General features: G+C 38.1%; 2 protein-coding genes and 1 pseudogene across 3 annotated transcripts in view; 2 read left to right on the forward strand and 1 right to left on the reverse strand.

Annotated features, from left to right (window-relative positions):
- LOC308696695 (polymeric immunoglobulin receptor-like) overlaps nt 1-27,599 on the forward strand; it is a gene marked incomplete at its 5' end in the record, with an annotated part of 37,724 nt that extends 10,125 nt beyond the window's left edge. Inside the window, 7 exons of the mRNA XM_081375590.1 lie at nt 3,733-4,041; nt 25,063-25,386; nt 25,950-25,989; nt 26,097-26,230; nt 26,452-26,486; nt 26,605-26,679; nt 26,842-27,599. Of these exons, the coding sequence (XP_081231716.1) occupies nt 3,733-4,041; nt 25,063-25,386; nt 25,950-25,989; nt 26,097-26,230; nt 26,452-26,486; nt 26,605-26,679; nt 26,842-26,895 (971 nt within the window). The 3' untranslated portion in view covers nt 26,896-27,599. The remainder of the gene's footprint in view (nt 1-3,732; nt 4,042-25,062; nt 25,387-25,949; nt 25,990-26,096; nt 26,231-26,451; nt 26,487-26,604; nt 26,680-26,841) is intronic.
- Nucleotides 27,600-31,697: 4,098 nt separating this feature from the next.
- On the reverse strand, nt 31,698-41,325 carry lrrc24 (leucine rich repeat containing 24; the record flags this gene model as incomplete). The annotated part of the gene is given in 5 exon segments (XM_081373875.1): nt 31,698-32,854; nt 34,071-34,239; nt 37,174-37,452; nt 40,860-41,199; nt 41,201-41,325. Coding segments are annotated over 5 exon segments (2,070 nt in total).
- Nucleotides 41,326-49,356: 8,031 nt separating this feature from the next.
- LOC308696696 (superoxide dismutase [Cu-Zn]-like) lies at nt 49,357-50,150 on the forward strand (annotated as a pseudogene). Its single transcript has 2 exons — nt 49,357-49,427; nt 49,490-50,150. The product of its transcript is annotated as a superoxide dismutase [Cu-Zn]-like (transcript).
- The last annotated feature ends 21,939 nt before the right edge of the window (nt 50,151-72,089 follow it).

The raw sequence follows: 72,089 nt of genomic DNA on the forward strand, positions 1-72,089 counted from the left end.
TTTTTTAAAAGGAACTTGTCTGTATTTTTACAGAGTTATGTGTAATTTTACAGAAATTATTAAGTAATATTTTACAGATTTTTTCTGTGAAATTAGAAAACAAAGAAAAGAAGGTATAACTGCGGAAATCTGCATCTATTCAATATGTTTTCCTTACAGATTATTAAGCATGTGGAGGTTAAAGTGAGTTTTTTTTTTAAGGTTAAATAAAAGTATTTGTACCATAGACTGTGATTTGTACAGTACCCTACATAGGCTACAGTAGGCCTGAATTATTTTTTATTTCACATTTTATTTTATACTCATTTTGATCATTATTTCATTGTCTTATTCTCCCATAATTTCATATTTTATGAATATTTTTTCAAATCTCCGTTGCTTCACATTTAGGGCTTTGTGTGTGTGTGTGTGTGTGTGTGTGTGTGTGTGTGTGTGTGTGTGTGTGTTTGAGTGCGCGCGCGCGATGACGCAGATTCAAATTCATTTCCGCTGTTTACTCCCGCCCTCAACGGTTAGCGTTAGCTGATCAGTCGAGTTTGGGCAAGCGGGAGATTTGAATTCAGTCTAGCTACTCTCTTGAAGTGGATTGAGAGATCAACAGTGGTTCAAAGCAATCGTATTCGTCAAGAGGCGAGCAGCCGTGAGCAGGAGCTCTGTTTTCAGTCAGTTCGTTTTGATTCTTCGGAAATAACGCCCTTTTCAGTGAGCCTTGTTCGTCACAGCGAGTGGACATCATGCCAACGGATCACCGGCTGAGGTAAGAGTCTCATTATACTAAGTTACATGTGAACGATATTTTATATTACATTTGTGTTAAGTTTATAGTTTTCAAGCTAACGTTAGCATTCTTAGATTATGTTCAGTTAACAGGCGAGAGCTGGAGGGCAAAACACTGAAAATGTAGCATGCGTCTCTTTACATTTTCCATCTGTTTTAAGAAAGATCAGTTGAACCTAACTTACACCTCAAAAGACCTAAAACGAGCTTTCGTAGACATGTTATACATATCTGTTTACAAGTCCGTTTAATTGTATATAAAATATTCGTTAATACGCGATAGTTGACTAGAATATGAACACAACATGATAAATTGCATATTCTGGCTGCATCTGCTTGCCAACACGTAACGTTAGCTATAGAATACATACATGTGCATATATTAGGCTTATAAAATAAAAGTTGATAGAATGTTTGTGTTCTGATGAAGAAATGAACTTATCTACATTTTGGATGCTTCATAGGATACTTTTGATCATTGGTTATGAAAATTGCATTGATCCAGATGAACAGACAGTTACACCCCTAACGTTAGGTGTCTCAGCTCAAAACATCACTGTTAGCCTTTCCTGCTCAGCTTCGAGATCATAGTCGTTTGAGGTTTTGCATTGTTCCAATGGAACATATTCTTCTGACATGTGTAAATGTAATACTGAGTTGTTAAAACAATATATATATTTTTTTTTTTTGTGATTTCAGGTCAAGTGGAAAGCAGAATGATCATGGCAAACAAGGTATGGGAAGAAGTAATTTAAAATATTGTAATGGCTGAGTCATATGATTGCACTAAAAGTGGCAGACCATTTCATTTGTTTTATACTGTATTTTCCCATGTGAATATTCATTTGATCCTTGTGAGGCCACTGTAGCTGCACAAGGTTTGGTTTTACTACAGTAAGACCACGATTGTGTTAGATTCCACCCATCTATTTATTTATTTATTTTTTGTATTGTAACTAGGCTCTGTCATTTAGAAACATGACTTTTCCTATCACTTAATGACACATATCTTTACCTTTAATTCCAGCCAGAGGATCTGACGGTTGCTGCTTGCATCTCAGCCTACCTGATGGAAAATTCTTGCTGGGTGAATGACCTTCACCTTCAACTCAACCTTGCCAAACCTTATACAACATCAGAAAGATCCGGCCCTTCCTATCGGAGCCACACAACTCCTTGTCTAAGCTCTTGTTCTATCCAGACTGGACTATTGTAATGCTCTCCTGGCAGGCCTTCCAGCATCAGTCAAACCTCTGCAACTGATCCAGATGCTGCAGCAAGACCTAAACTCACTGCTTCAGATTTGTGTGTCTCCAGAAGCTTGTGTTCTGCTAGTGTACGGCGCCTTGTGGTGCCATCATCCCAAAGAGACACAAAATCACTTTCACTGACCTTTCCCTGGACTGTTGCCTGCTGGTGGGATGACCTGCCCAACTCAACACATTTTCAAGAAACTGCTAAAGATCCATCTTTTCATAAACACTTGACCCAATAATAGCCTACTAAATCTTTGTTTTAATTTAAAAAAAAAATAATTGTGCACTGTGCTACACTAACTGGGACTTGTCACTGCACTTGTTGCTTCTATTGTTCTCTTAATTTTAAGTCACTTTGGATAAAATGTAATTGTAAATGTTTGAAATAAGTTATATTAGAGTATAAAGGCATACAGCAATTGTCTTTTAATGTGGATATTTTTACATGTTCTAAATGATATACTAAGCCTGTATTTCCTATCATTCACGTATCTTGATGTTCAGTGTTTGTTTAATGAGTAATACTGTAAATGTGCAGGTATTCCGTCCTTGTATGTTTAGTTAATTTAACAGAAATTGAATGTACATTTGCTATTATTAAGTACTGAATTAGAGATTGGTCAAAGTTGTGAAACTGGATCTGCAAAAAATTAAAACTGTAAATATACAAACTTTGTATTTGAATTTATGTACTTATTACATTTTTATACATAACTTCATAGTTATTTTACACAGAAAAACTATATATTAAAAGATAATTACTGTAGATAGACAGAGCATTATTATAAAATAACTTTATAAAACCCTAAATTTACAGTTTAACCTTAAAGTTAAATGTTCTTTTTATGTAATTTGACATAATTTATCTGTTTTTCCACGGTTTAATAAGCCATTATTAACAGTAATGTACTGTAATTTAATTATTTTTGACTGTAAAGTCAATTCTGTATTTTTACGGTTTTTGCCTGTAATTTTGTGAAATGGTTATTTGCTGTAATTTAACAGAACCCGTCTGGAAACTTTGCTGCCAGAGATTTACCATTTTTTTACAGGATTTTTTTTTACAGTGTAGGTAATGAAGATATAGCCTTATATATAATCTTATATATAATATATTATGTATAAAAAAACGTATAGGCCTAAAATATATTTTTTAAAAAAGGGCCTCATTGATTAATTTTGGGGGCTACTATTTGCTTGCTTTTTGAACGTAGAAGTGTGATAAAGGTGCGATAGGCTGTTAATTTTATGTGGATAAAGGCATATTTTGTACATGACTACACATTTCCTTATAAGGGGAAAAAATGTTGTTTTAACGACATAGAATCTCGTTATTACGAGAAAAAGATGTCGCTTTAACGACAAAGATCTCGTTATTATGAGAAAAGATGTCCTTAAAACGACATAAGATCTCGTTATTATGACATAATTTTGGGAAAAAATAATATGTATGTGGCAGCAATGCGGTCACCGTATTCTATAGTACAGGAACCAAACTTCCACATTTTACGGTTCTGTGACTGTAACTGTTTAAAAATAAAACCAGTTTTGTATAAAGTGTGTTACCAACCGTAACAAGTAAAGACTTACAAATATTAAATGTATCAATATCAAAGGAATTTTGATAGGCCTTTTATACATTTTATAGCCAATAAGACAATTGATGGACAAATCTTATTGTCTTTTTGACTGTTTTCAGATCCACATGTGTCTGTGAAGAACAGCTGTGTATCTGGACATGAAGGTGATAATGTCAGTGTCCAGTGTTTCTACACTTCTGGATATCAGAATATACCCAAACAGTGGTGCAGATATAAAGATGAGGGCTGTTACACAGTGGGGAGGACTGCCACATCCCAGAATTCATCAGTCCAGATCAGTGATGATGGGAGAAGCTCCTTCACTGTGTTGATGACTGGACTGAGACTCAATGATTCTGGATGGTACCTCTGCTCTGTAGGAGATCTGCAGGCTCCTGTTCAACTCACTGTCAATGAACCCAAACCTGGTAAGATCACAAATCAGTTCAGCTATACAAATGGTGACACTCTTAATGGCCTAAAAATAACTTCATGTTTTTCTCTTTTCATTGACACATATTCCAACAACTACACCATCTGACCCTGAGACAGACAAGTAGGTGTACTTTTTGACCATTTAAAATAATCAAATGCATCTAAATACTTTTGTAGCCCGAAAACCTGTTGATCCTCTTCCCAAAACTGGTCTAAATGATTAGTTCACAATTTGGACTGATTAGGTATTTTATATAGAAAGAAGTACACGAGAAGAGCATGCAAGCCTACATTGTTTTTGTGGTTCACAGAAGAAAGAAAGTATAAGTACAGATGACAGGTTTGGAATGATAAGACTCGATTGTACTTTCATTTTTGAGTGAACATTTTTCTTTCTCTTTTTACATTGTTTTGCAGGTGCACAACTCAGACATCTGCAAGCAGAAATCCTACAAGTGTGAATGAAATAATAACCAGTAAGGAGCAGCTGAACTGGGTTGATCAGATCAAATATTTTTAATGTGTTTAATTACCAATTATGATATGACATGTGTAATCATTTATCCGTTAGAAGAAATATACTCTGGAGACAATCGTTGTTTAGATGCACTGTAACAATGGAAGCCAATTTCAGCCACGTACGGAGACAAAATAATGTTTTAGTAAATCATATTTATGACATAAAAGTAGAATTTATGACAAAAAAAGAATTATGCTAAAGTCTGAATTATGAGATAAAAAGTCATAATTGTGACAAAAAAGGCTGAAATTCTAACATAAAATGTCAGAATTAGCAGCCAAACAAAATCTTAAGTAAATGATTTAAGGGTCAAGAGCCCAACTAAAACAAACACTAATCAACATGATGATGACTTAAAATCACTTTTTTCTCCTTCAGTGATTCTGCTTGTTAACACCAGGTGTCTTCAATGTTGGCAAAAAAAAAAATGGTTTAAAAAAATTGTTGTAAAATTTACTCATTTTAAATGGTTAACTTTTAAGGAATTAATTTGATTAATTATTACTCAATTCTAATTTGTTAAATTTAATTAATAATATTGCTTGTAATCTGTTGCCACAATTTTATTGATTAGATAGCGTATTCTTTTTTACAGTGTATGACAAAAGTCTAAATTATAAGATAGAAATCATAATTATGACATAAAATGCTGAGACTGTGACATAAGTCAAAATTATAACATAAAAAGTCATAATTATGACATTTTTAATTATGACATTAAAAAGTATGAAAAATGTATAAAATCATGCTTAATTCATAATTATAATAGAAAATTATGACATAAGTCTAAATTATAAGAAAAAAAGTCATAATTATGACATCAAAAAACACAATAATGACATAAAGTCAACTTTTTATGTCATAATTATGATTTACAAAAGTATTCGTTTTTTTCCTTATGTGGTGGAAATGGGCTCCCATTACAAACAGCTTCTTTCATATAATGATAAAACTAAGAAACTTGTTTCTCTGTTTCTGTTGTTGGCAGCAGTTATTATTACTGATTTAAGACCTGAGACACGCATGTAAGTGTGAACATTGTTATTCAGTCATTCATAGCAACTGATACCAAACTATTACATGTCAACATAATGTAATGTTAATTTTAATTGCAGAGATGAAGCTCATCCATCTCTAACACCAGCCTCAGTGACTATTAATACAGAAATACACCGCCAGGATGAGCAAAACAACTATTTATTAAGGCATGTAAATTAATTTATTTGCTTATATTGCATCTCTAAATTAGAAACAAAGCTTTAACAGATGAATTTACTGCACATTAAAGTGAGAATGGTTCCGTATGATAAACACAAATATGTCTCTCCATCACTACAGGCATGATGTGATTCTGCTCATGAGTCTTGTAGCGACGCTTGTGCTGTTCCTGCTTGTTTTTCTCGGTGTAATAGTAACCTGGAGGCTGAGAAAGAAGCCCGGTGAGTTTTCTCTTTACACTTCTGGAGGACTGACAGTATATTATTGTGCTTCATTTACAGCTATTTAATAAAGAAATCGATAAATGGGCATAATATACTGTATATATGGATTACAGTATGTGAGAAGAAAGAGGCTGTAAAGTGACTCGAGAGGCATCAAACTAGCACAATTACAAAAACGGACAAAAAATGGGTCAAATTTTGTTTTGCATCATGATACACACACATTTGACAACAAAAAGATACAACTGACCAATCAGAATCAAGTATGTTATATCTTTTGTACATGCCATTCATAAACTCTGTCAACTGTAATTGTATAATCTTAAAAATAAAGGTTCCAAAAGCTGGTTTTCACAACAATAAAAAAAAAAAAGTTTTTTTTAACAGTGTCTATGGAAAATATTATGATATATAATCTTCATATCTCACTCTGACAGAGAGGGGTCACATTAGAGAAGAAGAACATTTTAACACCACCAGTAATACAGTAAGTAGTTTACACACTGATGGAATTCAGAAATCTTCAGAAAAGAATCTAAATCTGTGTTTGTGTTTGATGCAGACCGGCTCTGAAAACCAGATGACATCCATCAGTCCAGCAGCCGCTACTGTAAGTCATCAGTCCTCTCTGTAGACATTTACTGAGATGATGATTGAAAATGAATGATCATCAGTTGTTTCTTCACAGTCTTCTGCCTCAGTGGACGACTGTTTGGTGACTTACAGTTCTGTGATCTTTCAAAAGGCAGTAAGTGTCGTCTTTGAATGCTCTGAATCACTGAGTCACACTGCAGTTTGGGCTGGGACGTCCTGTTTGTCCAAATCTAAAGGGAAACTTGATTTAGGATGGGGTGCTGGAGGAGGGGGGTCAACACATTTGATTAAGAAACAATATCGTGTCTATAAAACACATCAAACTCCACGACGCACAACAAGCGTATTAGTGAGAAGAACACTTGTAACACAAATATACACACCGAGACAAAATATTTAATAACATTAGTGACATCATCGATACTGCTTGCAATAATGCAATGGGAATTGTCTACGGGAAGTAAATTTAGCCTTTAAATAAAAGGGTTTTGAGCTGTTGTTTACACTGCCACATACAATAAAAGTGCATGCACAGCGACAGGAAATTAAAATTAGCACAAAAAACTTTTGCCTACCTTGCAGAACACTGAAGATGGACTTGGATTTTCTATTTTGAGATACATTTTCTTAACATCATTTACAGCTCATGTCTGACTCAAGAGGAAGGATTGGGATAGGCTTATCCAGTTTCGAGAAAGAAAACATCATGCTAAATGAATTCTAGTTGGAAAGAACTGGTTAATGCCCACTTATGATTTATATTTAAAGTTTTTATTGCAAATTAATTACTAAATGCTAAAAAGGAAATAAATGGAAATCCTCAGAATTCTTATTCTTAAGTTGATCATGTTTATTCACAGGCTTTATCGTCAGTGGATCCAGAGGGCGATGTGATCTACAGCTCTGTGAAGAAACCTCGAAAGGCTGTGAGTTCATATCCATACACACCCTGCTCCTTCTTAATGACGTTATGAGCAAATGAAAGTAATTAAATGTAAATTAATAATAAATCTTTTTGTACCATATCAGTTTTTAGTTAGTGTAAAAACACGCGTATGAAGATGAAGGATCAAAAGTCTTTAATATCGGCAACAGGACCACAGGATAAACTTCCACAAAGTATTGACGAGGCCGAACAAACTGAACAAAGACAGAAAGTACTAGGCTGAATCTGAAATCGCCCCCTATACACACAAATAGGGCATTATTTGAGGTGACAGCCATTTGTAGTGGTGTCCGAAACCATAGTGGACGTTATTGAGTGCACTTATTCAATCCCATAATGCACCGCAATTAGTGCAATAAAGAGTGTACAACCGATGTACGCTCAACGGCTGTCCGAATTCACTCACTCCTTTTCATTCTGTCCCTCAAGTGAACAGTGTTAGTGGACTAACGTAGGGAATAGTGAATGAGGGATTAAGGAGCGATTTCGGAAACTTGTTTTAGGATATGGTGCTGGGGGAGGGGGGTCAACACATTTGATTAAGAAACAATATCGTGTCTATAAAACACATCAAACTCCACAATGCACAACAAGCGTATTGGTGAGAAGAACACTTGTTACACAAAAATACTCACCGGGACAAATTACACACCGTATTTACCTTGCAGAACACTGAAGGTGGACTTGCATTTTCTATTTTGAGATTCAGTTTCTTCACATCATTTACAGCTCATGTCTGACTCAAGAGGAAGGATTGGGATAGGCTTATCCAGTTTCAAGAAAGAAAACATCATACTAAATGAAATGAATCCTAGTTGGAAAGAACTGGGTTTAATGCCCACTTACAATTTATATTTAAAGTGTTTATTGCAAATTAATTACTAAATGCTAAAAAGGAAAGAAATGGAAATCCCCAGAATTCTTATTCTTAAGCTGATCATGTTTATTCACAGGCTTTATCGTCAGTGGATCCAGAGGGCGATGTGATCTACAGCTCTGTGAAGAAACCTCGAAAGGCTGTGAGTTCATATCCATACACACCCTGCTCCTTCTTAATGATGTTATGAGCAAATGAAAGTAATTGATTCTAAATTAATAATAAATCTATTTGTACCATTTCAGTTTTTAGTTAGTGTAAACCTGTTAAATGTCACTTTGGAATAAGATTGCTGAAGTAAAAACACTTTAAAAAAAGTTACTTTAAGTTTACTGTAAAGAAAATGTTCTGTACTAAACTTATTTTATGCAAAAATATATATTTTACAAAACAATTTGGACTCTGAAATTGCTAAAACATCAAAGCCACATGTTAACCAAGCTGTGTTGGCTATAGGCCTACTAAAAATATGAAGTGCAATAAAGAGTGTACAACCGATGTACGCTCAACGGCTGAAGATGAAGGATCAAAAGTCTTTAATATCAGCAACAGGACCACAGGATAAACTTCCACAAAGTATTGACGAGGCCGAACAAACTGAACAAAGACAGAAGGTACTAGGCTGAATCTGAAATCGCCCCCTATACCAACAAAAAGGGCATTATTTGAGGGGACAGCCATTTGTAGTGGTGTCCGAAACCATAGTGGACGTTATTGAGAGCACTTATTCAATCCCATAATGCACCGCAATTAGTGCAATAAAAAGTGTACAACCGATGTACGCTCAACGGCTGTACGAATTCACTCACTCCTTTTCATTCTCCCCCTCAAGTGAACAGTGTTAGTGGACTAACGTAGGGTATAGTGAATGAGGGATTAGGGGGCGATTTCGGATTCAGCCCTAGAGATCCTGAGGTGCACACCGCTGAACTACCGTTTTCATCGTAAGGCAATGTCTGAGTTGAACAAGATGAATACTGAGATCACTCAATGTGCTGCAAGTGCAACTGAAGAAAACACAAGCAAATAGAAAAAAACACCAGCAAATTAAGAAAACATCATCAGTTTGATAACACACACACGTGCTGCAAATACAGACACGTATTTAGCGTTGTGAGTGTGTTTTGAGATTTGCAGCACGTTTTCTTAATTTGCTGGTGTTTTTTTCTATTTGCATGTGTTTTCTTTAGTTGAGCTCTCTCGGCCACCGTAGTTTAAGCTTTCGAATGATACCTAATTTAAGATGAATAATAAGATATGCGATAGGAAAAAAAGGCAATAAAAAAGAGCATAAGCTTCCCACTGGTGGGACACTGACAGGTTGTATCAGCTAAAACTGTAAATGTGTCAGCGTTTTGTGTGTGTGTGTGTGTGTGTGTGTGTGTGTGTGTGTGTGTTTAAATATAGTTGGCTTTTATAGTTGAAACAAAATGAATAATTCCAGTCTTGCATTGAAGTGCATTTCATTTCTCTGCATCTTTACATCACAGGGACATTCCTGAATGGATTCTTGACCGAATGGAGGACAAAAGTGACGCAACAACACGTTAGAAAGAGCTGAAATCTTCATTTTTCTTTTCATGCAAGTCTAAATTAGGCCTACATAAATTGTAGGCTTATGGAAATGCAATTTTGTTAGTAGTTATTAAATTACAGTTCATTTAAAAAACAAAACAACAAAAAAAGAAGTTATTTTACTTTTTAGTTTATTTATGTTTTGTTTTGAATTAATTTTAATTGCACAATAAATAAGGACGTACAATTGCTCATATAGCCTAATACACATCTGTCCTGTAAGTGTGACGCATCCAGGCCCGGAGTGGGTAATCGGGAGAATCGGGAGTATTCCCGGTGGGCCGCTTCACTTTTGGGCCGGTCGAGGAATTTTTTTTTATTCTTTTTTTTACATTTCAATGTCACATTAGTTACATTAGGATACACACGTTCCGCATTCTGCCACCACAGCGCGCAACTCAGCATGGGTTGTACCATGTAAGGGAGTTCTCCCCTCCCCTCCTATAGAAATGGTTGGGTCCTTAGCCCGTCTTTTCAAAACGTTTTCTCAGGGAGGCTACCGCGGCTCCGCCGGCGCCTACTGATAGCTGGGCCGGCCGTAACGGTACGCGTCAGGGAGGATGGATGGGAGGAAGAGGCCAGGAGGTAAGCTATGGAAGCTTTGTTTCCGCCACAGAATAAAACATTTTAAAAGATAATTGCGACTTTTTATCTCGAGTTTACATCTCGCAATTCTGACTTTTTTTCTCAGAATTGCGAGATATAAAGTCAGAATTGCCTGAAATAAAGTCGCAATTGCGTGTTAAAAAGTCAGAATTGTGAGATATTAAGTCAGAATTGCCTGAAATAAAGTTGCAATTGCGTGTTATAAAGAATTGTGAGATATAGAGTCAGAATTGCGTGATATAAAGTCGCAATTGCTTCTTATAAAGTCAGAATTGCAAGATATAAAATCAGAATTGTGTGATATAAAGTCGCAATTGCTTATAAAGTCAGAACTGCAAGATATAGAGTCAGAATTGTGTGATATAAAGTCATAAAACGTGTTATAAAGTCACAATTGCGAAATATAAAGTCAGAATTGTGTGATATAAAGTCGCAATTGCTTATAAAGTCAGAACTGCCAGATATAGAGTCAGAATTGTGTGATATAAAATCATAAAACGTGTTATAAAGTCAGAATTGCAAATTATAAAGTCAGAATTGTGTGAAATAAAGTCGCAATTGCTTATAAAGTCAGAACTGCAAGATATAAAGTCAGAATTGTGTGATATAAAGTAGCAATTGCGTGTTATAAAGTCAGAATTGCGAAATATAACGTCAGAATTGTGTGAAAAAGTTGCAATTGCTTCTTATGCTTCTTATAAAGTCTAAGTGAATTATTATTTAACCTTTACATTATTTGTTAACCCATGGTATTAATACTAACTACACAATAGTACGAGCTGAACTTTTGCTTCATTTATCCAATTTTAAAAAAGTGCTAATTTGGAATTCCACCATGGAAAAAGTGGGCCTGAAACTCCCGGGCTGAAAAGTGGCCCCACTCCGGCCCTGGACGCATCTGATGGTGAATTTTATCTACAGTTTTACCATGTATGTACCTCTTCATCTGCTCAAATTTATAGCAACAATTTTTAAAACCAAGTAATGTATCATTCGTGATGCCTTGACCTGTTCAACAATCATCTCATCAACAATCATGTGTGATGTTCCTATTGTAACTTTTTAACATCTCAGTGATGTTTTCGTTTTTTCTTTAAGTTCTGATGTGAAACTTCCTGAAATGTTTAAAGGGATAGTTCAAATAAAAATGAAAATTTTAATTTCTCATCCTCATGTCGTCCCAAACCCGTTCGACTTTCATTCATCTTCAGAACACAAATGAAGCTCTTTTTAATGAAATCTGAGATCTTTCTGTCCCTCCACTGACAGCTAAGCAACTACCACTTTCAAGCCGAAAGGTAGTAAAGACATCATTAAAGTGATCCATGTGACTCCAGTGGTTTAACCTCAGTTTTATTGAAAGTGGAAGTTGCGTTGACTGTCAATGGAGGGACAGAAAGCTCAGATTAACCTCATAACTAACCTTTAATATCTGCCTTTAGATGCTATAGAGACCATGTGCCGGTTCTCTGTAATATTCTGCAATTATGGGTACATTAACTGAGTTAAATGGTTTAATCAGTTCAGTCTTGTGTGTATCATATGATGTATTTATATTGTTACTGACCAGCATAGTTTAGCAGTTTAATGATGATTTTTTATTGGGTATATACTTGTAATTCAGGCATTATTCGAGTGTGTTGTTCTATTGTGCTGTATTCTATAGAGTCTCTGTCTCCCTCTTCTGGTTCTGTTTGGGATCTACACCCCTGTAATGGGCTAATGATGTGGGTTGAGATGATCAGTGGAGGCAGGTGTTTCAGGTTAATGAGAAGCCTTAAAAACCCTCAGATTGTGGCGTTCCTGGAGGAGAAGGAGGGGGTGAAGATATTTGCTGGGTTTAGTCAACTGGTGCTTTGTGTGGCTGTTGAAGGAATCAGTGTGTTTTTATTGAAAGAGTGCATGACATTGCCCCCCGAAAATGTTTTTGTTCACTTTATTTTGTTTAGTTTCAAAGAGTCAGTGAAGCGAGTTACTTGTCTTTTTTATTTTTTTAAGCCTGGAAACAAAGTTTCAGTTTGTCTTTCAACATGAAAAATGTGTACCCTTTAAAAATCTGTTTAATGCACTAACAAATGCTTGCCCTCTATATGAACCTGACCAGTTAAATAAACCGTGTTTGAACAGTCTTTTATGGGTTGTTTTAGTCTGTTATACAAATGAGTCTTATTTGCATTCGTCATTATTTATTTTGCTTGTTGAATTAGTCTGAATTTGATATTTGGACATGTTTTTCTGGTTTTGACTTTATCAGTGAATATTTATAATTATTTATTGAAAGGCATTCAAATTAAGACAGAAAGCTGTAGAAAATGCCTGCAATTATTACCCAAGATAAAAGGTACAGACTCATTCTGTGATCTCATGAGAATACGTGTGTATTTTTACGTAAAGTGTAGGCTAGTTCTATCACACATGCATTTAATTACGTTTTATATACACAGAAACGTATAATAATGACATTTACAGCACAAAAACGTAAATTATTTACGTATGAACAACTCTACTGACGTACAAATTTGTACGTATTCCTATTTATGCATATTAAAATCGTGGCATTAATGTTTTGACTATTGCATTCAATTGTCTTATCAATTTCGTTTTGAGTCGCATTTATTAGATGCAGTTTACTCTTTTAAGAAATAATAACATTTCGCTCTGTTCGTGCCTTCTGCTGCAAACTAGTTTCGGAGGATTAGCCTACATGGTGTTAAACACAATACACTTTAAAACCTTAAAAATCTTTGTAATCCATACGTTTGCAAGAAAGAGATCCAAATTCAGCCCTTTATCCAGCGACCTTCATCTTCATTCTCAGCAGCAACCGTAAACGTCAAATCCCGCGCTCGTGATGAATTACAATTCAAAAATTGCGCCCTCAAGAAGCGTCATAGATATATACATATATATCTGTGAAGAAGCGTTACGACATGTTTTACGGCAGTGATATATCAAACGCTCATTGGCTCTCGCCTGCTTCGTCACAAATTGCGACATGCCGTGTTTCAGCCGGTGAACTACATTTGAAATGGCGCGCGCCTTCACGCCAGGGGGCCACTGTTTCAGAAAAAACTGAAGTTTCCCCGAGGGCCGCCATTGATTAGCAGACCATCACTTGCTGTTAGCATTCCATTGACTCCCATTCATTTTGGCGTCACTTTGACAGCGAATAACTTTACATCTGAGGCGTTTAAAGACTCCATTTTTCCATTATTTATTTCTAAAGAAACACGAAAATGTATAAAAGGCTCCATTACCTTGTATCTTACGTTATGGCCCCGTAGAAGCAGTTTTTGCAAAAATAGGCTAACGATTGCGTCATAACCACGCTGTAGTGTTTGCTCACTGGCTAAACTATATTGTAAATGTAATAACTGGAACAGACACGGAGCTCTCTTAACTACATGCTTTTATTACTCTTGCTCTCCCTAATCTCGCGGGATACGAGACTTGCCCGAGGGCTACGGTGCCACTTTTAGGACATAAAGTAACAGTCAGGATGTTACATCTCCCTTCTCAAGAGAAAAATGGCATTACCTAAACACACAAGATTAATTCTGCGAACATAACAATTGTGCTGAATGCACATATAAACGGTCTGACAAATATAGTCTGTAGTCGTTAGTGTCATTGCTGTAATGTAAACAAGTACAGGTAGCGGTTAAATGACATACGACATGTGCACCAATAAGTCATTAGTTTTAAGTCAGAAATAATGTTTTCATTTCCCATATGATTCAAGTAACTTAAAGGTGAACTAGTTGTGCAAAAAAAAAAAAAAAAAAACAGAACAGGCAGTTAAACTGATTTCACAGTGTTTCAGGGGTAGTAGGTAAGTAACAGGTATTAGAACACGAAAACACCTTTCTCTTGTTTTTCTTTTTTTTTTTTTTTTTCACAAGAGACAACAACAACAGCTTAAGTACAACTTTGCAAAATTAAGTTGTTGTTTTTTTTTTTTTCCTTAGGGCAGCGATCCGCCTACACCCTTTACATTATAGGTCAAGGATTTGTCTTGGTCTGGAGATGCGGCCAAACCTTGTTGTGTAATTGGGTTTTTGTTGGTTTGTTGGTTGTGGATGGTCCGCAGGTTCGGGGTGTGGTGGCTGTGTGTTATTGGTGTGTGTGTCTGCATGCTGTGTGTCTTTGGTGTCTTGAGCATCTCTGCTGTCACGGAGGTGCCAACGGTTGCGCCGTAGAGTTTGTCCATCTTCTGTCTGGATTTGGTAGCTCCTGTGTGTGTGTGCATGTTGTGTTACCGTTGCAGGTCTCCAGGAGCCATCTTCCTGACGGAAACGAATGGGTGTGCCAGCAGGTAGGTGAGGCAGCGGCTTGGTGCGTCTGTTGAAGTATGCTTGTTGGCGGTGTTGGCATGCCTTTCGTCTGTCTTGGACAGCTCTTTGAGGTGCTACCTGTGGCTGCAGATGCCTACTGGTCGCTGGGAGTATGGAACGCAGTCGTCGGCTCATCAGAAGCTGGGCCGGTGACTGAAGGTTGTCAACTGGAGTGTTCCTGTACTCCAGCAGAGCGAGGGAGGGGTCTGTATTTCCGGCTTTTGCCTTGTCCAGGATGCGCTTTGCTGTCTGGACGGTCTTTTCAGCAAGGCCGTTGCTCTGTGGGTAACGCGGACTTGTGGTGGTGTGGGTGAAGTCCCACGCGTTTGCGAAGCGGCGGAACTCCTCAGAGCTGTAGCATGGTCCGTTGTCGCTGATGACTGTCTCTGCGATGCCGTGACGAGCGAACGCGGACTTGAGTTTGGAGATTACTGCAAGTGAGGTGGTATTTGTGAGCTGCTCCATTTCAAAGAATCTACTGTAGTAGTCTACAATGATGATGAAGTTTTGAGTGTTCCATGTGAAGAGGTCTGTGCCTACCACTTGCCATGGTCTCTCAGGTATGTCATGTGACCACAGTGGTTCTTTGGGGTTAGCTTCACGTCGTTCCTGGCATATACCGCCAGGGAACTACACTAACCTTTTCCACTGGTGGCACTTGCGCTACTAACTTTTTCAGTTACTGGCGCAAAACATGATTTGGTCGCACAAATTATTTATAGTTAGCCGCTCTGGATAATAATAAACAATAATGAAACTGTATTACATACAGATGTGCTTTTTATTTTACTTGCCATCTTTTAAACCACATGCCTTCTTGTTTTTGTTTTCTTTAACATTGGTTGGGATAGATTTTCTCCTAAATGGATTTCAACATGCTATGGTTGGCACAGATGGGCAGACTCCTGAACTCTTAAGTAGTGATGCACCGATGTGAAAATTGTGGTCGATACCGATAATAACCGATATTAATATTGCTGTTATGGCATAAAAAAAATACTAAAAAAAAACAGGAACATTGTGTACAATTAAGATAGGCTACTTAATTTATTATCCCAATGGCAAAAATATTGTATCACGATTTTTTTCAGGAAAATCACGATTCACGATTTTATCACGATTCTTTTTTATGTTGGTTTTACTATTTTGCGACTGAGCATTACAGCCAAAACTTATGTTCATATTTTAAAAACAAAGCCTTGGGTAACAAAACATATATAAAAAAAATGCCAGACAGGGGTGAAGATAAAAATATTTGTCATTATTTTCTTTGTTATTAAATATTAAGATCAAAGATGCACATTACACATACACAACTTAATATACAAATTAAATAGTGTTTTATGTTTTCAGCTTCAGTAGGTGTATTTAACAGTAGCATTGAAGAAAGTAATTAAATGAACAAATATGAAAATAAAACAAAATACACTTCACTGTATAAATTATACATTGATACTTATTAAAGCTACTTCATTCAAGAGCAGTGAGTGATTTTCTCTTTGCATTTTGTTGTTTTATTAACATAAAAGGAATAGTTCTCCTAAAATTTCAAATTGTCATAATTTACTCTCTCAAGTTGTTTTAAACTCGAATGAGTTTCTTTCTTCTGTTGAAAATAAAAGTTATTTGGAAGAATGTGGGTAACCAAACAGTTGATGTAGGCCTACCCCAGTGACTTAGAATATTTTTCTCCTTTGGAAGTCAATGGGGACCAGCTACTGGATAGCCACATTCTTCAAAATATTAATATTAGAAAAATATTAGAAAATATTAGAAGGAAATTAATACAGGTTTGGAACAACATTAGAGTGCGTTTAAATGATTTTTGGGTGAACTATCCCTTTAAGGACAAGCGGCAGCGTGTTTACTATTGCTACTGTCTCTTTAAGAGTTGCGTCTAATATACACGCATTTGACAAGCAGATTTATTCAATTTTCTCAAGTTTGCTTTCACTTTAGTCATAACCGACTTTGTTTATCTAAACCTTGTGTGTATTTAATAGTATAAGCACAATAAGACTCGAAAGATAACTTAGTCCAGTATCCAGGCGCTGGTAGACAGGCTTTTAGTGCATGTGAGCTTCACGTAACGTTACGCGCTGATGAAGGAACGCACACGTTAGAACACGTTAAAATATAAAACATTAAATATTAAATGTAAACTGTAGCCCGTCAATTTTCATTTTACAATTATCTTCTCTCTCTGTGTGTGCGCGTCCGTGTTTGTGTGTGTGAGAGAGAGAGAGAGCCGCTCGCGCAGCACTGATACAATGGTTTTAATCTAAGTAACGGTCGCGGGGCTGAAGTTAACTTGATGTTTTGAATGCTCATAGGCAGTGCACGTTATAAAACGTATTCTTAAAATACACATTTCTTTTTTAATAAATGTTCATAGTAAATCATAGCCTAAAACATAGGTACAAAAATAATCAGTGATACATTTGCGACCCATTAAAAATTACGGTCGCAATGGCATTTCAAAAGGTCGCATATGCGACCATTTTGGTCGCAGTGTAGTTCCCTGACCGCACTGTTCTACTGTTGCTTCTATTTGTTTGCCCATCCCGGGCCAGAACAGGAGGTCTCGTGCTCTTATGTTTGCTTTTCTCCATGCCCATGTGTCCTGCGTGTACGCGCTGGATCATGTCTCCTCTGAGGCTCCGGGGAACTATGATTTTCTCACCTTTGAAAAGTATTCCTTCCATCTCGGAGATTTCATATCGGTGGTTCCAATATTCTTGGATGCTGGGTGGGCATTTCCTCCTTTCGTCTGGCCATCCGTTCTGTGTGGCTCTTCTGAGTGCAGTAAGCTGTGCATCCTGTGCTGTTGCATCCTTGATCTCCAGTAGCTTCCTGTCGCTCACTGGAACAGTGCTTATGAGTGTATGTACCTGTGCTTCCATGCTCTCCATAAGGCTGCTGTCTTGGTGCTCGATGGATTTTCGGGACAATGTATCGGCCACTGGGATGTCCTTTCCGGGACAGTGGATGATGTGTATGTTATATTTCTGGAGCTGTAGTATCATCTAGTGTTGCACGGTGTACCGATACTTCAAAAGTATCGCGATACTCGGAAATTAAAAACGTCACGATACCTAAATTTATCAGTATCGATACTTTAAAAAAAAAAAAAAACCTCCCTATGGACGTCTGTGGTTTTTTTCCTGACGCACGCAGCAAAGACGCTGCCGCTGTCAGTGTCATGTGACAAAACACTACAGCGAGATGGCTGCATGTGCGAGCACAAGTGTTCCACGACTCGTAGAAAAGATGACGCGAGGAGTGACATATGGAAGTACTTTGCCTACCTTGCTCTGTTGCACGGTGCACTGCTACTTCAAAAGTAAATCGGAAATTAAAAACGTCACGATTCCTAAATATATTAGTATCGATACTTCTAAGAATGACCGCGTTCCAGATTTGTAAGGCCGGCGACACACTGGCTGCGTGGCGTGTCCGTTTTTATTTCGGCTCCCATGTTAACTGCCTACTCAGGCGCAGCTCGAGCGCGCGCGGAAAACGCGTGCATGCTAAAAATAGAACCGACGCCTATTTTTCACACGACACGCAAGCGTGTTGGAAGCGTTTCCAGGCAAAATAGAATAGGAGAAGATGTTTCTGTCATTTTGACACGGAATACATATTAATAAATGACATTTTGATGTTTAAAAAAGTCTAGGTTTTGACATAAATACAATATAAATGTAATGTAAAAAAAATTATCGATTTTCAAATATTGCACCTCGCAATACAGAACGAAATATTCTGTAGCCTGTTTTGCCATCAACATGCCGACGTTGTCTTTCTGCTATATATTTATGTTTAACATGAAGTATAGGCATTCCACAACTCTATCCCCATGTGTCAAATATATCACCAATGAGGCTTATCATATGTTACCAATATTAAACATTGTTTAATATAATCGCTGTTCATATTTTTATTCAAAGTTCAGAATCAAGATAAAGTTATTACTGGTAACTCTTATGTTTCTTATGATAAATGAGATGATGCTGCTAATTATTTTTATTTTTTTTACCTTGAATGTCATTGCTCTAATTTATTTTTTATATTTTGATATTTCATATTTTGTTCAAATGTTTAATATATCTGCTGTTCATATGTTCATTTATTAGTGACATGATTAGAATATTGTCCTGGTTTTAAAATAAAGCACAGCAATGATATTTGAGAGTGTTTCTCCCTTTTCAGGAAAAGTATCGAAAAGTATCGAAATCGCAATACTTGACTTGGTATCGGTATCGAAACAATAATTTTGGTATCGTGACAACACTAGTATCATCCTTTGTAGCCGCGGTGGTGCTGCAGCCAGCGGTTTTCGGAGGATAGCTTCCAGAGGTTTGTGGTCGGATTCTACAATCACTCTCCGGCCGTACATGTATTCGTGAAAACGCTTACAGCCGAATAAAACTGCATACAGCTCCTTCTCTATCTGAGCGTAATTCACTTCGGTGCTGTTGAGTGACTTGGAAGCATAGGCAATGGGTTTTTCCACCTGGAGCATGACAGCGCCGAGGCCACATTTTGAGGCGTCTACTTGGAGTCTCAGTTCTTTTTGTGGGTCAAAGTATGTGAGCACAGGGTGGTCTGTTATCAATTTTTTCGTCTGCGTGAATGCTTTGTCGTGGTTTTTGTCCCATAAAAACTCACTGTCCTGCTTCAACAGTTGGCGTAGTGGCGCGTTTATCTCGGAGAGGCGTGGTGCGAATCTGGCCAGATAGTTAATCATCCCGAGAATGGTTTCTAACTCTCCTCTGCTTGTGGGTGGCTGCATGTCTTGTATCGCTTTCACCTTCGCTGGGTCTGGCTTGACGCCTTCTCGCGAGAGCGTGTGGCCGAAGTAGCTGACCTCTGATACACATATTTGGCATTTATCAGGATTTAGCCTTACCCCTCTTTCTCTTGTGCGTTTCAGCATGGCCCTGAGGTTGTTGTCGTGTTCAAGCTTTGTCTTGCCGAAGACGAGTATGTCGTCGACGATGGCAGCTACACCTGTGAGGCCCTCATATGTCTCGTCGACGCGCCTTTGGAATTCGTCTTGAGCTGAATTGATTCCGAATGGCAGCCTCAGGAACCTGTATCTGCCGAAGGGGGTGTTAAATGTTGTTAGCAGGGATGACGTTGTGCTCAGCTTTATGGCCCAATAGCCTGATCTGGCGTCGAGGACGCTGAAGTACTTCGCTCCGGCGAGCTTTGTGGTGACATCCTCTAAAGTCGGTAAGGGGTAGTGCGGCCTTTTTATCGCCTTGTTGAGGTCTCTGGGGTCCAGGCAGACTCTCAGCTTGCCAGTCTGAGGTTTTTCTACAACAACGAGGGCATTAACCCATTCTGTGGGCTCTGTCACTTTGCAAATTACGTTGCTCTCTTCCATCTTGTCAAGCTCTTTTTTCAGTCTGTCTCGCAGAGCGATCGGTACTCTTCATGGTGGATACACTACTGGTGTGGCGTGTGGGTCGACATGGAGGTTGCACTCCCCTGGAAACTCTCCTATGCCCTGGAAGACGTCTGCGTATTCTTTAAGGAGGCTGTCTGTGTCTGTGCATGGTTTCGCTTCTTCCTCGGCCACAGCTAGTATCAGCTTGATTAACTTAAGGTCTAGGCTAGCTCTCATCCCTAGGATGGGGGGTGCTTTGGTGTCCACTATGTAGAATTCGAGCACTATGGAGGTGTTTTTATACTTGCACTTTAGATGACAGGTGCCTTTCACTTTCAGGAACTCACCGCCATATCCTGAGATTTTCTGAGTGGTTGGTTTTATGGCAGTGTCTCTGAACAGTCTTTCAAATATCTGTACTGGAATTGCATTGGTCTGTGCGCCAGTGTCAATTTTAAATTTAACTTTCTGAGTCCCGATTTCAATTTCAGCGTAAGCTTGTTCGTTACATTTTCCTGTGTTTTCACTTGTAAGTCCGTCAATAAAAAGTTCTACCTGCTCATCTTCAGTGTCTTCATCCATCGTGTGAATCACTTTTCTTGTGTGGGTGTTTGTGTGTAGTTTTGACTTACATGCTTTTGCAAAGTGATTGAATTTTTTGCATTTCATGCATTGCTTGCCTTTAGCTGGACAGGCGCCGTCTTTAGTCGTATGCAGGCCGCCGCATCTATCACATTCTCTTTGTGCTGTGGCGGGCTCTCTCGGCCTGGCTTTGTGACTCGTGCGCGCTGATCTGTGTTCCGGTCTTCGCGCTATGGCGTGTACAGCGTCGTTATTGGGGTATTTACTTCCCACCATCTCTTTGAGTTGGACTTGTGCTAGCTCATGAGATCGCGCGATGTCGATGGCTTGGTCTAGCGTTAGCTCCGCGCCGTGGCTGAGCAACTTCTCCCGCACTCGCGGTGAATTTGTGGCGAAAACAATACGGTCTCGCACCATCTCGTCGCTGTTGGGGTATCCACAGTCCTTAACTAACAGCTTCAGTTCCATGACAAAGTGTTCAAAAGTTTCCCCATCACCTTGTGTTTTCTCATGGAAACGATATCTTGCATATATCGGGTTAGATTTTGGTGTGAGGTACGCGGTGTACTTATCGTAGTATGTTTGTAGTTTCTTCGCGTCGTCATCTGTTAGTGTCCATGTGTTGAAAATGTCACGCCCTTTTTCCCCGATCCATAGGAGGAGATAGCTGCATTTGTCCTGTTCGCGTTTCTCCCGTAGAGGTCCGGAGAATATTAGCTCCGCGTGCTGCTTGAAACGCCGCCACGCTTCCGGTAAGTTACCTGATTCCCAATCCATCTTGGGTGCTGGGACGCCGAAACTATCCATGTTTCTTTCGGGACGTGAGTACTAGCCTCTACTCTGACACCATGTAGTGTTTGCTCACTGGCTAAACTATATTGTAAATGTAATAACTGGAACAGACACGGAGCTCTCTTAACTACATGCTTTTATTACTCTTGCTCTCCCTAATCTCGCGGGATACGAGACTTGCCCGAGGGCTACGGTGCCACTTTTAGGACATAAAGTAACAGTCAGGATGTTACACACGCGACTCTCTGTAACACAGTAGAGAAATTACCGTATGGACAGGAGGAGAAGCTCGCGCGCAATCGGGGGGACGTGGAGGCAAAATGACAAAATAATTAATCAGAATACTTAGCAAAAGTTTCTCCTGCTCCTACAGTAGCTCATGGACACCTCCTACTCACACTCTCCATCTCTGCAAGTTTCGGAAGGGAATGATTCAGATTTCGCTTGGCACAGCTACTAGAAGACAGACGGGTTGCTCACGTCACATCTACGTCGTCAAGCTCAGTTTGAGTCTGCGCAGTACGCTCAGCCATCAGGAAGTGAGAGCTTCTAATTGACTTCACTTTTCTCCGTTGAATCCAATGGGGTCGCTGTGTCCATTTCTTTTACTGTCTATGCTTCACGCACACAGAGCGAAGCTGGATTAACATTGTCATGGATTAATCATTTAAATTCTGCTCTGTACCTCATACAAACTTTTTTATACTGCCAGAGAGGACTGCGACTGCAACACATCATCATGTGAACGACTTTTGGTACCGGTTTTGACATTTTCGCAATAAATAAATTATTGTGATTACACATGTCTGTTGTTTTTTTAATTGTAGCCTACGTAGTTTTAAGAAATGGTTATGGGTAGGTTTAGGGGTAGGAGTAGGGTTAAGGGATCTTACATTTATCTATAAAACGGTAAAAGGGAAATTATACAGATATACAGTATATGATATGAAAGATTCGTAAATAGATTCGTTTTGTTGCTGTAAAATTTTAATAATGTTAAGTTTAACGTACAAACGTACAAAAAGTAGGCCTATGTTTTCTATCTTTGAAAATTACGTATTAATACCTACATAGTATTAACAATGAGACCAGGCTGCATTCTACACTAACCAATGTAGTGGGGCATGTTGTCACAATGGAACCTGCCATTTCAAAGCAACATTTTAATGGTAAAACGTCAAAGAAAAAAACTGTTTTAAATTATTTTGGCCAGCCAATGTTATAAATGTATCCATTTATTTGACATAACTGTGATAACTGTCACTGTGTCACAACCACCAGCTGAGGGCACTCCATCATTCTGCTTTATCTCACCGTGAACTACATTTCCCATAACCCATTGCCTGGATAATCATGTTGTGATACTTCCACTTGTGTGTTATTATCTTGTTCACTTTTGTCTATTTAAACCCTGTGTATTCACTCTTACTTTGTGAAATGTCTTGTTGCACTGCAGGTCTGAGCGTTATCCTAGTGTCCTGTGTCTTGGGTTTTTGATTCTCTGCCTGTGTGTTTGACCTTTTGTTTGTAATATGTATTATGATTCTGGATTGTCCCAATAAATCTGCATTTGGACCTTCACACCGAGTCTCTGAGCAGTTCATAACACCCTGAAATTGACAATGTATGAAAAGGTTCTCAATTCTACTTTTTACTTACACACCTGACTCTTGTCTGAATGTGTGTCAGTGATGTTTTGTTGGGTTTGATACCCAAACTAGAATGGAATTGTAATTTTAGTTTGGAGAATGAAATAAGATGCTTCTGTAAATTCTGTTCTGCCTGGTTCATATAATGCATGAAGCACATCATGCTATATATAAAATATCTCTTTTTATGAATTAAGGGTCAATCATCTATAAGGCCATCAGCTTCAGTGTTTTGTACATTATATTTGTGCATATTTCTTTGGGAAGTGTTGTACTGTAAGGCTGCCTCGGCTCTTTGCTTTGATCCGAACCTTTTCAAGTGCATGTTTAACTAAAATACTCTTGTGTCAAACCTCTCCTATAGCAGTTTAAGTGTATGTGTGTGTGTGTGTGCGCGCAGGATTTATGATGTCTCTGCTGACTTCAGTTTTCATTACATAAATGAGTACAGAAACAGGAACGGCTCATTATCAGAGGCAGGAAGTCAGATTTTCATTTCAGGTTCTGTCTTTTACTCATTCGGACGGTCACATGGCTCTTCCTCCGATTCTCCTTGGTGTTTTACTTTACACTGCAGGTAAGAAAGAAATTACATTCTACCCTCAAAACATGCTTTTGTGTTTGTCTGTATAAACTACCCTGTTCTTCTGTTGTTTCTTTGTATACTTTGATTGATTTCACTTCTTAAAGACAGCAGGGTGAGCAAGTACTGCATGTAGATTTGATTATAAGTGTGTATAATATTCTACTTTACAGCACTGTTCAGTTTATATCCAGCTGTGTAAGACTTCAACATTGCATAAAAAACTTTTAAACAGCTTTAAAATAAGTATTAAAATAAATCACTGGAATGTTCTTAACACACATGTACCATTTCATTTGATGTCTATATCCCACTATTTCTAAAATCACCTTCCTCAGACCATGACTTAACACTTTCATATTGTCATATTATGTTACATTATATTATATTAAACTTAAAAAGTCCCCCTTTCCATATTTCACCTGCTGTAAGTTCAACAACATCACACACATTCATAAGTTAATGGAGGCAGGAGGTCAAACCAAATAAAAACCGCTGAACAAATAATTATTTTGATGCATATATTTTTTATTTAATTTGAAATTTGTTTTAGCTATTTCGTAACAGTATTATCATTAAAGCTAAGTGTTCTAAAGTAGAAGACTTGTTTATAACATATTTTGCTGTGTGTGTGTGTGTGTGTGTGTGTGTGTGTGTGCGTGTTTGTTTTCTACAGAAACTTTGAGCATGAAGACATTAGATCATGTAACTGTGAGAAAAGGAGGATCTGTTACAATCCCGTGTCTGTATGACAGTCAGTATAAACTAAACTCAAAGCTCTGGTGTAGAGGGTTTACTTGGACATTCTGCCAAATCACAGCCCGTGCAAACGATACAGGGAAATGGACAATAACTGATTATCCAGCCTACAATATTTTTACTGTGAAACTCAACAATGCAACATCTTCAGACTCTGGATATTACTGGTGCGCTGTGGAGATTCATGAAAAACCAGATGACAGAAAATATTTGTATTTAACTGTTCAACAAGGTAAAGACTGTTTTCTTTTTTTACTTTTCCTCTGTATGATATGGGGTTTTATGCTTCAGTAGATACCTGATTAGATTTAACAAAATACTAAATTCAACTTTTTTTGTTTGTTTGCTGTGTGTGTTCAGCTCCTGATGTGTCTGTGATGAACAGCAGTGTATCTGGACATGAAGGTGATAATGTCAGTGTCCAGTGTTTCTACACTTCTGGATATCAGAATAAACTCAAACAGTGGTGCAGAATTAAAGATCAGAGCTGTTACACTGAGAAGAGGACTGACACATCCCAGAATCCATCAGTCCAGATCAGTGATGATGGGAGAAGCTCCTTCACTGTGTTGATGACTGGACTGAGACTCAGTGATTCTGGATGGTACTTCTGCTCTGTAGGAGATCTGCAGGTTTCTGTTCAACTCACGGTTCAGAAGGACAATAATACATATAAAAATACATGTAAGTAATTTATTTCAGTAATCTTGTGGAAAAGTATTTAATTGACATAAGACATTATATCTGGACTATGTTATGTATATTTATACTATGGGGCTGTTGAATGCTTGAATCTGATAAATGATTTCAAAGGTCCTTACAGACTACAACAGCAGAAGAACCAACACTGACCAGCAAATAAATATAGTAAATAATAGGATAAAAAAAAAATGATTTCCATGTTTTTGCCACAAAATTACACTTTATTATGTACGGAAAGCACATATTCTTTCTCCCACTCTCCAGGAGTCTCTCTCTGAACAATGTTTTGAGGTGTGCTAACCATATATAAGCAGAATAATTGACTCCAGGCCATTGAATTATTGAAATTGTTTTTTAATAATTCAACGGCCCGTCTGCAATTATTCCTTACATAATTCACCTATTATGTAATTTTATATTTATAAATATTATTTTATGTTGATACAATAAAACATAATTGCAATAAACTAGAATCAAACATTATTTTTGAACATTAGTTTTATCCTATGTAACTGTTTTTTTTGCTTTTTGTCCTCCAAACTCAGCTGAGAACGATACAAGCTCTGATGAAGCTGGTCCGTCTTCGTAAGTAAATCCCTGAAACTTGAAATAATCAAGTAACTGATTTAAAAAGGGACTTTTCTTAATAATGTCATTGACATTTTAGACCCATAAAATGATTCTATTTATAGTAACAGCAAAATAACAAGAAATGAGACCGAGGACGCCTCGTCTGACCACAGGAACAGGATTCTTCTGCTGATATGGACAGCTGTGCCGCTACTGACGCTGGTTTTGGTGATCTGGAGGCTTAAACAAAAACACAGTCAGTTCTAACACAGCTTTATATTCAATTCAAAGCAATATTCCACTGCTAATGCCTCAAATCCAATTTCACGGGATTTATTGCACTGCCGCATTACATTACCTTGGTGAAAACTCCATGAATAACACTTATCTTTTTTCATTTGTATAGCATTTTGCCTACAAGAAGTTTTTTTTATTTATTTGCATGTGGTTTTATGATGTGATTCTTCCTGTTTTAAGATTTCCCCACACAAGGACAAGACGTCTGTTCTGAGGTATGTGTTTAGGCCTTGAAATATCTACACATCAGACATACACATCTAAAACTGCAGCATGACTTTAGATTCATACCATCTGAATTATCTTTAAAGTTTTGTTTGCGCTCTTATACAGACAGAAGGTCTTGTGATGTATGACACAGTGGTCTTCAAGAAAGGAAAGGACAATGAACAAAACCAGGTCTCCATTGTAAGTAATGTTCTAATATAATCTATTTATGGGCAAGTTGGTGATCTCATGATTTATTTTTTTCTGTGGAAATGCATAATGTGCCATGATCTCAATGCTTTTAATCACTGGCTTGTTGAAATTCATCCCACTCTGTCTTGTGTTTTATTAAATGATTTTCAGAGCCGTCCTCCTGACCAAGATGAAGTGATTTACAGCGCTTTGAAACTTCACTAATAACAGATGATCTCTGACGGCAATTCACATTACGCATATTAAAATATGAAGTAATGGCATATTCGTCTGCTTTAAATCATCTAAAGTTTCCTTTAAAGCCACAAAGGAGGTGAGAAAGAAAAAGAGGAATTTCCAGCACATGTTTTAATGTGTTGTTTGCAGATTGAGAGGTCATGGTTGTGTCAGATTATCATTTTACTAATAAGAGTTTTGCCACAACTGCAAAATGCAAGTGTGAAAGTGTCACCTATATTTATTAGCATGTAGGTTTCTTCTGCTTTTCTACTTTTATTCTTAATCAATGTGAGAAGTAAAACTGAAACACTTCATGTCCACATCAAAGAGCAACACAATCAGTTTCAGTCAACTTTACATTTGTAAACCACTTCAGAAAAACCTGAAAAAATACACTCACTTGAAATCTAATAACTCAATATTTGGCTTTGCAAATAAAGGATTTTTTTTAAGCTGCTAAATATTTTAGCATTATTTTTGTTGATGGATTAAAAACATGTTAAAACATTTTCTCCTAATCAAGATTAATATTTGCTGTAAACCATTTTTAGGTTGATTTCCTCAAAAACTGTATGTGGAATGCATGGGATATTTCAATCTGTACATCAAGAAATATTTTGCTTAAGAAATCATGTGTATCATACATATTAATACATAAAATAATAAATATGCTGTTATGGCTCTCATTCAATGTAATGTTATGGGATTTTTATCACACGTGTGTCTACTATATTGGTGTATACACATATACAGTTGATATAAAAAATCTACACATCCCCAAGTATAAAATGTAAAAGTACACCATGCAACTTTTTTGATAAAAATTAACCAAATTTAAATGAGTCAATACATCATCAATCCTTCTTCCAAAGCGTGATTTTGTCTTACCCTGATTCACTATGGTTAAGCAAGCCTATTATAAGAGTTTATTTTAGACATTGGTTTTCACAGGGAATTGCGTACATACGTCACTCACCCGTGCGTATCTCGTCATATCCGTAAAAAGAGAAAAGTTGCTCGGCTGCTTTGAAGTTTCTGGTGTAGGGTGGCATAGCTTGTCACAAATAGCGAGAAAGGTCGACATGGAGCAGCTAAATCTCCGATCTCAGGACGAACAATGGAGCGTCATAATAAAAAAAGAATCAATATTTGCTTGTTTTTTTGGAGATGGCGAGACCTAAGGGATTTGAAATGTTGTTGTAAAAGCGTCGCGGAGATGTCCGTTTTTATTAACAGGTAGGCTAGTAATGTGTTTATTGAACAGATAAATTGTCATATGTAGCTCTCTAGTTCATTGTAAGCATTACTGTGAAGTGTTTCATCATGAGTTGTTGTAGTGGCGTGCTGGAATTTATTTTCAAGAAAGTAACATGTCTATTAAAGGGTAAACTACAGTACTCCGCTTGAGATCCCTTTCGTCGAAACTGGGATTACCATATTCATCCGCAGAGTCAGAGCCGAAGCACAGCCAAAACAATGTTCTTCCGCGAAATACATGCAGGTTTTTTTTAACCGCTAGAGGGCCTAACGTTACATAGTGTACTTTTAATATTAAAGTAAAATATATAGAAGTCCCAACAGGAAAAAATAATAATCATTTACAAAATTAGTTGTACACCCGTAGCACAAATCTACATAATGAGTTATGTACTAAAGTTATTTTAGTGTTAAGAATGTAATGTTTCTGGTTCAGAACAAATGTCATCAGGTTCCGGTATTTGTATTCATTTACTTTTTTTTATTATAAAATCAAACTGCTTCCAACTGTAACAGTAATACTGATGCCTTTTTAACGCCACTAAATATAAAAAGCTAGGAAGTTTATAGTGAATGTAAAGCAGCTTACCTTTGAGTCCTGGCTACTGTCAAACTTTCACTATTTTCCTTTGACACACAGTAGCAAATCTCAAATAAATGCATAATTTATTAGGATAAAATAGGTCGATATTTTATAGACATTTGACAGAAATACACAAACAAATGTATTGTTGAGCAGAAGCTTAACACCTTGAGATGTTCCCACAAGCTGAAATGAATGTTTTTATACAGTATACCCTGATGTGATCATCACTAAATTGTCCGTATAATGCTGGAGAAGAAAATAGCAGAGGAAAAAATACCCACACTCTCAAAAACAATACTGTTATATATGAAAGAAACTGGCATATCTAATAACTTACAAAAGCTAGCTGTGAATGTAGAGTCCTGTTTGTTTATTCACAGTGTTATTCCAACAGAGGTCAAGAGTAGGAGAGCAAACGAGCCTCAGACAGAAAATAGATGCGACTACTTCATATCTGTCCCGTCTGTAGTAAACACACACCCACCCGCATTTGATTCTTGTTTAAAGCAGGTTTCTTGCTCCTCTGCTGCCTGCTGTTCACAAATAAGTACACACAGAAATGCATGTGAAAAGAAAGAATACTTGAAATATGTAGACAGCATTTGCAAGAAGAAGGACATTAAGCTTTTCACACTGTCTGGCACTGGGACGTCACGGCACAGATGTCCTCTGCTGTTGTCCTCACAGTCCCTGTCCGAGAGGTCAAACCCTGTGATTGACCTACGCCTGGATCACTTCATTTCACAGTAACACGACAAAAAATATCCAGTTTTTTGGTAGTTTTATGTAACCTCTTCTTTTAAAGGTAGGTAGCGGCTCTCATTCTACAAGAATTTGCTTTTAGCAAAAACCAGCACTGTTCTCTTGAAGGAATAGTTCATCCAAAAGTGAAAATGTATTCATTTATTCACCATCATGTCATTCTGAAGAGGCTGCGATATAAATGATCATTATCTGTCATAGTGAGTTGGGGATACTGGGTTGCTAAAACATTTTTAACTGTTTTTTTTTGTTTTTGTTTTTGTTTTTAATGACATTACAATTGTGCTGTTTTTTTTTCTGCCCTCGCCAATTGAAAAACAAGCCAAATTTAATAAAGTACACTACAGTTAAAAATTTTGAGGTATGTTTTATTAGGCCCTAATGTTTTTTAAGTTTCTTATGCTCACCAAGGCTGCATTTATTTTATGATCATAACAGTAATATTGCGTAATATTATTACACTTTAAAATAACGGGTTTCTATATGAATGTATTTTAAAATGTAATTTATTCCTGTGATCAAAGCTGCATTTTCAGTGTTCAGTGTCACATGATCCTTCAGAAATCATTCTAATATGCTGATTTGATGCTCATGAAACATTTCTGATTACTATCAATGTTGAAATCAGTTGTGAAAAGTTTTTTCAGGATTCTTTCATGAATATAAAGTTCAAAATAACAGCATTTATTTGAAATAGAAAACTTTATGTCTTCATTGTAAATTCTCATCAATTTAATGCATCTTTACTGAGTAAAAGTAGGAATTTCTTTAAAAATGAATTATTCCAAATGGACTGCACTTGTAAACTCAATCTTCTCTCCCCAAATATTCACCTGCATTTTCTTCCTCATCTATTTTTCATTAAATTTGCAGCCTGTTTTTTGTTTTTTTTGGAGCCTCCCCCTTTATTCACTTCTAATACATATTTAGCAACTCTAGGAATGTTTCTAAACTAGAGAAATGCAATCTTTTTTTTTAATCGGTCTAATAATTTTATCTAAAATTCTTCACATGACAAAAATTTTATATCACTTTACAAATCAAAATGCTGTTATTTTTTATCTGTGAAACACAAACAGGAACATGTTTAATATGTGAAACACAGAGTGTTTTTGTAAATAACACCTTAAGTTTCCATTTGTGATTCTACCAAAAACAACCCATCATAAACAATGCAAATGAGAACTGTTTTCATTTTTGGATGAATTATTCCTTAAAAGCTGCTGTGTGCAATCCCAGTTTAATGTGCAGAGACGATTATGTAGCCATTCAATTAAACGAATAGTTCACCCAAAAATGAAATTTATACTCACCCTCAAGCCATCCGAGGTGTATATGACTTTCCTCTTTCAGCCGAACACAATCTGAGTTTTATTAAAAAATATCCTGACTCTTCCAAGCTTTATAATGGGAGTGAATAGTGCCCGAGTTTTTAAAGCTTTTTAAAGTGCATCCATCCATCATAAAAGTAATCCATACAGCTCCAGGATATTATTTAATATATACCTCAGATTGTTTTTGGCTAAAAGAAGACAGTCATACACCTATGGCTTGAGGGTGAGTAAATTATGGGATAAATGTTCATTTTTGTGTGGACTATTCCTTTAAGTTGCCATTCGCAGGTTGATTTCCCCAACTAGAGTAAACGCTGATGTTTTTAACATTTCTCTGCTTGTTCGAGCAGCTCAACTTACAGTCTTAAAAATTAAGGTTCTCAAAGAGGGTTTTCATAGCAATGCAATAGAAGAACAATTTTTAGTCTCCAAAGCACCTTTTAGTTAACAGTTCTTAAAATATATATTTTTCTTAGTGTGGAGAACATTTAAAAAATCTAAAGAACTTTTTACACTATAATGAACCTTTTGTGGAATGGAAAGGTTCTATGGATGTTAAAGATTCTTCATGGAACCATAGACGCCAATAAAGAACCTTTATTTTTTAAGAGTGTAGCAACACTGACTTAACCAATGTTGTGTGTTTAGAACTGGTCCAACCTGCTTACAGGGGAAGTCAGACAATAATTTTGCAAATACATCTGATGGCACTGAAATTGCACAACGCAGCTTTAAAGTCTCTTATTCCCTTAATGCTTTAAAAAAAAACTTTTGTGCTCTCAGAACAAAAGGAAATTCAGCAGGATTTTTCCACTGGCAAAAACCTGAAGTCTTTCCAGCGATACAGTTCAGCAGTGGATCTCGTAAGCGATCTGCGTGTCAAACAGCAAGCTCTGGTTCATGAACAACCCTTCGGGATCAAGCGGAGGTCCTTCCCCTCCTTCTGCGGGAGCTCTGCGGGGTCCGATCCCTGTGGACCGTCCTGGAGTCAGACACTCACTGGCCTTTAGCACCGACCCCTGTTGGATGCATGTCGGTGGTGAGGGCAGCACCGGTTTGGCGCGGTTTAACACGTACATCTCGTGGCCGCGTTCGTCCCGGTACTCTTCGAGCTGAGCGAACGTGGTGGGACCGTCGGAGTAGTCGTTGACATAGAGGATGCTTTCCTCTTTGCTGGCGCCGTACCCGCCTTCTTCTTTCTGCCGCTGGCGATGACGACTGTAAATCATGCAGAGCAGCAACAGCGCCGTCAAGGCAAGCAGCGAGATTCCCACCGCGATGGCCGTCTGCGTGGCGGTTCCCAGTGCGTTGAAGTCCATGCTTTCCAGTTCATACAGCGGCTCCTGGCTCACGTCCACAGAGGAAGGATGATAGTACGACGAGGAATGCAACCGAGGCCAGATTTCCGAGCGGGACGAAGACATATTCACAGAGAGGTAAAAAGTCACACGAGCCACACCGCCGGGATTCCAGGCCTCACACTCGTAGCGTCCGGCATGCGCCACCGTGACATTGCTGAGAAACAACATCCCGCTTCCCGTATCAGGATCGAAGTTTTCCCGGTCGCCTCCCTCCTCGGCTACTCCTCGGACTGGCCCGCGACTCGACGACCCTCCTTTTCCGCCAGGCCTGGCCGTCACCAACCTCCCACCGGTCCTTGCATCTCCGTCCATCCCGACCTCCTGCACCAGACCTCTGGGAGACAGCTGGGCTTTTCCGTGAGACGCTTTCCTCCAGGTGACTTGGGGCTGTGGGTATCCGGACGCCTGGCAGGACACTCGTAGGCTCTCCCCCAAACGCACTGTCAAGTGGCTGGGCTCCAGTTGCACTACAGGCGGGATGCAAACAAGGCTGTTTGGGGGAACCTCCACCAGACTGAGGTGGGACAGCCGCGGAGGTTCGGCACACAGCATCCGGCGCTCGGCTGAGCTCAACAGCCTCTGACCCTCTTCGTTTATCCAGCCGCGCAGCCAGTGCAGAGCGCAGTCGCAGCGCCACGGGTTATCTGTCAGAGCAAACGCAATGTAAACCTCTCAAAATACAGCATTATTAAATGTTAATCCAAACGGCATGTTGTGCAAAAATACTTGAGCAAACATAAAGCTTGGCTGACATCTAAATGCCATGTCAATGTAGTACGTTTGCAGGTCGTGCAACTGCACAGCACTAGATCATAGTGAACGCTTGGATCATGAATATTAAACACTTCACCCATTTGCATTAAGCTTTGTATCGTTAGAAACCCAGTCATATTTTTGAATGGTCGTGCATTATTCCCTAATTTTCCCCCGAGACGGGAGAAATACGGATTTCAGTGTTGCAGTTCCTACTCATGATGTAAAAATCGTCATTTTGCGTCATTCTAAGCAGTGAGTCCCATATCTTTGTAGAGCGGTTGAGACTACAAACACTCGTTCCTCATTTTTCCAGGGGGTGGGACCCACTCACGCTACAGACCTATTAGAGATCAGTGGGTGGGACTTCACTTGCAGAAAATAAAAGCAATATCCGCCATCTTGTTTGGAAGCTAAGCTAACAGGCGCTGTGGAGCCAGATGTGAAGTTACGATAATGGCGGAACATACTCAATATGATATGGAAGACGAGGATTTCGAAAGTCTGATGCTCGAATCAGATGTTCGTGGCTACTTTTACGAGCCGCAGGAGACAGGAGGCAGAAGACCTGCCTGTCACGGAAGACGAGCCCGGACTGGCTCGAGCTGGGGCGGACTGGTGATGCCTGTGCTCTCACTGTACGCCTACGGACACAGAGATTGAGTCCCTCTGCTGCAAAGAATTTCAACGATGCCAATTTCTCCTGGACGAAATCTCTGAATCAGACGAGGACACGGACGTTTGTGTTGTGAACCATCCTAGTGTTTGGATTAGTGGGAGCTGTGCAATGTGGTGCATTGTGGGAGTTGTTGTCTTCCATACAAATGCGCCCTAAAGTTACTTTCTGTCTTTCCTCTGTCAATAAGGCACCAAATTCGAAATGTATGTTACATTTCGACTACATATATGACCCACTTTCAATAAAGATTAATGTTCCTATGAAATGCTCCTTTAATTAGTTTACTTAAATGAGAAGAGCTACCAATGGAAACATGACTTAATTAATATTTATGAGATAACCTCACATTTGCATTTCTAAGGAGAAAAGATCTAAACAGTAGAAGACTTAAAAAGAGTTATTCTGATTATTGTGGCAGAAGCTCTTACCCGTGACTCTCAGCACCTGCAGGCTGACGAGGGGTTTCAGTGACGCGGGACTCAGGGTCCTCAGGTTGTTCCTGCTCAGATCCAGAAGAGCCAGAGAGGACAGACCCACCAGAGCTTGATCTCCCAGCACCTCCACCGCATTCTCCTGCAGATGCAGCTCCTGCAACCGCTGGAAAACATTCATCAACATTGATGAATCAATCATTATGGTTACTGCAATGAGCATGATCGGTACGATCATAAAACACACTTTGTAAAACAACCTAGACTAGAGATGCAGTGTCATCTATTTTCAGTTCAGTCCCTCCATCCAATAGACCTTATTCAGAAAGTGAGGTTTTGAGCGAAAGACTTGCTGTGTTTTTAATGGCATCTGCTGTAAAAAGCTGTATTAAGCTTCTAGATCACTTATAATTTTCCACAGCTCATGGTGTCTGGGGTTTTTTGTCTACTGAAATTTCTCGGAAAGATATTCTTGCAGTGTTTCGTCAGCAGAACAATCCAAAAACTCACTAAATAACAGTATATAACCCCCTGAAGAGATGTACCTATGTCTATCCCCAGGGCCGTGCAGAGACCTCTGGAGGGGCAGGTGCTCAAAGTATAAAAGGGGGCACATGGAACAAGGCTTTAAATAGGGCTGTGATCAAAATACAGTAACAGGGTTTTTACATCCTCAAAATGAGGCGGAGGTGGTAAAAATCCTAATAATGTATTTTAATAATAAGATAATTAAATTCGTATTTTTTTGTAGATCATCATATAGCCTAATGTGTTTCCCACATTATTTTTGTTGGTGGAGCTTGGTATCTGTAGGGGGGTCCGGGGGCATGCCCCCCCGGAAGAAAATTTTGTACATTTTAAAGATAAATTCATTAATTTGGTGCACTTTGAGTCACCCGAATCCACTGTTAAAAATAAATAATCCACCCGCAAAACCGCCCATATTCTTTGATTTAAATATCTGCATCTGATCATCACATTACAATTATTCAAATTCTCAGTGTTAAGCATGATAATATGGTAACATATCACACTGAAGTAGGCTGATTTAAAACGAACATTTATTTAAAATAAAAGTTCTTCTTTTGGCAAAATTACATTTCCTTAATAGCCTAAACAGAGGCTTTACTCCCTTCAAACTTAAATTGTCAATGTTTCATTACATCACTTTGAAAACACTAATTTTTTGTACCTTTTAAAAAGGGCATTTTTCCACTAATTTTATTAAATGTATGCTCCATCTTTCATTTCAAATTCTCAAATTTGATCAATATATTCAATTAAAATAATAAGACACTAGGCTGTTACCAATCAAATTAAATAATTAACATTGAAAAATTATAACTGTATTAATTTGGATTATTTTTTAAATATTTTTGAATATACAAATAAGGAATGTTGAAAAGAATGATACTTTATAAAACTAAACCGCCAGTAGGAGGCGGCAGGCGACCGTCTTAATGAGCGAGTCATTGAGTCATTCATTCAAACGATTCATTCAAACGGCTGATTTATTCAGAATGAGGCAGTTTATGAATGGGTAATTGAATCTTTGACTCAACCGATTCGTTCAAAATGCTGAATCATTCAGTAATGCAACAAGTGTTGCTGTGAGATTCGTGATGGTTCTTGATCTTTGTTTGGAACTATTTTCGCTGCTGAAACATAACAAAAATAGTCATTGCGTCTAAAATGTAAATGACTTAATTTTAACTATTTGTTTATTGACCTGCTATGAAATCAGTCTCGGTTTCAATCTTGATGGCATTCAGGAAAACAGTTACTTCTATAGCCTAACGTTACACACAGCAATATAAACAACATCTCTGCATGCTCTCTTCACGTCGTCCTTGTAAAATAATAATAAGTAAACGAACATCAAAATCACTTCGCTGAGAATGAAACGCCACTTACCAGCAGCCGCAGATTTGAAGACATCCTCTGGTAGTGCGCATAGCCGCGCGAAAAAAAAAAATGTGCGTGCAGCGTGAGGAATGAGGTGAAAGGTCATCATGTGGGTCATTTTATTTACGGCTAAATTATTATTAATTAATTAAATAAATATATTTGTTTGACAGGGAAGCTGTGCGCAAACAGGAATATATATTATTTTTCAAAAATAGAAAAAAAGCACCCCAGAAAAAAGGGCACTTTCTCTCCAGGAATAAAAAGGGCAGGTGCTCAAGCCCCCTTTGATGTCTATGTGTGCACGTGCCTGTCTATCCCTCACAGACTCACTTTCATTCCTGTTAAAAATCAAAGATGGCACTGCTGTGAATGTCTTATACCATATTGCTGAAAAAGTCCCATTCATTTAGGTTTTTTACTGCTTTTCTGTGGTTTCTGCTTCTAAACTCTTATGAGCATTTAAAAACTTGCAAACTTTGTAAAGGTAACATCATGTAAAGGTTGTGCAAATGTGTGGAGCTTTCTAAAAATCGTATTATTTGAACAGCCATATGATGGTATTAGTATTTCATAAATGTTAGGATAAAACGTTGAAACGTTTGTTATTATAACTGATTCTAAAACTAAAACCATAAAAAAACACTTTCGCTACTTGAAATCAAAACAGTGTTATAGTGAAATAAAATAAAATAAAATATAATACCGGCATATAATTTTTCAGCTTGTTGCTAAGGCAACATTTCCCTGTTTCGTTTAATTTAACTTGATGTACTAAAAAAACTAAAATTAAAACTAATAAAATTTTATAATAAAAAAATGATTAAATTAAAACAAAAACAACTGTCAAACACCCAATAAAATTACTAAGACTTTAACTGAAATGAAAATGGAAAATAAACTAAATCTAATTCAAAATATTAATAACTATAATTGTACTCAGTCAATTATATTTCCAATGCATTTATTTTCTCCAAATTTTTATTTTGGAAATCTAAGTTTTTGAGTATTATTTGTAGCAAATCATGATCTCTTGATTTATTTTTTTGGACCTTACAAGCCAAAAAATGTGAGTCCTGGCTAAACTTCTATCTTTCTACCTTTAAATGAACGTTTTAGTCACATTAATACTGTGAATGAATGTTCCCAAATCCCATAACATACTGTAAATGTAAATTTTCAGATGTGGTTTCACCTGCAGTCCGCGGAAAGTGTAGTCCTCGAGTCTGGTGATCTGGTTTCCTGCGAGGTAGAGGATGCGCAGGTGGTCCAGGCCCCGGAACACGTCCGCTGTGATCAGGTGGATGCGGTTTCCATTGAGCGCGAGCTCCAGAAGCAGACCCAGGTTCCTGAAGGCCCCGGGCTCCAGTGTGGAGATGCTGTTGTTCTGCAGGTAGAGGTAGTGCAGCTGGCCGAGGTCAGAGAGATCCCGCTGACGGATCTGTCCAATGGCATTGTCCTGTAGAAAGATGGTCTGAAGCGGACACAAATTCCATGGGAGTAACATTAGTACATATCACGGTTTTAAAAGAAAAGAGAGAGTGAGTGATATTTGATAGGTGCTTTATTTTATAAACCATCATTAAAAACCGAAGCAGTGAAAACTAGAGATAATCAGTTTGACCAGTATTTCTTACCGATATACACACTTGTCAGCTTTAAATAGCTGGTTTATGAATAAGCAACACATTTCTGTTCTCTGAAAAACATAATAATAATAAAATGTATTAATAATGAAATGATTGAGATGATTATTGTTATTATATTGTTAATATAATTATTATAAGTGTTATTGTTGTCATTATTAATAATTATATAATTATTATGAATAATGGTATAATATTATATTAATACTATTTGAATATGGAAAATGTTATATTAATATAATAGTATAATAATACTAAATGATATTAATAACGAAATTGATATTATTAGTATTAATATAATTATTGTAAGTATTGTTGTAATTATTAAGAATTATATTAAGAATGACAACAATATAATTATATTATTAATGGATATTATAATATTAACACTATTATTTGAATAAGGAAATATGATTATATTATTATATTAATAATGGAATACAAATAATTAACAACACAATTTTGATTATTATTTTATTATTATTATTATGCATATAATAATTGTAAGTATTATTATTGTTGTCATTATTAATAGTCATATTAATAATGACAACAACAAAATAATCAAATATAATATAAATAATGGATATAATAATATTATATTAATAATATTAATACAATATGGAAATTATAATATTGAATTAATAATGTAATAATAATAATTATTATTATTATTTTCAAAACTGTGTTATTATTTTTGTTATTATTGTTGTCATTTTTAATTACAACAATATTAGTAATAAATTACATTAATAATGGGATTATTATTATTATTAAGTTTTATTGTCATAGTAATGATTATTTAGTTGAAAACAGAAATAAAAAAAATAATTAAAATTAATAACAATATCAAGTTAGGCTATAGTTAGGCTATATTAATTATTGAATTATTAGTATTATGCATGTTTTACTGTTGCAACGATAATTAAAAACTTATAAAGTACTTGGCTCTGTATATCGGTGTTCAGATAAAAAATGGTCTGTATCGTATCAGTCATTAAAAGGCAAAAACTGATCAAACTCTAATGAGAATCTGTTTCGCTTGCAGTGTAAGCTTCATTGATTTTATACGCTCGCCTACATCCATCTCATCCATGTCGACCTGAGTTTCTGTCCTGATCACTGACAGGAGCGAGAGACTGCTGACAAAACACACTCGCGCATAAATATTTCTCTCTTGCTGTTCATCTTTGCTCTGTTCCAGGTGGAGTCAGAGTCAAAGAAGGTTTCCTTTAACTTAAAATGGATCAATACAAAGTTCTGTGAGCAATGCACAGTTCTGGGTCCACTATCAGTGAAACGCACAAACAAATCAATTACCAGCTTCAGGAACGGCATTAATGGGCTTTCAAAGAGTAGGACTGAGTGCCCTGTCTCCACTACTATAACTCTATTAATGATGCAACATATTACACTAATTCATGTTCTAATTGATTTCTATCAAGCTATTGTCTGTAATCAAACACGGGCCGAGCTGAAGCAAATTTCTTGTGCGGCATAGGTTGCACGGGTCAATTGAGCAATTTATGCAAGCCGGCTCATGAATATTCACGAGCTGCAGTAATGTTAGTGATGTGACTGGAGCAGATCCATAGACATGCAAATAAGGTTGGCCATGGGAGTCGCTGATGTAACGAATGATTCCCAGCACTATCTGGAGTTATGATCTATGGTTTTAATCTCAACTTTGCTGTACTGTGGGTCAAGGTGTCGACACGTACAGAAGAAGGCAGTATCTTATCGTTTAGGATGACCAGAATAAATATGTGTGACCGGATGCCGAGTAGACCTGAGGTCAAATGCAGCCTGGTGTGATTAATGTATATGTTTTTGTTTCCGTTCACAAAAGTCTATAAAGAACAGAATGGAAACCTTATTTATTTGTGTGTACAATGGCAACAAGTGTACACTCACAATAAGATCAAAAACATTTACTACAGTAAACTTTTATTTTATGTCGACTTTATGACTGCTGATCAATCGTTATTCATCAACCTATCAGATCATTCTCAAAACGTGTTGATTTTTCTCCCATAAAAGCTATATGGAAAGTATTTATAATATTACTGATCATACCCTGAGCAAAAATTTGGTGTAGAAACAATTTTCTCTCAGAAATTGCTAGTCAATTTCACAAATAATTACAAAGAAATGGCAAGTAACACATTGAATTAAACATGACATTTTGAAGTAGAGAGACTTTTTTAAAATTATTAATTTTTCAGCACTTTTCCGCACACATGCGAGCAGCTTCTTGTTACTCTAACCTTAATGTTGGAAGTATTGTTCCATGTTTTCTCCATATTGTTTTTAACATCAAAACACGCACACACACATTCTTATGATTTGAATATTTATTTATTTAAAAAAAGGGTATCTACTCTTATTTATATTAAATTAGATTTAATTATATAAAAAAAAAAAACTGTAAATGTCATAAAAATGGTGTACCAGAAGAAGGAGATAAGGGATTTTGCAAGCATTTGACAAATTCAAATACCTTTCTTTTTAATTGTGCAATGCAAAATTCCTTTAATAAATGGTTAGGTTATAAAATTATGCTTTACATTCTTAAAAATAAAGTTTCCAAAGGGGGTTTTCGCAGCGATACCACTGAAGAGCCATTTTGGGTTCACAAAGAACCTTTTAATGAACAGGTCTTAAAATAACCATGTCTTTCTTAGTGTGAAAACCATTTTAATAACCTAAAGTACCCTTTGAATCTTTTGCAGAATGGATGTTAAAGGCTGTTCATGGAACCATCGATTCCATTTGAGAACCTTTATTTTTAAAGAGATAGTTCATTTTAAAATTAAAATGACTATTTACTCTGTTTTTGTTCTACTGCCATATGCCCTTCTTTCTTTTATGTACATTCTTCTCTGAGGTGAATATATCCGTTGTGTTTGTCGTAAGTTCACTGTCATTCTGACTGTCATCAGACAAACGAGGATATTTGACTCAGTGAAGAAAGTACACGGATACTTTTTTGGGGATTTTTAGGTGTTGTACTTCATGTCGTGCTTTTGTTAATCTTTACTTCTCACAACTTTTTTCTGGGTGAGAAAGAAGGGCATACGACATTACAACAACACCAGGGTGAGTAAATAATGACTTAATTTTCATTTTAGTGTGAACTATCCCTTTAAGAGTTTATCTGGAGTTTCTTGACCGTCTAAATCGCTTTTCAAGTCATTCTCAAAATATGACTCGCATGCTTAGTGTGATCACTGACCTGTGTCCCGTGAGTAATGCCTTGCGGGATCTCTTTGAGTCCGGTGGATCCGCATTCCACGGTCAAACTGTAACAGCGACACCCAGAAGGACAACCATGAGAAGATGCGCACAGCTGGGCCAACATCAGCACCAACACCACAGAGAGCTGAGGAGGATTCATCTCAGAGCAAAAACTGCAAAAACAGGAAAGACGGAATGATAGAAAAGAGGCGGCAGAACTAGGGCAAAAGAGAGGTAAGAGAAAAGAAGAAAGAGAGAGATGGATTTCAGTTAAACCAGCGGAATAATTGCCCAAAAGAGAGAGAGAGACAGACACAGAAAAAAAGAAAAAAAACACGGTTTGTTGTTAAAGAGTGCATGCATGTGTGAACTAATCGGATCCGTAACGCATGAGAATCCCGCCTAAGTGGATCGGAAAATTGAATCCTGCGGTGCAGAAAGGGAAGAAAGTGTAGAGTCAACATAAGGAGGGGAAAAAAAGACGGATAGCGCTCACTCCTGCCTGCTGGTCCCAACAGAACAGTCTCTTAGGAGGAATCTGTGCTGGGCTTTGGTTAATTAAACATGAGGCTTGAGGTGCACATGCTCTGCCTCCAGGATCTCTCTTCTTTTTTTTTTGAGAGAATATGAAATACAACACCAAACACTGCCCAGCGCACACTACACGCTTCTCCCAGGAGACCAGATCAAACCCTCAGCCTGCTCCACTCGCCTCATCCATCTGAAATCTCCAGCTTTTCATTAAGACATGGATTAGAAGAGTTATGAACAAAGACATGTGCGTTTCGGCCCCCGGGTCCCAGATTTACAGCTTACTCAATCTACTTCACGGCTAAACAGTATGAGTGTTCATAAGACTGAGATTATATAACACCTAGCGTTGGGTTTATGATCAAATAATAAAATTGCATTACACATAAAAACATGGATATTTAATATATCTTCACTATTGTTCAAAAGTTTGGGGTCAGTATTTTCCAAAAGCATTTTATGTTCACCAAGGCTGCTTTTATTTGATCAAAAATACAGTGAAAACAGTAATAATGTGAAATATTATTACAATTTAGAATAACGGTTTTCTATTCAATTAAAAAAAAATATTTATTCCTGTGATGCAAAGCTGATTTTTCAGCGTCATTACTCCAGTCTTCAGTGTCACATGATCCTTCAGAAATCATTCTGATATGATGATTTGCTGCTCAAGAAACATTCTTATTATGATTATTGTATGTTGAAAATGCTGCTTAATAATTTTGTGGAAACGTGATAGAAAAAAAATTCCGGATTCTTTGATGAATAGAAAGTTTAAAAAAAAAAATTTTTTGAAGTAGAATCTTTTTAATAATAATTAAATATATACATATTTATTTTGAAATATATATACATATTTCTTTATATAATGTACATGAATGAGTGCATGAAGGACATCTGGACATCAGATATGCTCTGACTGACTGTGATGTGGTTGTGTCAAACATGTTCACTTTTGACAGCCAAATGACTTGTTGCTGGAAACTCGAGGTACCAGCTAAAGACGCAGTGAAACGTGCTTTCATAGATCAACAAGGAAAAAACCTGACAAGAAAACACAAAATCTCTCTGTACCTGCCAGCAAAAGCATCCTTTGTGCTTTTGTGTTTGTCGCCTTTATTTCTGTAGCGCTTTGTAAACACAGATGCTTTCAAAGTGATACAGGAAAATGCTGCATTTCGGCAGTTGTTCAGCTGAAGTCAGTTCAGTGTTGATTCAGTTCCGTTGTAAAGATAATCAATTATTAAAATTAGTTTATAAAGCAGTTCTGCAAAAAATAATGTCATTGTCCAGGGGTGCGTTTCCCGAACAACGACGTAACTCGCTGCTTAACTACCATAGTACGATGAATCGTTGAAGAAATCAACTAGCTAGTCACGACTGTTTCCCGAAACCGTATTGTCGCAAAGTGGTCGTTCAACCATGCCGGTTTATGACGTCATGCACGTGTTGGAGTAATAACTTATTTTAATGAAACTGTTTGAGATCGATTTAACGCTAGATGTTTTGCTATAAATTACAGACGTGGCATTTGAGGACTATTTCTCATTTTTCTCAGTTATTTTGCTTTATTTCCAGATTCAATCAAAGGCTCGTTCTTACATAGTAGAGCACGTTCGCACATGCACACTCTTCTAAATTAAAGACACAGGTTGTATTGAATGTCAGCTTGCTTATTTTGCTCAAGGATTTATTGAGTCCACATGTCATGCAAACTAGAAACTATGCTTCCAACCACAGGTCGAGAGCTGTTGCGCCAACTACACAACTCTGCGATGCTGTTTGCAAATGTTTGTTAGAACTATGGTTTCGGGAAACACTGACTCGTTGAACTATGCTGATAAGGATGGAACTTGCGAACATAGTTGGCTAACGATGCATATGGGTAACGCACCCCAGTTCAGCTCTCATTCAACAGCAGTCAGATCAATAATGTTGCTGAATATTAAGTGTCCCTAACTAAGCAAGTCAGAAGCGACAGTGGCAAGGAACCCAAACTCCATCATGTGACAGAATGGAGAAAAAAACCTTGGGAGAAAGCAGGCTCAGTCGGGGGGCCAGTTCTCCTCTGGCCAACGAACACACACGGTGTGATTATGATTCAGGCTGCTTCACAAGTCAGAATTCAGATTGTGGATCAGTAGCATTCAAATATTTCATCCAGTTCCTTTTGCTAAGATCGGATGGTCATTGGTCTGTGCGCAGGACTGGTTCTTGTGGTTTTTGCTGAGGATCTGAGGCCTTCACAGGGTTGTCTAGTAGAAACGGTTTCTGCTAACATTCAGGGTTATGTTCCAAAACTACACCTCTTTCTTTCTGTAGCTAATCTGAAAGAAAGTTTGCTGAGAGCCAGAGCATCATCAAAGCCCTGACAAGTCTCACGAAATGGATCAATACAGAGTTCTGTATGCGTTTAACAGTTCTGGGTCTGCTCTCTCTGAGCTCAGAGCCCGAAACATGGTAGTGACTGAAAAATATCCGCGCTGAAAGATTTAGAGGTCCTGACCACGTGGATCATAAGCGACATGAGGCGATTTGGAAACGCAGATTTGAGATGCCAGCTCTGAAATGAATGCATCAAGAGCTCCAAAATAGTCTTCAAAACCTTAAATATAAAACTAACATCTCATTTAAAAAAAAAAAAAAAAAGATATAATATGGCGGAAAGAAAAAAGATTGTCTCTGTGAGAGCAGTTTTGCTTCACTGTGATACATTTGAGCTGTTCCTCACTTAAATGTGTCATTGAATGATGAACCATGAGCAAATGTGAATATTTTATGCCTGTTGCTTAATTTAGAGAGTATTTGAGAGGACAGCGAGCTCGATTAATGCAACATGACCCACATAAGCATTTTTATCTGCTCAAAGCATGAAGGAGAAAGACATGATAAACATCAGTGGAGAAATGGCAGCCTATTCAAGTCCACTGTCCTGCACTCAAACGCTATTCTCCTGTCGCTGGAGAAAGAGAATGGAAATCACAAAGAGGGAATAAAGGGGGGAAAATGGGAGTTTTGCCTTCAGCGCCTTTCTTTGGCTACGTGTGCCGCCTCGCAAACATCGGCAAGTCAAAAGAAGGAGCTGTGAAGTGTTGAAAAGGCGATGTTCTGTGAGATACGGCGCTCCCTTACATGTGCATCTGGGTTCTGAAGTGATTCTGCCAGATGATCGTTTAAACGCCGCAGGAACATCTACAGAATTTAATATTTAGCGGCTTCGCATCATGAGACGTCGTGTTTGGAATTCACTGCATTCTCCCTCCAAGAACAACAGAGTGTGTTGAGAGAGGAAAACAGAGGCATGATGGGTGGATGTTGAAGTCTCAACAGATGTCATATCTCAGATGGATGGATATTAGACAGACAGACTGACACTTCTGAGTGAAACAGGAAATTCAATCGGAAGAAAGTGTAGCGACTAGTGAGGGACTTCATTAAGCCGTCTAATGTTGATTGAATCATGAAAAGTGGGAATTGGAGTTTGGAAAAATAACAGATTTGCAACATTAATGTTTGACTGTCGGTAGATGCTAAAACCAGGTTTATCATTGTTAACTAAAACTAAAACCACTAAAAAACACTTTCACTACTTGAAATAAAATAAACAAAAATAAAATTAAAATATAATAATAATAAAAACAACTTAAACTTAATTTCAGCTAGTTGCCAAGGCACCATTTCATTAAGTTTAACTACTAAAAAAAAAAAAAAAAAAAAAAAAATCCCCCAAAAATATAGAAATATTTGAAAAATATATACTGTGTATAATAATAAAAATGACAAAACACAACAAAATGAAAATGGAAAAAAATATCAAATTCTAAATCTAATAACAAAGACTACAATAGTATTAATTTGGCCTTTTTTAATGCAAGCATGTGTTTCTTGATAAAAATCATATAAATATCTCCATTGATGGCCAAATAATTTGGCCAATTGCAAGCAAAGAAACATGCTTGCAATATTAATTGGCCATCAATGGAGAGATGTATCTTGTCTACTAAATCTCACTTTTAGTAGAGGTTTTATAAATAAATACATAAATAAAAATAATATGTAAATAAATAAATAAATAGTCCTGACCAAAGAAAAAAAAAGATTTCTGTCGTTATACTGTATGTTCATGTCATTCCAAACTTTATTTCTTTTGTAGAACACAAGTGGAGAAATCTGAGGCTTTCTATCTTCATAAAAGACACACAAGCACCACAAAAGTATCATAAAAGTATCATAAAAGTAGTCCAAATGATTGATCTGCTATATTCCAAGCCTTCTGAAGACATAAGATTCATGATTCTTTGAGAAACAGACTGGAACTTAAAGGAGAACTCCGGTCAATTTTAACATTGAGCTAATTTTTTTGTCAATTTGGAGTGCTGTCAATACAGAGAACAACGACAAAAATCAGTGTTGCCTACACCGAGTTATCCTATTTTAAAAATTTGCATCCTGTTGACTTCAATGGGGCAATATTTAAACCTGCTTTTAGCCTCTTAGCATCCTTGATGTGTCATTACAAGTGCACAGGTCATGTGAGTGATTCCTTCAGAGTGAACACGAGTGAATCTGACTGCAGTAGATGTGAAAGATATGAATAAAAATGATGTTATTTAAGCCAGCGCAAATACCTGTATTTACATCCTGTTTTCGGTTGAAGTCCAAAGTAATCGATGGCCGAGTTCACGCGTGTGATCATAGGTAACTAAACCTATGCGCGTGAACTCGACAATTGATTACTATGGACTTCAACCGAAAACAGGATGTAAACAGGTATTTGCGCTGGCTGAAATAACATCATTTTTATTAATATCTTTCACATCTACTGCAGTCAGACTCACTCGTGATCACTCTGAAGGAATCACTCACATGACCTGTGCACTTGTAATGACACATCAAGGATGTTAAGAGGCTAAAAGCAGGTTTAAATATTGCCCCATTGAAGTCAACAGGGTGCAAATTTTAAAAAGAGGATAGGCAACACCGATTTTTGTCATTGTTCTCTGTATTGAAAGCACTCCAAATTGACAAAAAAATTATGTTTAATGTTAAAATTGACCGGAGTTCTCCTTTAAGTCACTATTCACTGATAATCATTTCCTCCAGTGAGCTGTTAACCGCGTTCTCAAACTTGCTTCATAAATTATTTTCCTGTTTTTCGACTCAGAGCATTATGTTGAACTCACACAGAAAAAATAAGAACAAACACTCAATCCGTTCTAGTGAAAAAGCACATCTGCAATTCAAACTGTTTTTCAAACTAATTCAGCTCATCCGTTTCTTAAACAACTACAAAAAAAGAAAACAAAAAGCATAATTTTTCACTGGTGGAAAGCTTCAGTGGGTTTTCTAGATGATGTACAGGATGAATGTCAGTTTGCCTTCGAGATATTATTTTCTGCTGTCATGAGCCTGGTTATAATTCTGTACTCTTTAGATGAGCTATAAGGGCTGTTCACTGCTTCAGCTGACAAGCTAATAGACTCTTGTTTATAGTTTGTACCAGTTCTGAATGCAGTAAAGGCTGGATCGCTTTGTTTGCTCTTGTCTGAGAGCAGCTTGGAGGGTTTAATATCTGCAGTGCCGTATGTAACTGGGTGTTTCGTGAAATGCCACTTTATTCAGGATTCTGCCCCTGAGCGAGACAGTGTAGACAGCAGACTGTCCTTGTACTGGGAAAACTGTACTTTAAATGTGCTATGTGTTGCTCTGGATAAGAAAATGTGAACTCGGTGGATGACAATTTAAGGTAAACTGTATATTTAACATCCGTTTACATGCCTATTTGCTTCCTTCATGGTGGACCGGTCTAGTTTCATCCTTTCGGCTGCTGGACTGAGACTAAATGTGACCCTGGATCACAAAACCAGTCACAAGTCGCACGGGTATATTTGTGGCAATAGCCAACAATACATTGTATGGGTCAAAATTATCCATTTTTCTTTTATGACAAAAATCATTAGGATATTAAGTAAAGATCATGTTCCAAGAAGATATTTTGTAAATGTCCTACCGTGAATATATAAAACATTTATTTTTGTGAGTGAATGCAGCACAACATAAATGGACAACTTTAAAGTTTAAAACTATTGGATCTGCCCAGAGCCACTCTGGCTCTGCCATAACCAATCGCTAACGTTTGGTTGTGACGTATGTCTACAACTCAAACTAGCGCACATCAACGTCATCGTTCTCAGCCACTCCCTCTGTTCGCTGATTGGACCGCCAAAAACTGGCCGGAGAAAACCCACCGCATAGGAAAGTACATAGGAGTGCGGAGCCAGGCTACACTTTACCTGCATTCACTCTACTAAAAGAGGATTTTAACATCGGTGCCATAGAATAATCATTCCCCCAGACATTTTTGCTTCTACCTGCAAAGACAATTAAATAACAGTCCAATTCCATGTGAAATATAGGCTTGTCAGGTTTGGGACAGAGTCTGTAGAAATGGTTTCTTGAAAAAAAACAACTTATGTGAGATGAATATCTGCCATAAGATGTGATGTCAAGCATGAAATTCACATGTAATTGAACACTAACTGAGTCACCAAATGAAGAGGAGAGGAATCTATAGCAGAACTTCTTTTAATAAACACAAAACAATGGCGTGAATCTACACTGGAGAACACATTGTGCAATGCAAGACAAAGAACTGAATAAACTGAGTGCATGCACAGGCAAACAAAAGGAGCTAAATGAAACACAGGTGAACTTAATTAGTGACTAACAGACTATCACAGTTAACTTGTAGCGCCACATGAGTTATAAAAGAGCATCCAAAAGTGTGGTTGTAAAGGAACATTCTCTCAACCCCAGTTCAGGACTGCACACGGATTAAGCTTTGTGGTATTTTTGCGCCTGCAATATTCAGGCTCCACTCGGATTGAGGACAACTTTTCAGCTATACGGTAATATACCTTTGCTGTTTTAGGCTTGTTCTTTTTTCTCCATTTTTGCAAAACTGACTTGATTTAGTACAACTAAAAAAAGTTAGTTTAAGCAAAAGTACAGTTTCTTTTATTTTACCTGTTCTTGTGAAAAAGTACACTTTAGCATGCTTTAAAAAGAAGAGTACATATTGAAAATAAATGTATAAATACTTAAGTGCAAGAATGTAATGTTTTCAGACTTAATTGCATGTTTATGAATATTTAAAATGTATATTAAACAGTCCTTTTGTTTGACTGAAGTACATCTTTATTTGTAATCCATTTCATAATTACTTGTATTGTCTTTGAAATCTGGTTAAAGTGCACTGCTGAATGTAGCCTACTGATATTTACTGTGCAGTTATGGTCAATGAAAAATAAATTTAATATAATTTCTATTTAAACTTCTGTAGTGCATTTAAAAAAATGCATGCAATGAAACATGAAGTTGCAATTTTGTACATTTTAAGAAAATATTAAGTTTATATTTAATATTGAATAACATGTAGGCTACAACAGATCAAATTAAGTGTACTTTAAAGCACAACAAAGATTTTTAAAACAATGTACTTTAAAGTAAAACTCTTAGTTTTTTTTTTTTTAGGTGTACATATGCTTAATGTCACTCCCGCCAGCAGAAGCGCTATAATAGTCACCAGAGGGCACTTCTCCCCAGACCGTTTCCATTTCCATAAACCTTTGCCTGAACTCATTTTAGTGTGATTACATCCACCTGTATGTCATTGGTTTGTTAATGTTTGTGTATATAAGCCCTCAAGTGGCTATCATAGGCACTTCGGCTGGCAGGTGTGACACTTATGAAAGTGTACGGTGTGTACAGTGGCTTTTTAAAATTCAGTGTTATCTGCAAGTGGACAAGGTTTTTTTTTTTTTTTGTACTTTTTTAAGATACTACAGATACTACAGGTACACATCTAATACCAATAAGCACTTTTTTTCACAAGGGTACATAGCAATTAAAAAATTATACAGTTTTCCAGACAGCAACATAGTGTCGGCCCACATCTGGTACACATGGATTGCACACAGCCCAGCTGTGGGCCGGATCTGGGCCGACACCATGTTGCTGTCTGGGTTCTTGTATGGTTTTCCATTGCAAACTAATCTGGTTGTGCTATTTTACCTAATGCAACTTCCATTCTCAAAGCTCCCTGCAACGAAGCTTTGACCTTTTATTCTATCAAAAATATTACGTTCTTAAACCAAACGGCATATACAAGGAGGAGAGTTCTCCAAAAGACCTGTGTTTGCTTGCTGAAGCTCCACAGCCAGAAGGTGTGGAGTTCAACAACACAATCTATGCCACTTGTGAAGTAACTCCCAGCCCCAATTTGCCACCTTGCCAGCCAAAGATCTTTGGGCAAATCCTCTTCAAGCAGCTCTTCCCCAATGGAGAATTAGAAGTGAAAATCAACCTCCGTGGTTTGCCTGCCATCGATCATCAAGAGCGCGCCATCAGTATGGAGACCTCAGTCAAGGCAGCATCACTGTTGGTCCTCATTATAATCCAAACGGTGTTGACCACCCTCATCATCCTGGAGACCTAGGCAACTTTGCACCCGAGCAAGGAGTTAAGTCAGTTCCTGAAGCTTCAAGACGCCAAGCTCTTTGGGCCTTATTCCATTCTGGGACGTGCGGTGGTGGTTCATGAGAAGGAGGATGATCTGGGAATGGGTTCAGATGAGGAGAGTGAAGTCAGTGGGAATGCTGGACAGAGAATTGCTTGCGGTGTGATTGGTATTACTACTCCAAGTCTGTGGCAGAAGACTGAACCTCTCCCCAAGAAAAGATGTGGAGGAAGGAACTGAGTCGAATATGGTGGAAGGGCAGATTCAAATAGGATAATCATGATTTTCCTTGTGTATTCTTTGTATGTGTCCTACATTAAAGTGTATTTCATAACCTGAACATTCCCATGTTTTTTTTCTTGGTCTTTTCAGAGGCTTTTTGGCCGTAGCTTCCAATAGTAAATGCACTCTTAAAAATAAATGTAGGGTCAATGCAGGTAAAGTGGGCCGTTTAGTTTGATTTCTTGTGCTCAATGGGTTAACAGTTTAAGAGCATGACAATGGCCTTTAATTAAATGAACACTATTTCTTTAAATGATAAAATGGTTTTGGTTGATGCAATATGACACTGGAGGGTGTGGCTACATCTCAAAGGAGGACACCCTTATTGTTAAAGGTAGAAAACCCTCTAACCTAAGATTTTATTTGATAAATTATAAGGTTTCTCACAAATATTGTGACGGTTCCTGGTTTGTTCCTAAAGTTAACGGAGTCAAATGCAAAGAATCGTATTATTATTATTTTTTTCATAACCTGAACATTCCCATGTGTTTTTTTTTCTTGGTCTTTTCAGATTTCATTTGTACAGCGAGTCTGGACACTCTCCATTGACTAGCGTTAACGTCCTTGAAGACGGGTACTATGGAAGTAAAATAATCTCAAATGTTTTTGAAACAAAGCCTGTTGAATTGCAGTACTTGAAAAATAATAGGCATTGCATTAACCATGCTTGCATTTTAATGCATTGTATTTTTAGGGCTTGCATTTTTATGGGCTGAAATTCAACATGGTTGAATATTTAAGCTGTGAATATTTCAATTAAAAACATTTCAAACACATTTTCATTATTAAAAATTCCATAATCCATATTCACCTTTCATATTTCACTTCCAAAATATTCAAACTGTTTAAAAATACAATCTATAATATTCAACAGGCAATTTTCGGTCCATTTTATTTCGCTTCCACAAATTCGCTTCCACAAATTCAGTGGTTCAAATTCGACAGTAAATTCAACGGAACTGCAGGAAAAGCAGTAGATTATCGAGCATACTATCCATCTGCTGTTAGTCAACCTCACCAGCAGGTGGTGCAAAAGCACGTGTTGACGAAGACCAGCAACAGTTAGAGCAAGCCATTCATTCATAAAATGAAAATGATTAGTATATGTGGAAAAGATGATAAAGACACAAAAGCTGTGTTTATGTTTCATTCAATAACTTCATTGTTACATTTTGTAGCCTACATGTTATCAGCTTTCTCTACCTACATGAACAGGATTATAATCGGTTTCCCTCAATACCTCACACTCAAGGATTCCCCTTCTGTCGGGGCAAAACGCTATGGACTAATACAGTGATATGAAAGACCAAACTCGCACCTTTATGGGGATGTAGGCTACTATGGACTAAGAATATGAACGTAACGCGCAAAGTTTCATGCAGAGCGTTTCGTGATATACTGGCATAAAATCAACACTTGATCATTAACACTTTCTTTTCTCTTCTCTCTCTCTCTCTCTCTCTCTCTCCACACACACGTGTGTGTGTGTGTGTGTGTGTGTAGAGAGAGAGAGAGAGAGTAGTACGTTGCATTAGCTTAAACTGTGAAGAGTCATAGTACTAAATGATGACTAAATGTAGCCTAATAAATGTAAAATTGGCTTGACATTTGGACATTCGCACATTTAGGGACCGTCTCAGAAGTTGCAAACAACATTGGCATACACGTTTCTAACTTCAATAGCAAACTTTAATTTATTTGAATAAATATCAAAAATCCAAAGGGTGCGCATTATGGCTGGCACCACATGAACACTTTACAGTTGGTTTTATGACTGTAAGTCGTTCTATTCAAATGATATTGAAGTTTGAAACGTGTGTACCAAAGACGTATACACTTTAGAGACGGTCCCTAAATGTGCGAATGTCCAACGTCAAGCCAACTTTATGCCAGTCTATCACTGGAAAACGCTCAGCATTAAACTTTGTGCGTTATTCTGAGTCAATCTGCTTGCCTGCGAGTTTGGTCTTTTATATCACTGTAATTAGTCCATTAAGCTACGTTAAGCGTTTTATATGTCCAGCAGGGGAATCCTGACGTTTTGAGGGAAACCCTAATAGCTTGCATGCAGCACATCGCCACAATATAAAGTTAAGGCAACTAAACAACCAAGAGAAATATACGTCAACCTCAAAAATGTAACATTGGATCTGCGTATCCGCATCGGGGAATAACATTATCTTGTTCACGGTAGAGAAAGATGATTGTTGGCTACACAGGGAAAGTAACCGTGAAGACACTGAATTTAACATACAACCGCCGTCATAATAATCACAAATACACTTACATTGCTGTTAAATGAGTTTAATGAATGAATGGCTTGCTCTAACAGTTGCTGGTCTTCGTCAACAACACGTGCTTTTGCACCACCTGCTGGTGAGATTGACTAACAGCAGATGGATAGTATGCTCGATAATCTATTGGTTTTCCTGCAGTTCCGTTGAATTTACTGTCGAATTTGAACCACTGAATTTGTGGAAGCGAATTTGTGGAAGCAAAATAAAATGGACCGAAAATTGCCTGTTGAATATTATAGGTTGTATTTTTAAACAGTTTGAATATTTTGGAAGTGAAATATGAAAGGTGAATATGGATTATTGAATTTTTAATAATGAAAATGTGTTTGAAATGTTTTTAATTGAAATATTCACAGCTTAAATATTCAACCATGTTGAATTTCAGCCCATAAAAATGCAAGCCCTAAAAATACAATGCATTAAAATGCAAGCATGGTTAAAACAATGCCTATTATTTTTCAAGTAGTGCAATTCAACAGGCTTTTTGTTTCAAAAACATTTGAGATTATTTTACTTCCATAGGGTACACTGTTAAAGGAGATTTTTCTCAATGTTTTGTGTTTTTTTTTTTTTTTTTGTTTTTTTTTTGCACCCTCAGATTCCAGATTTTCAAATAGTTGTATCTCGGCCAGATATCATCCTATCCTAATAAACCATACATCAATGGAAAGATTATTTATATGATGTATAAATCTCAATTTCAAATAATTGACCCATGTGACTGGTTTCGTGGTCCAGGGTCACAAATATGCGCACAATACACTATTCCATGATGTCAGTAATTTTCATTTTTGGGTGAACTTCCCTTTAATGATCATATCAGTCAGATTAGCTTGATATTGGCAATTTGAAAAGAACCACTTGTTATTTGTCTTTCTACTTTTTATGATGCAAATCAATGTATTGTAGGAAATCTAAGAATTAATGTCAAATCTCATTCCAAAACAAAATCAAAAGAAATGAAGAAATATATTTTGCATAAAGAAAATAGTGTTTTATTTTAGGACCAATAAAAATAACTTAATTTTAATGAATATTAAAGGGGTCATGACATGAGAAATCAAATTTGCCTTGATCTTTTGACATATACTGTGAGAGATTTGTGCCATTAAAACTTTCCAACAAATTTCAGAGCATAAAACAGTCTTCTCATTATAAACAAAGCACTTATTTAATCAAGCTCCAAAAACAGCGTGTTTGGATATTGTGGGATTTGTGACGTCACTCGGGCGAATACATTTGCATATGACTTTTTCCAGAGCAAGACATTGACAAATAATTATACATCTCATCATATCCCAGATCGCGTCTGAGGATTATATGTTTGTTCGGAGAATTTTGTTTTGTAAATGAGGTACAGTGTAATGGAGAGTTCGCAAATAAACTTTTATTAACAGATGAGATCTTTATTTCATATTACTTTGTCTTTAAATGACGGTTTTATATGGATAATGTTTTTAAAACACTTGCTCGTGGGCGTTGACACTGTTTCCTATGCAATAACGTTAGCCAATCATAAGTGTCTGTTTCCTGACAATCCTTAAAGGAGCCGCCCCTTAAAAAACGGATCATTTCAGACAGTGGCTCAGAATGACGGTTGAAAATAGTTGTTTTTCCATATATATATTTGAATTTCCCTCTGAAATTCTCATTTTGGAACTATTTTACGATAGCGATTCCCATTATGTAATACAGTACACATAGCCTAACAAATTTTTTGCCATTTTCTCATGTTATCTCCACGAACACACATTTTGTGGTCGCTGTCACGTTTAGATCTAGCCTGTTGAGTGAGTCATTATTTCAGTGAATAAACTCTCTGCGCTTGCACCTGACACCCTCATATAACATCACATTCAAACCTAATGTGTTCCCAGGAGTGCTCTCTTAATGGCCAGAGACGCAAAGAGGCAAATGGCTCAAACTTAAAAGCTTTGAGTGTCTCCTAACCCATATCATCGACACAAATCTCACCTATTGCGTCATCTGACACAAGCATTCATCAGCGACTCCCTGCGGTCGAGTCAAATGCACGTCTCTAATTTGAAATGAAGGTTCTAAATAAGAACATTTGATGTGATCAAATTCACTGTGTCAGGAAGAGATAAAAGAGAGAAATTGTGAGTGAGAGTGCAAATACACAGCTATGCCCTCCGGCCATGCCTCCCATGTTGTCATGGAAACAATAGCAGAGGGCTTGGATTATGAAGGCAAGGCCTGCAGGCACTATTACGACTGAGAACTGTGTTCAGCAACGAGCAGACACTGAAGAATAAGACAGAGACAAAGAATCAGAGGGCGAGGGAGATTAACAATGTGAACAGGGAGAAAGAAAGAAATACATTCACTAATTGCTTGCAATGAACCACTTATGCGCTTTGAGTCAAGTATGTGGCAAGCATCACTAATTACAGTGCTCATACTTAGAGTTAGGTAGGGTCCTATGATTTCATGGATGGAGAATTTCAACATTCATTTGATAAAAAATATCATATCATGTCATAACCTAAAGGTCTTCACGACAATCAGACAAAAAAAAAATTCGGTTTCACTTATATATGTATATATATATAATAGAGAAGTAGAATACAGAAAATGTTAAGAAACAGAATTTACTTCTCAAATTAATAATAGTAATGATAATAAATATTTTACATTTATGCATTTAGTAGATGCTTTAATCCATAACGACTAACGAAAGCAATGCATATCCATAACGAAAGCAATCTGTAAAAGAGTCACCAATATTTGTTATATACAATGTCTGGTTTATTAAGAAAACTAGATAAATAATAATAATAATATTAATTATGAATATAATTATTATTAGAATCATTATTAATATTAATATTTTCATTCATGTTTAAACAGTACCTCTGTTGAGCAGCACTTTTTTCATCAAATCTTCATTTGATTACATTTTGAAAGATTAATTAAATGTATGCATTTGTTTTATTACCGCCGTTTTTGATAATACATTTGTATTTAATTATAAAACAAACAAAAAAAACACCAAAAAAAAACAGACAACACAGAATTTAGGGGAAAAAAATAAAAAAATAATCTGCCCCCATTATTGTTAAAATTGTAATACATTTTTTAATTGTTAAAAAAAATGTTTTTGATTAGATGTTATTTCTGATGATTCAAATTTCATTAAACCATTCAATTGGAATCCAGAAAAATTCAAATGAAAAACAATAAACAATTCAATAAAATGAATTTCATAGGGCCATTGTTAGTGAACTGAACAAAGCCCTGACCTTAAGTTTGAAACGTTGGCATGTAATTCATGTTTGAGCTGAAGACATGAATGATAAATAATGAGGCGAGGTGTGCTGGTACTTTTCTGAAGCAATCAGACTTACAATTTTAACCAAGCAGAAGATAAAAAGTCTTCGAAGGATGGATGCTAGTAGCCATAAAGACAAACATACCAGTGGCGAGACCAGAAATGTTAACGTCATTGGGCCCTGGTGAAATACCAATGCCTACTCTCAAATTACATCATTTCACCATACATGGGAAATTTTTTTTTGACAATTAAAGCTCTAAGCGATGTTGGGTGACTTCACTTCTTGTTGACATTCGAAGTATTGTCAAACAAAACGGAGGCAAGCTCGACCCTCCTCCCTCCTCATCCCGTCCCCTCCCCCTCACTTCCGTGCTTCCTGAAACAGTCATGAACCATTTAGAAAAAAACAAACTGGATTTACACACCTGTCCAACAAAAACTGAATGTCGGATCAGAAACCCTTCTGCCGGCGGAGTTCTCGGCACCTTTTGACCGCTTTCCCGTTGTAAATTCGGGACTTTGCGCGTTCCTTCTCCTTTTCCCTATTCTTTGTTATGTGTTCATCGGAACGTCGTCTCTTTGGTCGTGTGTCGGCCATATCAAAATTCTCAAGAATATACAATTTTAATGTTAGTCGTTGTCTAAAACATCTCTCCTCTAGCTAACTTCCCTCTTCATGCTTCTCTCTCCTCCACTCCCCTACGCCCCCCTTCATGTGCACGCGCACTAACCCCCACCCCCAAATCATTCTTGTCGGTTATTGGCTGGAACACTGTTTATGTTTCGTGGTCCAGGCTGGGCCAGTTTGTTTTTCTTGCCGTTTGTGGAGCCTGGGCTGTCTACAGAGACCGCGTTTTTTTTACAGTGTGTTCAGGGGACAGGCAGCTAGCGGATAGTGAGGAGATGTTTGCTGGATGTGACAAAAAATGTTTTGGCTTAAAAAACGCGCGACATCGCTTAGAGCACCTTTAATATTAGTTAAATGTTATTTACAGTCAGCCAACAGTTTCATGAAAACAACAAAATCCATAATCCATTAATCCATCCACCTGGAGAGTATCAAATGTTTCCATTTACAACGTGTTATTGCAGCGATGAGCAATGTAGCCAATCTGTTGATTTCTTGAACTCAATGGCCAATCAGAAGTGTTTAAGTGAGACTTACCGCTGAAAACACTGAGTTTTTCCCAGTGCTGAGTTGTGCACGTTTCGAGAATCGTGTCATTATAACAGAGTGTAGACATTAATGCGAATAAGAGATTCATTGTGCAGTCGGCTTCATCGATTATAACCGAACTTTGTGAGATCGCGATTAACTAAGATGAGTGATTATAAAGGAAGCGCTCTTTGCACGCTTAGTAGGTACAGATTTCAGAATTTGAATAAAACTCTAGTTTTTCATGCTTGACCAGCGGCCACGTACAAACTGCAAAGTTTCAGGAGTGACAGCTAAATTAATGTATAACATTTGAGTGATTATTATTGTACCTACATGATTTTTTTTCTCCTTTCCCACAAAAATGATGTTGTGTCTCATTTGATTGGGTGGACCAGCTGTCAATCTAAGTGTGCCAGTGCCTTCCCGACCCTTATGTAGCCTCACCAATGCAACATACGCATGACCAGACTTCTTTTGAGACCTTTTTTGCACTTTTTATCTTCTGCTAGGTTAAAACTGCGTGTGATTGTGTGCTCAACTAAGAGATGAGATTATATAAATTGTTCTGCTCTGTGATGTGTGTTTTCCATTCAGCTCATGGTAATCACAGAACACGAGGTAGTAATCAGAGATGCAAACACAATTCCACCCCGTTGTCTTTTATAATTTCTCATCAAAAATACAATTTACACACTCCACAATACAAGCAAGCATACAAAACCAGCACCTACTGTCGGCGAATCAATACGAGGCCTGTGAATGTCTGTTGTGTGTGCTGGCGTGTCACCAGTTTACCAAGAGAATCTGAATTTCGGATGGTCCAAATGAATAGACACATCTGCCTGTTATTTAATCGCACTACCGTGTCCAGATGCGGTTTGCTGTGATTGATTTTTCTGGTCGCTAAGCACAGATCAATATGTGTGTGTGTTTGCCAGAGGAGCAACACTGTCCACTGATTTTAAAACTTTTAAAGGGGTAGTTCACCCAAAAATATTCTTCAGAAAACTTGGACTAAACCGCTCAATTCATATGGATTAGTTTGATCTCTTAATTAACCGTTTGAAGCGTCAAAGTGTCAGCTGTGTAGCTGTCAACAGAGGGACAGAAATCGCTCAGATTTCTTTAAATAGCTCATTTGTGTTCTGAAGATGAACGAAAGTCTTACGGGTTTGGAACGACATGAGAATGAGTGTTTAATAACACAATTTTCATTTTTGGGTGAATTAACCCTTTAAGATGCAAATCAATGTATTGTGGGAAACCTGAGAACAAATCTCACAAAAACATGTCCAGGTCGCATTTCCCCCCAAAGTCTTAAGAAATTAAATTTTCTATAAAGGAAATAAAGCCTATCTATTTGGCATTGTTGAATTATTTTCATGAATATTAAATTGAGCACATTTCCCCTGAAATTCTCATTACCATAATGCACCCAGACATTGCTTTTTTTTAAATTCTCATTATTCTCTATAATGATTCTCATTAGATTCTCATTACTGTAATACTTGTGTAGTAAATAATATCATAATGCCATAATACCATAATGTATTTACATAATAATAAAAATGTTATTATTAATTGTTATTATTATCATTTTTGTTATTATTATCATTTTTTTTGCAAAACAATTATGAGACTCATTTTCATTACAGTAACAATAACTGGGAGAGAGATTGAACTTAATTGTCAAGAAAATAATGTCATAATGCAGTGACGGTCCTAAAATAAGCTTGATTTTATTTAAGCAAAGTATATTTAATAACTTTATTTGCATGGCTAATCAAACACCCACTTTATTTGAGTGCCAATCACACACAAACCTCCAGTGTTCTTTACACATGTTGGGTGTTGTAACATTACCGGATCCACACGTGTGCAGAGAGCCTTGCTGACTGGTTTGCATCGATCGCTGCTCTGTTATTCTCTGCACGCTCGTTGTGCGTGTGACACTGTGCTCTTGTGATTATGCGCTGGACTTCCAGCCAATACAGTCAGATAAAGCTTGAAAACAAACCAGCATCATCACTAAATCACCTGTAGCTCAACTTCCAGCTCTGTGCTCAGTGCCATTCACATGCCTTTCTGAGCGCCTTCATTAAGAATTGAAGGAAATTGAGTCTCAAATCCGCATGCAATATGTATTTTAACCAATAACGGCGGATTCTATACATTCTAAGAAAAGCTTGTAAAAATAAGACCCAATGTACCCTGTTGATAAGCAGAAAATATTCCATATTGGTGTTTATCTGTGTGTTGAATTACACATTGCATTGTGTCGTGTTTTAGGGTTAGCGGAAATGTCAATACAACTGAACAGATAATGTGCAGGCAGAAAATGACTAGTACTTTTTCTGTTTTTATTTGGATTTTTCTCTTACAGTGTATGATTCACTACATCTTTTTTAAACAACTGCTCAGGAGATTCAGTATAAAATTATGGTTAACCAATATGGCTGATGCTGATGCTGATACTGATCTAAATCCATGTAATATATAATAATAATAACAATGTAATATTATTTATTATTATTATTATTATTTATTATAATGTATAGTTCAGTCATGAGACTCTAGAGGTCCTTTACAGTGTGCAGTGTGCAAAGCAATCACATCATTACCACATGGCACAAGCTGATTGGCCTCTGCTGATCCTGCAGCCAATGAGATTGCTTGCTCAGCATTTAAATAGTCCCGTTCATTGTTTCTCTGAAACCCTCCACCTCCCCCAGCTCCACATGCCTAGATCTGCTTCTGTTTTTATAGATGTCTATTTATGCAGCATGTCTTACATGCTCACAGCAGTGTGTCTGTGGCTCTGTTTACTCCTGGTATTAAGATGCGTTTTGGTCGCTCGGATCACAAGTGGACGACGCTAAAAACAGGTGTAAAACGTTTTGAGCTTGTCTACTTTTGACCACTTCCAGAGGTAGTCCAAAATGGATTTGACCGGATTGCTTTCGTATAGTGTAGGTTGAATGTGTTCAAACAGCCACAAAAGACTCTTCGTCTACTGACCTAACGCTTAACATTATGGGAAGTGCGCTAGACAGATGGCGTAGAAGGTGAAAAACACACCAAGCACGATGTTCTCTCATCATTCCTGATTTCTAACACACACTCTCAGCGTTCGGCTGGTCTTGCGGCTTAGAGCAGAAACGAAGACTGCTGCTTGCCGCGTGTTTTTACGTCATTTCCGGGCGCGTTCATATGCAAATTGCGTGAGCTTATTTTATCCATTAGATTGAAAGATCTGAAAAAGTCCATACATTTACCCGCCTAAAGACCCTCCCCTCGAAAAATTCACGACAGAAGTGGTTGAAAGTGGACAAAAGAGACGGATTAAAAGACCAGGTGTAAACGGGAATGTGTCTCCCTCATCTACTTGTGATCCAATCGACTAAAACACATCCAGGTGTAAGCAGGGCCTAATCTTCTAGCAGTATAAGTCCATACTTGCTCTGTATAGCAGCAGCGCAGATCTAGTCTAGCAAATACATTATATATTTTTTTAACACAGCTCTCTAGATCAGTGTCAGCATCAGCCATATTAGACAACCACAATTTAATGACAAATCTGCTATATATTTTTTGTCACTTATTTACAAAATATTACCTCAAAATTCACTAAATACATCAGAAAATGTGCTCTATCCTTTGACAAAGATGTCAGTGTTGTGATCATTTGCAATCGTTTTTTTTTTTTTTTTTGAGATGACAGATTCTGAAAAATCGCCTGAATAACTGGCTCGCCAGATGAATCAGTCTATCACTAAACGAGACAGTTTGTAATATTTTCATATTTCCTGTTCTAGTCCAAGAATGTCCTGTATGTTTGCCATAGTCAGGCTCTGACATTCAGCGTCTGTTGCACAACTGACATATTGCACTGCATGCAATCAAACTGTTGTTAAACTGTTGTTGTCTCTGTGTTAGTGAGTAGTGTGTTAGTGCATTAACTGTGCTTCCTTCATAAATAATAGTAATTTGGTAGTAACATCAAAATATACAATAAAAAAACTCTTAAATGCTCTTTTTGTTGTTGATAAAGGTTTAATTAATATGTTGCTCTCTGCTACTTTGTATCTTTGTCAAATAGTACAAAATTATTCTCAAGTGAGACATCAAATAAAAAAGAGTTATATCTGAAGAAATAGGATTAGATTTACCTGAAATGTTAGTCATACAATGTGTAATCAGTGCCAAATTACATTTCAAACATAATAACCCTGAGCACATATACTCTCTGTCACAGTGACAGCTCAGAACAAAGTATCTCCTTCTCCATGTGGTCCAATTCAGATCTGAATGGCCTTAATGATACTGATTTTACAGTATGTCACATCATATTAGAACGCTGAATAGGAGAGAAATCAAAACAATAATCACACGAGTGCATTACTACTTCCTTCAGTTTGTTGCAGGCAGAAAGACACTGTTGTGAAAGCATGAGGAGAAACAGCAGTGCACGTGTTGTGCATTCAATTAGACAAAGTGTTTTAAAAGTCACGGGATGCATGAGTATCTATCTATCGGACTAGAGCAGACAGAGGATCTTACCTCCTGTAACGATGCGTGGTCTCGGTGCAGTGTTGAGTGTGTGCGGTGTTGAAGAGCTACGCTGTTGGTCTTTATACGGACTGAATTCAGATGCACATGAATGAAATATCAATCCACGTCTGGACGGCGAACAAAGCGGCATTTGAGCTGCGATCCGAAAAGGCCACCGCTCCGTCCTGCCATCCTCACAGAAGCGAAGCTGGAATATTCCTCTGTGACATCCCTTACAAACAAAATACCAAATCAATATCGGCCGAGTCGTGAATCTCTTACCAATAAGAGATTAACAAACCAAAAATGACGTTCAGCATCCCTGTAAAATAGGTTAAGAACCTTTCGCCAATTCCCTGCTTCCCTATGAGCTCAAGCTGGGTCGCCTACATCTCTCTCTCTCTCTCTCTCTCTCTCTCTCTCTCTCTCTCTCTCTCTCTCTCTCTATTGTTCACTCTGATTCGTAACGCAAGGCTCGCATCAGTGCTTGAATCGTTCATTCAGAGCGTGTTTCCTTTTGACTCAGATTTGTACACCGTAAAAATCTAAAAGTAGGCTGTAACATGATAAGAATAAAATACTGTTCTTGATTATTAAATGACTGCTAAAATATATAAATACCTGAAACACACATTTTAAGTTGATTTGCGTATTATAGATTAAAGCCTATGCTAAGAAAAAACAGTAGCCTACTGCGTTCCAACATTAGGCTTCAGAAAATTATCGGCCTACATTACGATATTATTATTATTATTATTATCACTACTACAATTATTATTAATCTGCAATTCACTTCCTCTTTTTAAGTTCTCTCTCAAAGTTCTTTGTCTCGATCTATGTTTTCCTGTAAGACTTGAACCGTTGACTGACACATTTTTCCGGTCACATGATTTCAGCACCAAGGACAGCGACATGTGACCAAAATACCCAGGCTTCTACAACAAAGGAAAACATAAATGCACTATATATGAGTAGGCCTATATCTAAGCAACATCACAAAAGAATGAGTGCAGTTGTTCAGAATATCTATTCATAACAGAACAATTTCAAGTATAAAATTGCTTTTACACAACAGTGCAATAAACAAGAAGTTAATGGGTAACTTACATTTTAGACAATATTGCCAGTCATTTTTGGGGGTTTTATTTTCTATTTTTGTTCCGCCAATGAAAATAGCTCCAAACAAAGCCAAAGCAGCAATGACTCACTCATAAAGACTGTCACTTCACGCCTCCTATTGGTGTATTGATTTAACCTGCAGAGAAGGTCAATGGCTAACATATTTATGTATCATTATGGCACAAAAATACGGTAGGTAGTTCAAAAGTACATGCATACAAACATTGTAATACTATGCAATTTTTTGTTAGTTCAATCAAAATGAACAACTGGGATTTTGGGCATTTTCAATCTGTACTTTATAACAAATCCATCAATAAAAAACCCCACTGAGTTGTTGTTGTAGTTTATTGCCATATCAGCATCACCAGCAATTACATGGCAAATACAAATTAAACATTATTATAAATACAATATAAAAAAAAATATTTGTAAAAGTTTTTCTGGATCCATAAATAAGTCCTTAAAAGTGTGTCCTGATAAAAAAACACTGTTTCATAACATAAAAAAATGGACAGTGCAAAAATGTATGACAGGTTGGTACTACCGTATTGATATTTTGGTGCTTTTTCACCCTTTAATAAATGCCAGTGAGTCAGCCTATGACCTATCCAACACCTTGTATATACAACTTGGTCTTGTCTTGATTTAAAAGGGTAGACACATCTATAACCACAGAATTTATTTTAATTAATGTGTTATTTTACCCTCCTCTGAGAGGCTTATGAGCAAACAGGTGCCGTCCAGTACACCAATGCACTAACTCACGGTCCATTACTGTCTTTTAGTGTTCAATTACATGAAATAACACTTATATGTGAGGGGGAGTTGGTGATCCCTCTGCTGTAACTGTCAGTTTCATGCCTGTGTGTATATTTATGTCTGTGTTTATTTCATAAAGATAAAGTCATTGTATAAAAGAATATGTTGGTATGGTGTGTCGAATAACAGATTTGTTCTTTGCTCCTGGGGCGACTCTCATCCCAATAGCAAAGACGAATTGAGTGTCACCCTACTTTAATAATGCATCTCTCCCAGACTGATAATAACACCATTTATTTCAGAACCAATCCATGCTTTTAATGAATGTTTCGACAGAAACAAGCTCTTCATAAATGATAGCCACCCAGGTGTCAACGGCATAACCCAGATCTCAATAATGTTTGTCCTCAGCTGCCGCACTTTGTCATAAAACAAGGGCTTGGTGATGTCATTTCCGCCCTTGTGTTAAATCCATAAAACTAGGTGCACGGCACACAATGGAAGGTTGAGTTTTCAGCAAATAGGAAATCCTGTCACCATGGTGATGTGATCCTTGGATGACATTAATATTGGTTTACAAGAAGGAAGAGAAACTCTGCATTTTCCCCTCTGTTTGCTCTCCTGCGTGGAGAATGCAGTTGCTTATCTGTGCACATAATCCCTGTCGTGTTCTTCTGACGGCTGCGTTATTGTATTTATATATGGGTCGTATTAACCTCTGGGATGGAGCAGGGTAGAGGGGGGATCAAGGCAGGCTGACCCACATTCAAATACATTTGGATCCGTGTGCATCTGTGCTGATGCATGCATTCAAACACGTTTTGAGCAGTGCGATTGTATCGTGGTGTTTGTTTGCATTTACTCTGCGTGTAAATACCCTCAGGGCTGTGCTGGTCCATGTCGACCCAGATCTGAGTAATTACACATCAGAGACCAGCGTCTGGAGTAGATGAGAGATTTAGTACGCCACATACAGAAACAAACACACATTAGTTCATATAGCTTCATTTTTCTTGACAGATAAAACCAAAACCAAGTGAGCACCTTACCTCAATTTTTTATTTTTAAGATATCAAATACGCGTTCCCTGGTAACTTGTTTTGACCAAATCCTGCATTCCAAACTTCATTGGACATTCCAGTTGATATTTCTGACCTCTGCAACAAAAGCAATCCATTGCATAATGCAAGGAAGATGAGTTTTGGAAATTGGAAATTCTGAGTTGCCAGGTTTTCAGCATAAGGTAGAATCACATGTATATTTCACAGATGAAGCAATCTTAGAATATACTGCAAGAAAAACAGATATCATTTTACATATTAAATGTATGCCGTTCAAAAGCCTTTTTATGTTTTTAAAGTCTTTATTTGAAAAAAAAAAAAACTGTATTTGTCAGGTTTCTGGTGCGTTCTAGTCAAAACACATGAGGAAGTACTGATTTAAAGACTTTAATAATAAAACCAATGCAGGAGATCACAGGAGAATACAAATTAGCATACTCTACATAAAGACGACACAGAACAATGGACTGAGGAAACTGAGGGCTTAAATACACCGTGAGTAATGAGAGAACTAAGGCCCTATTTACAACTGGTATTAAGATGCATTTTTCTCGATCGGATCACAAGGGAGACACTTTTACATCGAGGGGAGGGTCTATGGGCGGGTAAATTAATGTTTTTTTTTCTTCCAGACCTTTCAATCTAATGGATGAAATAAGCTCACACAATTTACATATGAACACAACCGGAGAAAACATACGGAGACAGCCGCAAGACCAGCCGAATGCTGTGAAGGTGATGATAAACAGGGCAACTTTTTGAGCAATGTTGCTGGGTAATCTTGCCGAGCGATTGTTGCTTGGGCACTTTCCCATTGAAAATGGGCAATACATTTCTATCTGGATAATTTAGATCGGTCGTGGGCCCTGTGTCTCACCTGGTTGCCCGTTGGCGGCAACATTGCCCAGCAACATTGCTAAAAAAGTTGCCCTGTGTATCATCACCTTTAGTGTGTGTTAGAAATCAGGAATGTTGAGAGAACATTGTGCTTGGTACATTTTTCGTCTTAGTTCAAACCAAACCTGGGTCTCCAGCTAAACTTTAATACTCGTCTGGCTAGCGCGCTTCCCATAATGTTTACGCATTTAGTCGAATTAGGTCGAGAGTAGACAGTCTTTTGTGGTTGTTCGAACACATTCGATCACATGAACGTTTACACTACGAAAGCAATCCGTCCGAATGTGTTTTCGACTACCTCTGGAAGTGGTAAAAAAAGACTTAAAATGTTTTAGATCCCATTTATACCTGTATTTAGTCCACTTGTAATTCTATTGTGATCCTATCTTAATACCAGGTCTAAACAGGGTCCAAATGAACAACAGTTAGGAAACAAGGTCAACTACAATGACAAGGCAAACAGGAACAGGGAAAACAGGCTGACGAAAACCAGGGGGGGCGAGAGACAGAGATGGAGCCGATGGACTTTGAGACCTGGGCGTAGACGGAGAGCCAGCGAGACCTGGCAACATCGATGGTCCTGGAGGCCGACTCAGAGCCGCAGTGACGATTGTCTGAGGTTGAGCCGGAAGAACGAAGGAGCCCGGTGGAGCCATAAGACCGATGGTTCCAGGTGGAGCCGAGGGAGGGAGGAGCCAATACGGCTGGAGGCGGAGCCAGGGGATCCTCTTGACTAGGCGGAGCTGGAAACCAGAAGACCAGATGTAAATCCCCACAGTAGAGTGGGGTCAGAGGAGGAGCCGAGGGGCTGAAGGGAACCAGTGTAGATGGGGTCGACAGACTGGCTGACTTTGAAAGAGATTTGAGTTGGACAAAGCAAGGAATTGGCTTTGGAAAAGGTTTTGGAACAGAGCAACTGTGAACTACAAAACAGTAGCTATACGAGCTCTGAATGTGTAAGTGTGCGTGTGAGATTGTACATTTATTTGTGTCCAAACATAGGCAGAGTGCTTTGTAGGAATTATTGTAACTGAATTGAGAAACCAAACTCGTTTTTACCCTGGAGAAAGAGGTGGGCCATGACTAAAACAGCTTTGAAGGATTACAGCATTGAAAAAATTCATATTTTGGAAAGAAAACATGAGCAATGGTGTATAGACAGATGTTTTCTTTTCGCTAATCTTCGGGGGTTTTGGGGAGGGATGAAAACAAGGGCTTTAGCATAAACAGCAGAACAGAAAGGCTCAGACACACACACACACACACACACACACACACACATTCAGACATCTGTCTCTTTACTCTCTGCTCGAGGTCAAAGAATAAGCAGATTTGACTGATTAATGTTGTGCACTTTTATCTCTCTCTGTGTGTGTGTGTGTGTGTGTGTGTGTGTGTGTGTGTGTGTGTGTGTGTGTGTGTGTGTGTGTGTGTGTGTGTGTAAAGGCCCGTTCACACCAAGAAAGGATAAAGATAACGCTAACGTTATGTTTATAGGCCATGTTCGAAAAGCAGAAGCTTCAAATAATAGCCTAAAATAACTTCCACTGTAGTCTGAATCAATGGCTGTGCACATTGCATGAGATTGTTGTGATTTATTGATGTATGTCATGATGAAACAAAGAAAGATGGTCAAGTTATTCTGATACATATTTCATGATTTATAGGGGAGCGCAAAAGCCTACTGAATGTGTATGCGCAATACCTCAGAGCACTTTTTTTTATTAAAGAGATGTAATAATAGAATACAAACAACATATTACATTTAAGATCAATATAATTAGACAAGGTTATACATCTCAAAAAACATTAATTACGAGTTCAGACTACAAATTAAACAATAATAATACTTTTACTTTCCAATACGGTATTAGAACAAATTGAAGTCAAATGAAGGAATATTTCCAGCCCATAGACAATTATTTAAAAATAACTGGTTTGATCATCATAAACGTGTCATATCCTCCAGGTTTGAGTGCAATGATTGGATACATAATGCTGCACATTAAAATGGAAGATTACACACATGGTAGGTTAGCATTGATGAACTGCTTGAAATACTGATGTTTATTGTCAAGTTCAACCAAGTTAGTTACATTTTCTTGTCAAAATTGGGGACCGTCCATTGACAATAATGCAGGCGGAAATTCGATTACGCTACCGAACGAAGCCGGTGTGACGACATGCAGACTGTGATAAAGGTCTATTCTAAGCGCAAAGAGCAATAAAGGTGACATATATTATGCCCCTTTTCACAAATTGTAATATAAATCTATGGTGTCCCCAGAATTTGTCTGTGAAATATCAGCTCAAATTACCCCCAGATCATTTATTATAGCTTGTCAAATTTGCCCCTTTTTGGGTGTGAACAAAAACGTGTTTGTTGTGTGTTCCCCTTTAAATGCAAATGAGCTGCTGCTCTCAGAAGACGCTGATCCTCAGAAAACATGTGAATCTCACTCATCCAAAAATCTCTGAAATAACCAGTAGTGGAGTGCAGCCTTACAGAGAGACTCAGGAAGCGGTTGCAACTTTTAGACGCACCTGGATGTTTCTGAATGGTTAGTGGATAGGCTATACATTTATGTAGTTGTTGTGGAGTCACATTGATTCATCCGTTTCTGATGGATTTCCCTTGAAAATATAATGAATACACTGCTCTCATCTGAGGTGACTCTAAATAGTGTGCTGTGCTCGTCTACCAAAGTCAGAACAGTTTGCTGCTTTGCTCGAACTTTTGCCATTGCGTTAGAACTGGTTACACTGTTGTCGCTTAAAAACCAAATGGCGGCGCCATGGGTGGAAACTTGCAGATTAAGGGGCGGTAATATTATAATAAGATCCCCTTCCTACGTCAGGAGGGGAGGGAAATCTGATCGGCTTATTTTTTGACATGCTTGCAGAGAAAGGCTTACCAAAATAAAGTTATTGGGTTGTCACTTTTCAAGTTTTCTGGGTTGGTAGATGCACCGGGGACCTGATAATAGCGCTTAAACAATGAAAAAAAGTCAGATTTTTATGATATGTCACCTTTAAAGTCGACAAGTAGATTAGTTTTTGCAACCCCCTAGCCCATACCTCATCATGCCACACGACTTTATATGAATAACCAAGGACAGTTTCTGCTAAAAATCTTCTGTTCTACTGAAGAAGAAAAAGACACCTACATATTGGATGGTCTGTGGGTTAGTAAATTAACAGCAAACTTTCATTTTTGGGTGAACTATCCCTTTAAATCACTTATCTATCTGAAAGTCCAAGCCACTCATTCCAACACACACACACACTGTAAAAAATTATCGTGATTTTAATGGTAAAAGACTGTAAAAATGCTACAGTGAAAAACTGTTAATTGGTTAACAGAAAGTTTCCTTACTATATACTGTAAATAAGTGTGATAGATCTAATGGTATATAATATTACTGTAAAATACGTTAAATTTACAGTTTTTGGAAGTGAAAACGTACTGGTTACTTTCGTAACCTCGGTTCCCTTAGAGATAAGGGAACGAGTACTGCGTTGCAAACGCTATGGGAAAACTCCTTTTCTCGAGAATATTGAAGCCTTTATTTTAAAACGCATTTGCTACAGCACAGGCGAGAGCATCAGACCCACGTGAGTGAGCTGATAGGCTGTGCTGTGGGCAACTGCACGAACCAATGGCGGATAGACAGAAGCGCGCGAGCCAATCAGGGCGCTTGGCGCTCTGTCACTGTCAAGCGCGCGAAACTACACGTGACCATAACATATAAATACAGATAGAATCCGCCATTTGACAGGTATAATCGACTGAAGCGACAAACCTGCCATAAGAAAAATAGCACGGCAAGGCAACGCAGTACTCGTTCCCTTATCTCTAAGGGAACCGAGGTTACGAAAGTAACCAGTACGTTCCCTTACGAGAACGTTCTCTCGTACTGCGTTGCAAACGCTATGGGAACGTTTCCATTTAAAACGCCGTGCTATTAATCTTTTGGCCGCTCTGACTCACCAGAGTTCCGGGAAGTACAGAATAGCCAGGATAAAAAGAGACCGAACATCGGGCCCATCAATTATCCGTAATAAAGACTGGCCAGAGCCAGTCATTTAACCCACAAGGTGATAGCCGTGTGTTTAATATCAAACTAGTCTGGGTCAGCAGAGCCAGAGTCTAGACTGAAAAGACTGTAACTGCAAAGCAGGGACATTAAAGTTATAATTCATCGGATCTGGCCAGAGCCAGTCACTTAGCCCACAAAGTGAAAACCGTGTGTTCAATATCAACTAGACTGGGTCACAGAGCCAGTGTCTAGACAGAAGAACTGTAGCTACAAGCAAGGGCATTAAAGCTATAATTCAACAATGTGGACGGAGCGGATATCCGGCCGCCGCACATATGCTATAGATGGGAATACCCAAGTGACCATGGTTCAAAACTAGTCTGGATCCACAGAGCCAGAGTCTAGACAGAAAGAACGCATGTCTGCAGAGCAGGGACATCCAGCTTATAGAATCTCACAAATGTGGACGGAGCGGACCAGCCGGCCGCCGCACAAATGTCTTCAATGGGAATACCACTTGACCAAGCCCACGAAGAGGCAACACCTCTCGTGGAATGAGCTCTAACACCTATGGGACAAGAGAGGCCGAGTGAGGTGTAAGCCAGGGCAATGGCGTCAACTATCCATCTGGACAGTGTGGTTTTAGTGACCGGGAGGCCCTTGGATCGGCCCCCGAAACACACAAAGAGCTGTTCAGACTGTCTGAAAGAGGCCGAACGCTCCAGATAAATTCTCAAAGCTCTGACTGGGCAAAGCATGAGAGAACCGCTATCCTCCTCGGAGGAGGGGAGAGCTGACAGAGAAATAACCTGGGCTCTGAACGGAGTTGAGAGCACCTTAGGAACATATCCATGTCTTGGCCTAAGAATGACCTTGGAGTCATTAGGACCAAACTCCAGACAGGAAGCGCTGGTAGACAGCGCCTGTAAATCCCCTATTCTCTTTACTGACGCCAGTGCTAGAAGCAGGGCGGTTTTCAGAGAGAGAGACTTAGGATCAGCTGACTGAAGTGGTTCAAAGGGAGGTCCCTTAAGAGCCCGCAGGACCAAGGAGAGGTCCCAGGCCGGAACAGACGGTGGCCGAGGCGGGTTAAGCCTCCTGGCGCCCCTGAGGAAGCGAACTATAAGGTCGCTTTTTCCTAAGGAGGCCCCGGCTTCCAATACGTGAAAATCAGCAATGGCTGCCACGTACACTTTGAGAGTGGAGGGGGAGCGACCCGCGTCCAACATCTCCTGTAGAAAAGACAGTACTCTTGGTACTTCACAAGTGTATGGGTCGAGGTCTCGAGCTAAACACCAGCTGGAAAACACTGACCATTTACTGAGATAGAGGCGTCTGGTAGACGGAGCTCTAGCTTCCTTTATAGTATTCAGGACGCCCTCTGGGAGGTTCTGGGGTACCCGTTGAGTGGCCATACATGTAGGGCCCATAAGTCGGGACGGGGATGCCAGATTGTCCTGTTGGCCTGAGTCAGGAGGTCGCGCCTCACTGGGATTGGCCACGGGTCTGCTACAGACAGCTGCATCAACTCTGGGAACCAAACCTGGGTCCGCCAGAGAGGAGCTACTAATAGCACTGCGCTTTTCGTGTTCCTGATCCGTTCGATGACCTGAGGGAGCATCGAGACCGGGGGGAACGCATAGAGAGGAAGGTTGGGCCAGTCGTGGGCCAACGCATCCCTGCTCTTTGAGAAAAAGATTGGGCATTGACAGTTGTCTTCTGAGGCGAAAAGATCTACTTCTGCCTTCCCGAAGACCTCCCAGAGTAGGAGAACTGTCTGAGGGTGGAGAGACCATTCCTCTGGGGGAACTCTGCCCCGAGAGAGCATGTCTGCTCCTGTATTCAACGTGCCTGGCACGTGAGCTGCCCTGAGCGAGCGCAGAATGGTGTGAGCCCATAGCAAGAGCTGTGAGGCTATGGCAAACAGGTTGCGGGACCTGAGGCCGCCCTGGCGATTTATGTAAGAGACCACCGACATGTTGTCCGTCCGTACCAACACGTGGTGTCCCGCCAGGTATGGGAGGAATGTTTTTAGGGCTAGAAAAACTGCTCTCATTTCGATGCAGTTTATGTGTAGGCGTTTCTCCGAGCTCGACCAGAGGCCGGAGGCAGGCCTGCCCTCGTACAGAGCTCCCCAACCGGAGTTGGAGGCGTCTGTTGAAATCATCCTCCTCTCTGAAACTACCCCCATGCTTACGCCCTGCTGGTACCAGCTGGCGTTTTTCCAAGGGGCCAGGGCTTGAACACAGCGCTGGTCCACCTTGATAATCAAGTGGCCTGAATGCCAGGCGTGGGGTGGCACCAGAGGAGCCAGCCACAGCTGAAGAGGACGCATACGCAGTAGGCCTAGTTGGAGTACTGATGATGCAGAGGCCATCAGGCCAAGGATCCTCTGAAACGTTCTGAGGGGTACAAGAGAGCCCTCTATGAACGATGCCGTGAGCTGCTGAATCGTTAGAGCACGGGCCGGTGTGGGCCATGCTCTCATAAGTACGGAGTCGAGAACTGTTCCCAGGAACGTGATACGTTGGCTGGGCAACAGAACACTCTTTGCAACATTGACCCTGAGCCCTAGACATTCTAGATGGCTGAGGAGCCAGGCTTTGTGAGTATGTGACTCCGCCTCTGACTGGGTCAGTATGAGCCAGTCGTCGAGGTAGTTTAGGATGCGCATTCCCCGCTGTCTCAGGGGGGAGAGAGCTGCATCCATGCACTT

Source organism: Scardinius erythrophthalmus (genome assembly GCF_964197995.2).
Source record: "Scardinius erythrophthalmus genome assembly, chromosome: 9".
In the NCBI taxonomy this organism is placed as follows: Eukaryota; Metazoa; Chordata; class Actinopteri; order Cypriniformes; family Leuciscidae; genus Scardinius; species Scardinius erythrophthalmus.